The sequence below is a fragment of the Haliotis asinina genome, chromosome 16 (genome assembly GCF_037392515.1).
Source record: "Haliotis asinina isolate JCU_RB_2024 chromosome 16, JCU_Hal_asi_v2, whole genome shotgun sequence".
NCBI classification, from domain to species: domain Eukaryota; kingdom Metazoa; phylum Mollusca; class Gastropoda; order Lepetellida; family Haliotidae; genus Haliotis; species Haliotis asinina.
This window is the reverse complement of record NC_090295.1, coordinates 32,415,044-32,487,132: the sequence shown is the minus strand read 5'-3', so window position 1 is coordinate 32,487,132 and position 72,089 is coordinate 32,415,044. Positions and strand designations below refer to the sequence as shown.

At 39.3% G+C, this 72,089-nt stretch overlaps 2 protein-coding genes across 2 annotated transcripts; both read left to right on the top strand.

The window, feature by feature from the left end:
* Positions 1–25,411: 25,411 nt before the first annotated feature.
* Positions 25,412–46,384, top strand: LOC137267734 (C-type Lectin CRL-like). Its single transcript, XM_067802186.1, has 3 exons — positions 25,412–25,643; positions 44,876–45,052; positions 46,140–46,384. Exons 1-3 carry the CDS (start codon positions 25,412–25,414, stop codon positions 46,382–46,384), a joined length of 654 nt encoding a protein of 217 aa, XP_067658287.1.
* A 3,747-nt stretch (positions 46,385–50,131) lies between these two features.
* LOC137267860 (C-type lectin BPL-like) lies at positions 50,132–70,179 on the top strand. Its single transcript, XM_067802296.1, has 3 exons — positions 50,132–50,363; positions 68,781–68,957; positions 69,935–70,179. Exons 1-3 carry the CDS (start codon positions 50,132–50,134, stop codon positions 70,177–70,179), a joined length of 654 nt encoding a protein of 217 aa, XP_067658397.1.
* The last annotated feature ends 1,910 nt before the right edge of the window (positions 70,180–72,089 follow it).

Sequence of the window (72,089 nt, the reverse complement as noted above, 5' to 3'; positions counted from 1 at the left end):
ACAACAGAAGATTGTGACAGTAATGTCAAAAACTGTACTAACTGCGAAGGGGAACACCTATCATTCTCAAAAGACTGTCCTGCTTGGAAAGAGCAAATGGTCATCGATAGAATAAAAGTTACACAGAATGTTAATTTTGCAGACGCAAAGAATCTGGTACAAAGCTAAGAACAAACGCAAAGCTATACTTCCATTGCCAGAACGTCAGCAGCCACCTCTACAGTCACCAAGTTATCCAAAGTTGTCAGACCAACTTAACATCGATGACGACAGATACTCCTCAACCTATCTCACCTGCCATACCTGCTCAAATAGCAGAACCACTTCCTGGTACATCCTAAATCCAGTCACAGGCATCCTCTGATCATGAACCATCTTCTCAGCCAACAGTGAAGTATCATTAAATTGCGAAGCCAAAGGGAAAAAGCCAGATTCCTCGAAAAAGCTCAGTGGCAGAACCCCTAAAGGATCAGAAAACAAAATTCAGTTGTTCAACAAATATGGATCTCTTGAGGATATGGACGTGTCCGAAAACGTCCGCTTTAGAACACACAGCTTGTCATCCACCCAGAAGGTGCGGGGTAGATCCCCAATAAATCCCCCCAAACGACAGGTTATCAGAATAATATTATTCAGTGGAAATGCAGAGGATTAAACACTAATTTTAATTGCAGCTGAATTGCATAATGAGTTAAAACTTTTAATCCAGGATTGTACACCGTCAGCAATCTGTCTACAGGAAATATTGTTAAAACAGACAGATACTCTTGACCTCCGTCATTTCAATGCGTATCACTATTTTTCACCGGGTGATAGGGCAAGTGGAACATTATCAGTCTTGGTGCGGCAAAATGTTATACATAGTTCAACAGCCCCTAAAACAAATCTCTAAGCCGTAGCTGTGCGACTTACTTTACAAGCTGCATGTACACTTTGTTCATTGCATATTCCATCGCCATCCACTGTCCAGTTAATTGATCTGCAAGCTCTTTACAATCAATAACTTAAACCCTGTATAATCATGGCCAATCTATATGGCCACAACCTACTCTGGGGTGGTACTCCTACGAACACGAAAGGTAAAGTACTGGAGGATTTTCTTTCAAATAATGATCTATGTGTTTTCAATGACGGGTCACATACATATTTACATCATATCACAGGAACATATTCTGTTCTTCATGCATCAATTACTGACTCCAGTTTTTTAAATGAATTTGAATGGTTGGTCCACGATGCCCTGTGTGGGAGCGACCTTTTTCCTACAATACTAAAATCTATGAACCTCCATCATGGAAGTTTTTAAAGTTCAGCTGGACTTTATATGATCTCTCTTTACTGATAAACGTAATCCTGAAATTTTAATTACTGTTCCTGATGCTATTAAATGTTTTCAGATGTATTCAATGACATTGCTGACGAGTGTATCCCAAAGAAAACCATGGTTCACTGAAGAGTGCAAACGGGCTAGGAAGGCACCTAAGAAGGCTGGGCATGATTTCCGTCGACATCCTATGGTTCATAATTTAAATAAATTCAAAACTTGAAATGCAAAACCTTGGCGTACCTTTAAACAAAATAAACGCCAATCTTGGAAAAATATGTATCAGAGATACATTCTCGATCGCCCATGTCCAAGGTATGGAACACGGTCCAGAAAATTAAAGGTAAAGGTACTAAATCTAGCATCCATCACCTGAAACATGGAGAGCAATTACTTACCGATCAATCAGATATTGCAAATACACAGGATGAAACTCTTCCTCTTCGAATTACGTGCCTAAATTCCAACGATATCAAAAACAACAAGAAATGAAACCTATTAACGTCAATTCAGATAATGGGGAACACAATAATGAACTATTTTCTATTCATGAGCTTCATACTGCCCTTGATCAAGCTGCAGGGGCTGATAACATACATCACCAACTCCTGATGCACTTAACAGAAGAAACTCTCTTATAATGTTTTGGTAATATTTGGAAATCGGGTGATATTACCTAAACCTGGACGTGATTATACGGATCCTTCAAATTATCCACCTATTTCACTAACTAGCTGTGTTTGCAAGGCCATGGAACGCATGATAAATAATTGACTTGTTTGGTACTTGGAAACAACCTTATAACAGATATACAATGTGGTTTCCGTAAAAACAGAAGTATTGTCGATCAGTAGTGCGTTTGGAATCATTTGTTAAAAACGCTCTAATTAATAAGCAAAACGAAAAGCCTACTTGAAAAGCCTACTTGGAAATATGGCATTTTAAGAGATTTACACGACTTCGGTTTGCAAGGTCGTTTGCCCCAACTTACACCCAACTTTTTAAATGACAGACAATTTCCACAGACAAAGTCCGAGTGGGTTCTACCCTGTCTGACCATTGCACTCAGGATCAGGGTGTCCCACAAGGCAGTATCTTATCTGTGACTTTATTTAGTATCAAGATTAACAGCTTATCAAAGGTTTTAACCGATTAAATTGATGGATCATTATTCGTGGATGATTTTAATGTGTCTGTCGTGGGAACAATGTGGATACTATTGAACGGCAACTGCAGCTGTGTTTAAACAAAATAGATAAATGGTGTCTTGAAAATGGATTTAAATTTTCTGAATCAAAAAACAACACTTCTGTCGTAAATACAAGCCCCATAAAGACCCAGAACTATTTCTAAGTGGTACCCTAATCAAAGTGGTCAAGGAGGCCGAGTCCTTGGGACTTATTTTCGATTCACATTTGACCTTTTTGCCTCATATTAAATCCCTGTAAACCAAATGCCTGAAGGCACTTGATTTATTAAAGGTTGTTTCTAATTCAAAATGGGAAGGGGATCAAACTACCCTCCTTCACTTATATAGATCACTGGTGCGATCTAAACTTGATTACGGCTTCATCGTATATGGTGGAGCTTGTCAAAGCAACCTAAAACTACTTGATTCTGTGCACCACCAAGCCCTAAGACTTTGTCTTGGTTCTTTTAGAACCTCTCCTATCGACAGTCTAAGCTGATGAGCCTTCTCTCAACCAACGCCGTAGAAAACTATCTTTACATTACATTACAAAATTAGCATCTAATGAGTCTAATCCTGCGTTTAATTGTGTCTTTAATCCTCCGTATGAGGATTTGTATAACAAAAAGTATTCTCTTGTTCCTCCTCTAGGGCTCAGAATGAGGCCATTTATTGCTGCTGCCAGCATTCAGCTGGAACATATAGCCCCTTTTGTGGATGATTTTAATATTGCTTGTCATGGTGAAAATATGCATACTATTGAACGGCAACTCCAGTTGTGTTTAAACAAGATAAATAAATGGTGTTTAGAGGGCGGCTTTAAATTTTCCAAGTCCCAAACTAACTGTATATATTTCTGCCGTAAATTCAGACCACATAAGGACCCTGAACTATGTATAAACGGCACACCTATTAAAGTTGTAAAGGAGGCCAAGTTTCTGGGTCTTATATTTGACTCCCATTTGACGTTTATGCCGCATATTAAATCTCTTTAAAGATTAAATGTATAAAGGCACTCGACTTGTTAAAAGTTGTTTCAAACTCAAAATGGAGAGGCGATCAAACCACCCTACAGATCACTCATTCGCTCCAAATGTGACTACGGTTCCATTGTGTATAGCGGAGCCTGTAAAACTTAGATTCTATCCACCATCAAGGTCTAAGATTATGTCTTGGATCTTTTCGAACATCTCCTGTTGACAGTCTCTACGTCGAGGCAGATGAGCCATCTCTTACTCAGCGACGTATAAAATTATCTTTACAATATGCTACAAAACTAAACTCTAACAGATCTAACCCACCATTTAACTGTGTCTTTGATCCCCTTTATGAGGATTTATACAATAAGAGACCTTCTCTTATTCCGCCTCTTGGGATCAGAATTAAACCTTTCATTTCTGCTGTCGGCATTGAGATGGACATTACATCTTCTTGGAGTCTTCTTACTTCTCCTCCTTAGCTATTAGTTAGACTACAAGTCGACCTAACGTTAACCTCATTTAAAAAGTCAAAAACAAATGAATTTATAATTTACAATATAAACAGGAATATAATCAGGTAAAAAGTAAATATTGCAAATACAGATGGGTCCAAGGACGGTAGCGCAGTAGCTTGTGCCACTGTCATTGGATCTTCTAAATTACCGGATGGCAGCTCTATTTTCACAACGGAAGCGAACGCCATATTGACAGCCCTAAAATATATTCAGGGACACCCTAAACATAAACAATATATAATCTATTTCGACTCTCTTTCTTGCCTTCAAGCCAAAAAACACTTATCATGTAAACATCCAATTGTATAATGATCTTGCCACTGGCCAGTACGACATCGTCCTTTGGTGGTTACCCAGCCATGTAGACAATTCTGACAACACAATGGCCGATCTTGCTGCTAAGGCAGTACTCAACAAATCTATGACACCATTTCTTATTCTATACTCCGATTACAAAGCTAGCATTAGAACTTACATCCGTGATACATGACATAAAACTGTATATTGGTCACACCTACTTGGCCTGTCAGTCCAGATGTGAAGAGGTTATTTTACGACGATGGCGTATTGGCTACACACGATATACCCATGCATACCTGTTGAAAGGTGAAGATCCTCCGTTTTGTATCCCTTGTGATGAAAGAATCACAGTCAAGCATATCTGGCTGTGTTGAGTATTCCATTACAAAGGATCAGTATTTTAAATCACGACATAAGAAGGATCTTTTAGCAGTATTAGTCCTCGTTTAATTATTGCATGTTTAAAGGAATTAGATTTGTTAAATGAATAGATAAATATTTCATAATTGGAAGATTAAATTATTTTATTTAACGTCACATCGGCAATATTGCAGCCATATTGTGACGAGAACAATTAATTATAAAAATACAAATACTAAATTCATACAATTAATAACATGTACATTGTAAAAACTTGTCAATGATGGAGAGTAAAACTAACTAGAATATCACAGAGAAGAATGTAAAACTGGTGATTAGACCTAAAACAATGTATCTATAGAGGAAACACAATATAAAAATGGGCTATAGGTTGCCAACAACTGAAGGTAGATCACCATACTAAGGACCATGGGGACTTTCAGTACATTTGCTTCCTGCATGGACCCTAGCTGGATGTACATCATCCCTTCAGATGTTAGCAATTTAGACAAATCTAGCCATACAGTAAAAGAACACTTATTCTTCGATTAAAAACCTGTTTTGGGACCTACGTATCCTGTCAGGAGGACAATAATTTTACTGTACTTCAACCCCCTTTGAGGGTACAGCCACTAGCAATTTGACTTACTAATTTATATTTCCTGTTATAAAATATTTACATATTTACAAATTAGCCAACAGATCTAATTCTTTTAAAAACGCAATGATTAAATGAGAACTGGTACTGGTAAAATGGTCGTTCATATTTCGTGATTTAAAACAGTTGTCCCTTGTGTTAAAATACTCAACACAGTCAAGCAAGATATGCTTGACTGTGATTGTTTCATCACAAGGGATACACAATGGAGGATCCTCACCTCTAAATATATATACTACCCATCAAAAGTTTAGGTTCACTAGTGTAAATGTAGCCGCACACTTTAATCAACTGTTCAAAACCAGCTTTTGCAAAATATTCCATATTGTTTAAAGATTCTGTTTACACATGAACTGATGCATAATAAAACAAATTCGTAACGTTGACAAGATTATTGTTATGCGTTCAACGGTGAAAAATTGTAAATTCTTATAATAACTTCACACCAAAGCGCAACAGTTCACATGCACGATATTTACAGATGCTTTTCAGCAATTAATCTGCGTACAATTAATCTCGTACAATTAATCTGCATTATGTTTGCAGTTGTTTCCCCCAAGTTGGTGGAGAAATTCATCTTTGTTGTAACAATGTATACATACATAACATACAGTGGGTGTTTGGGTGGTTTAAGTGAGTCTAAACTTTTGATGGGTAATATATATATTATCGTGCGTATATCTTGTACCAATGCTACATCGAAGCATGATGACCTCTTCAAATCTGGACTGACAACCCAAATAGGTATAACCAAGAGAAGGTTTTATCGCATGTAATTTATTTATGCCTACTTGGGAGTCCCACTTCTTTTGCATCAGATCACTGATCACGGCTAAGTCAGCCAGTGTGTTACAAGAGATTCCTAGATGGCTGGGTAACCAAGAGAAGACGATGTCGCATTGGCCAGTAGCAGAACATTATAAAAGTAAATAATTTATACAGTTTGGCATGAAATGTATGTGGACCCGGTTTTTGTAAATAAGTCTTCATCCAATGATCCAATCCATCTCAAACTTTGCAAGTGAATGTTTAGTCAGACATCCTAATCACAGTGTAAATCACCGATTTTATGCATTTTTATGAGAGAATCTGTCTAGGGAACTGTCAACAAAATAAACAGCAGAACGCAGACTGCATGCATAGTGAGGGAGCCAGTGACCTGTGACAGCGGCTGTGTTGGGTCAGAAAGGTCAACGTTTGTCAATATAGGTCAGGTCTGCACGTGACAGGTATGCAGAGTTGAGATGACGTATGTTTTTAATAGCCTGAAGGCGAGAAAAAGAGTCTGAAATGATGATATGTTGTTTGTACTTGGGTGCCTATTGATATATTTAAGGCTGTTAATATGGCGTCCGCTGTAAAAATAGAGCTGTTACCAGGCATCCTTGGATCCATTTGTAAATAAGGATTTATATGTATTGGATTTAGTTCGTAACTGACTCAGTTCTTGTTTATATTGTAGTTCATTAGGTTCTGAATTTTGTGAATCTGAATGTGGTCAGTGTTAGGTCCACTTGGGGCCTAACCAGTTGCCAAGCAGAAAGAAAGAAGACGACAAGGAGCTGTATTTTCCAGTTCAATTCCGGCAGCAGAAATAAATGGCGTTATTCTTAGACCAAGAGGCGGAACAAGAGAGGATTTCTTATTGTTTAAATCCCCATAGAGAGGATTGAAGACACAGTTATACGCAGGGTTTGTCTCATTGGAATATAGTGTTGTTATATACAGTAAAGCTAATTTTATATGGCGCTGCTCAAGAGATGGTTCATCAGTCTCGACGTACAGGCTGTCAACAGGTGAAGTTCGAAAGGAGCCAAGACAAAGTCATAGCCCTTGATGAAAGACAGAATCTAATAGATTTAGGCACCCGTGAAGAGCCACCTCCATGTGGTGGGTGCTGGGTAACGCTAAGAGCTCTTCACACGCCCCGTGTAGATCCGGGTCAACTAGGCCCATTGCACTCCATTGATGGTCGCAAGGAGTGACCGAATTGGGCAACCTCTTTGCAGTGGTTTGCGTCCCCCTGTCGGTGGAGGAAGGGACCCTGGTGGTTGAGGGCAATAGGACCTTGAAACCATGTTCCTGTTGCTTAACACACCACTATGGCCCTGACTTAACCTAGACGGGTGGTAGAACTGGCCTGGTTCTATGAATCGGCTGGTCACGCCAAGCCCTGTGCATGGTGACTATTTTCGCACATTGTACTTGTTATTGTTTTTTTTTGGCAATTATGATATACACTGTGTACTTTATTGACTATTGCACATTGTACTTTTTATTCGGTATTGGCAATTTTGATATCGCCTTTTGGCGATCCACAGGCATAAGGCACCGTCCTTGATGACACTCCGTGGTGGATGGGGACTTACGGGAATGAATCAAAATCACTACAACCATGGAACCCCCAATAAGAGAACGTTCACACGAATGTAATGATTTGTATGATACTGATGAACAGCATACGCACCCACCCTGCATAACGCCCATTTAAAGGCATGACATTGTTTTTGCGCGTGTATTGTCACCGAAAGTAAAATGTGCATGAAATGCACGTGAAAAGTGGGATGCACATCGCGTCGCTGATGGTTATAAAAGGTCGACCCTTGTCTTTCCTTCATTCACCTTTTCCGCCACTTTCAATGTGAATGAGTGAGTGAGTTAATATTTAACGTCACATCGGCAGTATTGCAGCCATATCGTGACGAGACCATTCTCAAAAAAGGAATCTATGTGTATGATAAAACCTGTCGACGAAGGACAGTAAAACAACTAGAATATCACAATAAGAAATAAAACTAGCGTGAAAAGTTCAAACTAATATCCTTATTCAGACAAAACAATATAAAAACAGGCTATATAGATCACCAACAACTGAAGGTAGATCACCATACTAGGGGCCATGGGGACTTACAGTACTTCTGCTACCTGCATGGTCCCTAGCTGGATTTACACCATCCCCTCAGCTGCTGGTGATAGTATGCAAGATTAGCCACAAATTAAAATGACAGAAATACTACGGCTAAAAAAATATGGAAGACTAAATTTGACTTCAGATGTTTTGGGACTTAAATACCCTCTCAGGAGGACAATAATTGTGTTACCAGAAATGCCTACGTGACTAGGTAACCAACAAAGGACGATGTCGCACTGGCCAGTAGCAAGGTTATTGTACAATTCAATAATTTCAATTAAAAGTGGATGTTTACAAGAAATATTTTTAATAGCCTGAAGGCAGGAAAGAGAGTCGGAATAGATTATGTATTGTTTATGTTTAGGGTGTCTTTGTATGTATTTAAGAGCAGTTAATATGTCGTTAGCTTCTGCTGTAAAAATAGAACTACTATCTGGTAGTAGACGTGTAACTATGTAGCAGATGGGATGAGAGAGACTTGTAGCTATGTAGTAGATGGGATAGGAGAGATGTGTAACTATAGCTATGTAGTGGATAGGATGAGAGAGACGTGTAACTATGTAGCAGATGGGATGAGAGAGACTTGTAGCTATGTAGTAGATGGGATAGGAGAGATGTGTAACTATAGCTATGTAGTGGATAGGATGAGAGAGACGTGTAACTATGTAGCAGATGGGATGAGAGAGACTTGTAGCTATGTAGCAGATGGGATAGGAGAGATGTGTAACTATAGCTATGTAGTGGATAGGATGAGAGAGACGTGTAACTATGTAGCAGATGGGATGAGAGAGACTTGTAGCTATGTAGTAGATGGGATAGGAGAGATGTGTAACTATAGCTATGTAGTGGATAGGATGAGAGAGACGTGTAACTATGTAGCAGATGGGATGAGAGAGACTTGTAGCTATGTAGTAGATGGGATAGGAGAGATGTGTAACTATAGCTATGTAGTGGATAGGATGAGAGAGACGTGTAACTATGTAGCAGATGGGATGAGAGAGACTTGTAGCTATGTAGTAGATGGGATAGGAGAGATGTGTAACTATAGCTATGTAGTGGATAGGATGAGAGAGACGTGTAACTATGTAGCGGATGGGATGAGAGACACGTTTAACAATGTAGTTGATGAGATGAGGGAGACGTGTAATTATATTGTAGCTGGGATGGGAGAGACGTGTAACAATGTAGCAGATAGTATGAGAGAGTACCTATGATGTAAATGGGATGAGACAACAATGTAGCAGATAGTATGAGAGAGTACCTATGATGCAAATGGGATGAGACAACAATGTAGCAGATAGTATGAGAGAGTACCTATGATGTAAATGGGATGAGACAACAATGTAGCAGATAGTATGAGAGAGTACCTATGATGTAAATGGGATGAGACAACAATGTAGCAGATAGTATGAGAGAGTACCTATGATGCAAATGGGATGAGACAACAATGTAGCAAATAGTATGAGAGAGTACCTATGATGTAAATAGGATGAGACAGACGTGTAACAATGTAGCAGATAGTATGAGAGAGTACCTATGATGTAAATGGGATGAGACAACAATGTAGCAGATAGTATGAGAGAGTACCTATGATGTAAATGGGATGAGACAACAATGTAGTAGATAGTATGAGAGAGTACCTATGATGTAAATGGGATGAGACAACAATGTAGCAGATAGTATGTGTAACTATGTAGTGCATTGGATGAGAGACGTGTAAATTTTTGTGGATGGAATGAAAGACGTGTAACTATGTAGTGGATGGAATGAGAGACACACGTAAGTATGTAGTAGATGGGATGAGAGACGTGAAACTATGTAGTGGATAATATGAGAGAGGAGTAGTGAGTGAGTGAGTTTAGTTTTACGCCGCACTCAGCATTATCCCAGCTATACGGCGGCGGTCTGTAAACAATCGAGTCGGGACCAGACAATCCAGTGATCAAAAACATGAGCATCGATCTGCGTAATTGGGAACCGATGACATGTGTCAACCAAGTCAGCGAGCCGGACCACCCGATCCCGTTAGTCGCCTCTTAAAACAAGCTGAGTCGCCTTTTATGGCAAGCATGGGTTGCTGAAGGCCTATTCTACCCAGGGACCTTCACGGATCTGAGAGAGGAGTAAATATATTGTAGATGGGATGAGAAACGTGCAACTATGTAGTAGATGGGATGAAAGACATGCAACCATGTAGTTGGTGGGGTGAGAGAGACGTGTAACTATGCAGTAGATTTGATGAGAGAGATGTGTAACTAAGTAGTGGATGGGATTAAAGACGAGTAACCATGTAGTAGATGGGATCAGGGAGACGTGTAATTATCTTGTGTTGTGGATGAGAGAGACTTCTGGCTCTGCAGTAGATGGGATAGTGAGTGAGTGAGTTAATATTTAACGTCACATCGGCAATATTGCTGCCATATCGGGACGAGAACATTCAACAATGAAAACCATATGTACATTATAAAACCTGTCAACGAAGGACAGTAAAACAACTAGAATATCACAACTGGAATTGCAACTAGCATGGAAAGTTAAAACTAATATCACTATTTAGACAATACAATATAAAAACAGGCTATAGATCGCCAACAACAGAAGGTAGATCACCACACTAGGGACCATGGGTACTTACAGTACTTTTGCTACCTACATGGACCCTAGTTGGATTTACACTATCCCCTCAGCTGCTGGCGATTGTACGAAACGGTAGCCAAAATTAAAACAAGAAGAATTCTACGTTTAAAAGCCTGGTAAGTTCACATAGACCTGAAAGTTTTTGGACTTACGTACCCTCTCAGGAGGACAATAATTTTATAATACTTCCACCCCCTTTGAGGGTACAGCCACCAACAATTCACGTTACTAATCCAAACTACCAATCATTAAAATACATCTATTTACAGAATATATTATTCAAAGTTCAACCAAAAAATCTATTTCCTTTACAAAACAATAATTAAATGAGAACTAACGCTGGTAAAAAGATCCTTAATTGTTTTAACTGTAAAATACTTATCCCTTGTGATGGAGAATTTAACACAGTCAAGCTAAATATGTAGTGGATGTGATGAGAGACGTGTAACTATGTAGTGGATGGGATGAGAGAGACGTGTAACTATTATCTAGATGGGATGAGAGACGTTGAACTAGGCAGTAGATGGGATGAGAGAGATGTGCAACTATCTCTATGTAGTGGATGGGGTGAGAGAGATGTGTAACTATCTCTATGTAGTGGATGGGATGAGAGAGATGTGTAACTATCTCTATGTAGTTGATGGGATGAGAGAGATGTGGAACTATCTCTATGTAGTGGATGGGATGAGAGAGATGTGCAACTATCTCTATGTAGTGGATGGGATGAGAGAGATGTGCAACTATCTCTATGTAGTGGATGGGATGAGAGAGATGTGCAACTATCTCTATGTAGTGGATGGGATGAGAGAGATGTGCAACTATCTCTATGTAGTGGATGGGATGAGAGAGATGTGCAACTATCTCTATGTAGTGGATGGGATGAGAGAGATGTGCAACTATCTCTATGTAGTGGATGGGATGAGAGAGATGTGTAACTATCTCTATGTAGTGGATGGGATGAGAGAGATGTGCAGCTATCTCTATGTAGTGGATGGGATGAGAGAGATGTGCAACTATCTCTATGTAGTGGATGGGATGAGAGAGATGTGCAACTATCTCTATGTAGTGGATGGGATGAGAGAGATGTGTAACTATCTCTATGTAGTGGATGGGATGAGAGAGATGTGCAACTATCTCTATGTAGTGGATGGGATGAGAGAGATGTGCAACTATCTCTATGTAGTGGATGGGATGAGAGAGATGTGTAACTATCTCTATGTAGTGGATGGGATGAGAGACATGTGCAACTATCTCTATGTAGTGGATGGGATGAGAGAGATGTGTAACTATCTCTATGTAGTTGATGGAATGAGAGAGATGTGCAACTATCTCTATGTAGTGGATGCGATGAGAGAGATGTGCAACTATCCCTACGTAGTGGATAGGATGAGAGAAATGTGTAACTATGAAGTAGATGGGATGAGAGAGATGTGCAACTATCTCTATGTAGTGGATGGGATGAGAGAGATGTGTAACTATCTCTATGTAGTGGATGGGATGAGAAAGATGTGCAACTATCTCTGTGTAGTGGATAGGATGAGAGAGATGTGCAACTATGAAGTAGATGGGATGAGAGAGATGTGCAACTATCTCTATGTAGTGGATGGGATGAGAGAGATGTGCAACTATCTCTATGTAGTGGATGGGATGAGAGAGATGTGCAACTATCTCTATGTAGTGGATGGGATGAGAGAGATGTGCAACTATCCCTATGTAGTGGATAGGATGAGAGAGATGTGTAACTATGAAGTAGATGGGATGAGAGAGATGTGCAACTATCTCTATGTAGTGGATGGGATGAGAGAGATGTGCAACTATCTCTATGTAGTGGATGGGATGAGAGAGATGTGCAACTATCTCTATGTAGTGGATGGGATGAGAGAGATGTGTAACTATCTCTATGTAGTGGATGGGATGAGAGAGATGTGCAACTATCTCTATGTAGTGGATGGGATGAGAGAGATGTGCAACTATCTCTATGTAGTGGATGGGATGAGAGAGATGTGTAACTATCTCTATGTAGTGGATGGGATGAGAGAGATGTGCAACTATCTCTATGTAGTGGATGGGATGAGAGAGATGTGTAACTATCTCTATGTAGTGGATGGGATGAGAGAGATGTGTAACTATCTCTATGTAGTGGATGGGATGAGAGAGATGTGCAACTATCTCTATGTAGTGGATGGGATGAGAGAGATGTGCAACTATCTCTATGTAGTGGATGGGATGAGAGAGAGAGATGTGTAACTATCTCTATGTAGTGGATGGGATGAGAGAGATGTGCAACTATCTCTATGTAGTGGATGGGATGAGAGAGATGTGTAACTATCTCTATGTAGTGGATGGGATGAGAGAGATGTGCAACTATCTCTATGTAGTGGATGGGATGAGAGAGATGTGTAACTATGAAGTAGATGGGATGAGAGAGATGTGCAACTATCCCTATGTAGTGGATAGGATGAGAGAGATGTGCAACTATGAAGTAGATGGGATGAGAGAGATGTGCAACTATCTCTATGTAGTGGATGGGATGAGAGAGATGTGCAACTATCTCTATGTAGTGGATGGGATGAGAGAGATGTGCAACTATCTCTATGTAGTGGATGGGATGAGAGAGATGTGCAACTATCTCTATGTAGTGGATGGGATGAGAGAGATGTGCAACTATCTCTATGTAGTGGATGGAATGAGAGAGATGTGTAACTATCTCTATGTAGTGGATGGGATGAGAGAGATGTGCAACTATCTCTATGTAGTGGATGGGATGAGAGAGATGTGTAACTATCTCTATGTAGTGGATGGGATGAGAGAGATGTGTAACTATCTCTATGTAGTGGATGGGATGAGAAAGATGTGCAACTATCTCTATGTAGTGGATGGGATGAGAGAGATGTGCAACTATCTCTATGTAGTGGATGGGATGAGAGAGAGATGTGTGTAACTATCTCTATGTAGTGGATGGGATGAGAGAGATGTGCAACTATCTCTATGTAGTGGATGGGATGAGAGAGATGTGTAACTATCTCTATGTAGTGGATGGGATGAGAGAGATGTGCAACTATCTCTATGTAGTGGATGGGATGAGAGAGATGTGTAACTATGAAGTAGATGGGATGAGAGAGATGTGCAACTATCCCTATGTAGTGGATAGGATGAGAGAGATGTGCAACTATGAAGTAGATGGGATGAGAGAGATGTGCAACTATCTCTATGTAGTGGATGGGATGAGAGAGATGTGCAACTATCTCTATGTAGTGGATAGGGTGAGAGAGATGTGTAACTATCTCTATATAGTGGATGGGATGAGAGAGATGTGTAACTATCTCTATGTAGTGGATGGGATGAGAGAGATGTGCAACTATCTCTATGTAGTGGATAGGATGAGAGAGATGTGCAACTATCTCTATGTAGTGGATGGGATGAGAGAGATGTGCAACTCTCTCTATGTAGTGGATGGGATGAGAGAGATGTGCAACTATCTCTATGTAGTGGATGGGATGAGAGAGATGTGCAACTATCTCTATGTAGTGGATGGGATGAGAGAGATGTGCAACTATCTCTATGTAGTGGATGGGATGAGAGAGATGTGCAACTATCTCTATGTAGTGGATGGGATGAGAGAGATGTGCAACTATCTCTATGTAGTGGATGGGATGAGAGAGATGTGTAACTATCTCTATGTAGTGGATGGGATGAGAGAGAGAGATGTGTCACTATCTCTATGTAGTGGATGGGATGAGAGAGATGTGCAACTATCTCTATGTAGTGGATGGGATGAGAGAGATGTGCAACTATCTCTATGTAGTGGATGGGATGAGAGAGATGTGCAACTATCTCTATGTAGTGGATAGAATGAGAGAAATGTGTAACTATGAAGTAGATGGGATGAGAGAGATGTGCAACTATCTCTATGTAGTGGATGGGATGAGAGAGATGTGCAACTATCTCTATGTAGTGGATGGGATGAGAGAGATGTGCAACTATCCCTATGTAGTGGATAGGATGAGAGAGATGTGCAACTATGAAGTAGATGGGATGAGAGAGATGTGCAACTATCTCTATGTAGTGGATGGGATGAGAGAGATGTGCAACTATCTCTATGTAGTGGATGGGATGAGAGAGATGTGCAACTATCTCTATGTAGTGGATGGGATGAGAGAGATGTGTAACTATGAAGTAGATGGGATGAGAGAGATGTACAACTATCTCTATGTAGTGGATGGGATGAGAGAGATGTGCAACTATCTCTATGTAGTGGATGGGATGAGAGAGATGTGCAACTATCTCTATGTAGTGGATGGGATGAGAGAGATGTGCAACTATCTCTATGTAGTGGATAGGATGAGAGAGATGTGTAACTATAAAGTAGATGGGATGAGAGAGATCTGTAACTATCTCTATGTAGTGGATAGGATGAGAGAGATGTGTAACTATGAAGTAGATGGGATGAGAGAGATCTGTAACTATCTCTATGTAGTGGATAGGATGAGAGAGATGTGTAACTATGAAGTAGATGGGATGAGAGAGATGTGCAACTATCTCTATGTAGTGGATAGGATGAGAGAGATGTGTAACTATGAAGTAGGTGGGATGAGAGAGATGTGTAACTATCTCTATGTAGTGGATAGGATGAGAGAGATGTGTAACTATGAAGTAGATGGGATGAGAGAGATGTGCAACTATCTCTATGTAGTGGATGGGATGAGAGAGATGTGTAACTATGAAGTAGATGGGATGAGAGAGATGTGCAACTATCTCTATGTAGTGGATAGGATGAGAGAGATGTGCAACTATCTCTATGTAGTGGATGGGATGAGAGAGATGTGCAACTATCTCTATGTAGTGGATGGGATGAGAGAGATGTGCAACTATCTCTATGTAGTGGATAGGATGAGAGAGATGTGTAACTATGAAGTAGATGGGATGAGAGAGATGTGTAACTATGTGGTGGATGGAATGTGAGACGTGTAACTATGCAGTAGATTTGATAAGATTGCCGGCGATATCTCTCCAAGAGCTGTGAAATGGTGCTTTGGTGAACATTCATGCGTCTGCACGTTTAGACTGGCCAGCTTCAAGGAGACCAATGGTGATATGACGGTTGGCTTCATGTAGACGTGGCATGTTGCGTTCGTCAACAATGTTCCATCCGTCACGTAGACGTGGCATGTTGCGTTCGTCAACAATATTCTAAATACAGCGAATAATCGACAGACAGCGATCACCATTTTATACCCATCATTGCGACTATTTGATCCCCAACTTCCACGCGCATTACATGTGAATTGTGTATTGTGTGACACTATCGGAATTGAAAATCATACTGTTAAATACGAGTGTTTTACGGATGGTGAGTTTTGATGTGATGTTTCAAGACATAAACCCATAGGACTAACAAACAGAGCAAACCCTTTTGTAAAATGAATCGCGTTTAATTCATTGCTACATGACATTGCAATTTTCATTATGCGTTTCTTTTTGGGAGAGTATATATGTCATAACATGCACAGGCTGTAATGAACAGTATATTGCTCAATCAGAAAATTTGAGAGCCCAGGTGAGGTGTCCATAAACAACAAATAAAGTGACCTGATACCCGTACTTCATGCGTGATTCAATGTTATTCGAGGCAAAGAACTACTACCGCGAAGCACCAGAAGACTTCGGAATTCCCAGTGGTGTACATACAAAATAATACATCGCCTGTAAGCGGGGTACATTGAAAATAATAGAATACCGCTTAGCCAGTTAGAAAGTGACATTCATGTGTGAGGTAAGATACGTAATGATTACAGAACTGCTGCAATCTCCCTGAAGATACATGTTGGAGACAAAAGGCATTCTGCTTGTAATTATGACTGAACACCTGTAATATTTTCGATATTTTGTACGCATCTTCCTACTGCCTACTTAATTCCTACCATAAATATATTCCCTAAACTTCCGTACTTCTCATTTAAGTGCCAAAAAGAATAATCCGTCCAGCTATTGACAACTTTTTTGAAGCATAGCAAATTGGATGATCATTCTGCAGAAGTAACTCTGGTTAACCCGTTTTACTGGCGCCTGTCTGTACAACAAATGCAGAAGCATAAGGACTAAAATCTGGATGTGCTAACACTGCCGAAGTAGTGGGAACAGCCTTAACTCTCTCAAACACACTCTGTCCTGATTCAATTTCATGCCAAACATACGTGCGAGATTCGGCCACAATACACTACTGTGTGGTAACACCAGATCGGAAAGGTTAGGAATAAATCTAACAAAATGTACTTTTTAAAAAAAGTAGGGGAACTGTACTTTCAATGTACGATTGTCGAAATTGGGAGATATTTGGGACTGAATCGATGTTGATACAATAATAGTGGATGTTTTGAGAATGCATCACCGCATGGATTTCATTCAAAGCAAAGCTGTTCGTTCAGTTATCCCCCTTGTTAGATGACTGGATTGTTAATTCTCAGTCAGTAGTGTGTGTGTTATAACCCTAAAAACCCTGACCATGCATAGATGCAAGACAACTATCGGTAAAAATGATCTACAGTGATTTATGGACCTTCTGAAAAGCGTCAAGATTCACAATGACGCCCCCATCACGTGTAGGAGCCTCCCACATGTGCATGTGCTTCCCATGCATTGTGTTTGCGTGTGGTGATAACGTGAGAAGATGAATGTCATTGTAACGTTTCTCAAAGGGTTTTCTTTCTACCAGACTTCAAAGTTCAGGTTCCCCTACTTTTGTAGTATATGTAGCCAACCCAAGATAAGACCTCACCGGCTCCTGCGTGCAAGGAACTAGATAATTCCGAACTGCCTCAATACCTTTACTACAGGACCATCCCCATCAACAGAAATTGAAAAACCAAGATATACTATTGTATCCATACAGAAATGCCACTTGGAAGGTTTTAATGTCAAACTAACAGACACTCAAACGTCTCAAGCAACACTGATAAATGTTCATCGGCCATAGACCAATGGACACACATCGTCCAGAAAGACAAAAACATGATCTTTTGACAAACCACTTAAGACAAGATGCATTGTACATTGGAATTCTAAAGGAACCAAACCCAAAACACATGCACGAGACTTGACAGACACCAGACGAGATCTCAAATGCATCCAAGGGCCTATACGTTTCACCCAAAAAATGTTTGAATCTGGGAATAGGGTTATTGTGCACAGGATACGCCCTGCTATAGCTAAAATCGTTGCCAGATCAATTCATTCCTCGTAATAAACTTCACCATGTATGGATTAAACGGCTGAGCAGGCTATTGTACAACCAATTCCTCCCACAAGGTGAAAAAGCATTTTTTGTGACAGATGTCTGCACGGGTATAGTTGATCCGAACTACTAGAGGCGCACGAAAAAGATTGTCGAGGAGATTGGGAGATGCCAAATGTCCGTACCCTACGACATCTACGCTGACTAGCCCTCATAATAAGTATCGACGACAACACGCCTACACACAACTGAACAAAGTTCCACGTGCAAAACATGAAGGTTGCAGATTCGGGTACGTGGTCGTTCGATACGATGGACAAACTCTCTCGTGATCTATCGAGGTCTCGATGCGGCCAAAACATTTCTCATGTCCTTTCAAAATGAAGAGAAAATCATCAAACGTTTCACACAGCCATCTCCATGACCCTAGACAATTCGCTAGCTCTCAGTTACAGCACTCACTCCCACGTGTGTGACGAACCCCTGATGTTGTGAGAGATTATTGTCACGGGACTATACCAAGGCGCCTTTCACGCAATGTGCAAGTTGAAGCTCAGAATCGATCCACAAAAGATACACATCCCCGTCGCGTTTCACAAACGGTTACAATTTTCACCTAATCGTGCAGGCCATTGCAAACTTAACCTGACACTCATCCCCAAGAATATGGAAAAACACATCTCCTCGGTAGACGTCTGTAATTCATCGACAGCGTTCAGTTTCTCCAGTCGCCACTCGACAGTTTGCTGGCTAACAGCCCAGACGACATTGCAAAGCTGAATCCATACACTGACGTCGAGACTCGACCTCTGCTGCTGAGTAAGGGCGTGTGCCTCTACAAATACATGATTGATTGGAAAGGATTCATTGAAACAAACTTTACCTCCAATCTACTGCTACTTAGCCAACTCGAACATATCACAGGATAATGACAGGCATCATGTGGAATGAATTAGGCGATTTAGGTAATTAGGTAATTTAGGCGACTATTACGGCATGTACTTGAAAATTGACTTAATGCTGCTGGCCAGTGTGTTTAGGATTTTCAGAAGAACATGTCTGAAACAATACGGCCTAGACCCTTGCTGTTATTACACTTCACCTTGTCTCTCTTGGTATGCCTTGTTGAACAAAGACTGGTGTGAAATTGAAACTGCTTACCAGTTACGACTTGCACCTGTTTAAAGACAAAGAGATGCAAGGTGGAATTTCATTGGTCTCCAACCGCAATGCTAAAACTAATTCGTGGAAGGTCATGATCTGAGTATACCAGAAAATCATATCCTTCATCTCGACGCCAACATCTGGTAAGGCGGGACTATGTGTCAGCCTATACCCATCGGCGGGTTTGAGTGGGTTTAGTTTGTACCTGGTTCTAGCATTTGTCCCTGGATGGAACCATACATCAGCGTGAACACCGAGTTGTGAAAACAAGCAGCGAGCGATTTGAATTCTGTACAAGCTGATGAACAACTCCAAGTGTAACAACACCATGGAAAATTTGGGAAGCATCATTAAACTTGTTAGATTGAGCGAGGAAGAAAACTTAAAGAACTCATAGCGACCTCGGCATTCAACCAGAGCAAGGTATTTAATAAACGCTTGGTAACACTTCACATGGCTAAAAGCCATATCAAGCTCAGCCGGCCCATTTACGTCGGGATGAGCATTCTGGACTTGTCCAAACATTTAATGTATAGTTTCTATTAACAACAGTATGGTGACTAGACTGAACGCTTGTGCATCCACACCTTATACCTTACTGATGGAAATCTGTACCGAAGACGTGACGGAAGAAAATAGACATGTACGATACGAGCAGCTTCCCGAAAGATCACCCACTCCATGATCAAACAAACTAATACAAAATAATGACGAGTGTGGAATACTTTAGGTTAAGACCCAAACTGTATTCCATCAGGAAAACCAACAACGGCGAAATAAACATCAATGCCGAATCACGTCCATCAAGCCGACCTCCTGTTTCTACTGCTCGACAGGGTAAGGCATAAAACCTGCAAGTGTGCCCTTATGGCCAAACCGTTGACAACCAAAGTTTCGAACGAAATCGTCAAGGCATGACAGCGCATCTACAATCTCGGTCGGGACTGGAAGTAAGGTCGCTGGTGCTGGTCAAGCACAAAGTCCACGGTCGGAGCCCACAGAAGCCAAACCATCGTCAAGAGATTCGGTCGCACCTTAGACGAACGCCTGTTCTCTCACCAGTACGTTAAAGATTTAACTCCTCTCCAAAACAGAAATCAGAATGGGTCGTATGCTTGCCACGAGTGGTGGCTGCAATCAACAACAAAGTCACTCGTCTCAACAAGAGACCCATCGAAGCCATCCAAATGAAATCCGTCATCTGTTCATGTGTCACTCACTGCACCCGTTACATGTCCGCAGCCAGTTGCTCAATATAGGTTCGGTTGATTAATTGTTGGTTATTCCAGCTGTTAAACCGCGGTCTCTACATAATCTGTCTATGCAGACAGTCGATGGATCAAAATCGTAATCAAATTTTCTACGCAATTGGGACACGACATGTGTCAACCAAGTCGGCGAGCCTGACCAACCGATCGCGTTGGTCGCCTCTAATAACAAGTATGGGTTGCTGAAGACCAATTCTAACCCGGGGCACAGGTCTTATCGATTATGGGATTAGAACATTTTAATGGAACAATATTTCCAAATTCTCTCAACGGAACGTTAATTTGATACATGCGGAGTAAATGTTTTGTAGATTAGCAAACGAGATAAGCTGTACGTTTAGCAGTCGCTGATTAAATGCCAAGCACAAATTTTAACTAAAACATTTCTGGTGTCCTTCATCGTGATAATGCTGGAATATTGCTAAAAGTGGCGTAAACTAAACACACTCACCCACTTCTGAACAACAATTTCAAACATTGCTGATGCATATAAATACTTTATCCACAGTATAAAGGTGCGGGCGTCTACACTGAAACGCTGTATACATTGACCAATCTCACCTGTTGAAGTATAAATAGTTTGCATTATTTACTCGGCTATTGCTAAACTTACAGATTATCTTTTTTTTGAGAAACCACAAAGCATTTGACGCACGTGAGAATTCAGAAATACTGAATCCCGATCAGACCCGTGAGATCCGCATTAGAATTGAACAATCGACTTGACTTCTCACGGATGTGGAAAGAGTCTTGTCTTTTCTATGCAAAATGAACATTAGAATGCAAAAGAGTTTTCGATTTGGCTCCTTATCGCTATAAGATAACAGAGTTAAGATGAAATGTTGCAATCTAGTCGACTGTACAGTGTTGACTAAATCATGACTGCGTGCTTGTTCCATGTCGCATTACATCGCTGGCGATATTATTGGCTTCATTTTCCAGAAGCGGACGGAGATTTCTTTATGGGGCAGTTTCTAATTTCCCATAGTCAAAAGGGAAATTCAAGGCTATTTCATCAGATGCGTGTTTGGAAAAGCCGAAACCATTCCAGACTGTAGCAGTATTCTGGATTAAAAAATCACAAAAACAGTGCAAAAAACAAAACGGTAATCTTAGATAGTCAGATTCGCAATTGCGTTGTTTATTATTTGTACAGGTTTGGATTATTTGCATTGCACACAATAAACCCATTTGCTTAAAATATACTGAGTCAAAAAAGAAACTTCACATTCTTTCTTTAGGGCACTATGAAAGAACAAGTGATGGTAAGATAGTTAAATTGTTATTATTTCATTGCTGAGATCTGTGTGATGTACTCCATACACTGACAGTGCTACAATCAGCTCCATTAGGCTACACTTCCAAAACATGGGCATACAGAATGTCGGGTCACAAGAATGAAAATTCGAAATTTATCAGTTCAGTATTGTGTATGGCATTCAACACTGCCAAACACCGTCTCCTCATAGACTGCCTGATGCGTGTGAACACGTGGTTGGGATTCTGTCATTGCTCTTGCACGGCACCGCCAAGTTCCTGCAAATTCTGAGGTTGGTTCCTAAGACGACGAAGCCATCTCCCAAGTGCATCCCAAACGGGCTCTATTGGATTATGACCAGGTGACCTTGATGACTAGTCCATGACGTTATTTCCAGTTTTTTTAAGGAAATGCCATGTCAACGTCACTGCATATATGCGGCCAAGCATTATCATACTGGAACTATAGACCTGGGCCATGAGCGGCCATGAAGGGAAAGAGTCCAGGGGTGAGCACCTGGTCGCGGTAAGCAGCAGCTGTGAGGTTTCCACCGATGACCAGAAGTCGGGAACGGTTCCACATCATGCCACTTCCGTCCCCGAATCTGTCGACTTCCTGTACACAACATTGGGCATACCGTTCACGACGTCGTCTTCAGACTCTATGCCTGCCGTCCGCGAATCTGAGGGTAAACCTGGATTCATCGCTAAAGACGACTCGATTCCAGTCTCTTTGGGTCCATCGGAGGTGACGATGAGCTCACAGCAGACTTTGGCATTGATGAAACGGCGTCGATATTGACCCACGATATGGACGCCGAAAATTGAGACTGGCAACCCGCAACCGATTTCGAATGGTCTGTGAGAGCAGATCAATAGCTGATCTTCCTGCTTGCAACATGCCAACGGCACATTCATGTTGCACATTTGACAATCGTGGCATTTAAAGTACCTACGGAACTGTGGTTTAAAAGTGTTTTCGGTTTTTGTCAACTCTTGAGGCAGTGCAACACGTGCAAATGAAGAAAACTTCGATGCGAAGATCACGTGATCGACTGCACGTGCACAACCCGATTTGGCCCTAACGTAATTTTCACGGCGAATTGATGGGTTTGAGTGGGTTTTGCCAACGTTTTTTCTAGAATCGAAAGATAGGGATCCCATTTCGGATACATAGATGTATCATCAGAGAAAAATTATTCATTATTTTGAAAATTACATTTTGTGAAGTTTCTGTTTTGACTATTAGTGTATTAGTAGCACAGTGGTGGTCTTAGATCAGTTTCTGGATTAACATCAGCCTCTCTGTCTGGGATTCACTGTGGTTCAGTAATAGATGCTACCGATGAATGATCATAAAATCATCCTTAAAGACATCTGTATATAATGTTCCAAAGCAATCTGTCTTTTACGAGAAAATGATTCATTAAGAAAAGTCACAGAACAGAACTCAGTTGTAAATATGAGCACCCAATGGTTCATTTCATCAAGGAGATCAATGCGTAGAGTAAGACGGTCCTTGCTGTTTTGTCATGTTAAAATGTCACTGCTGTTTTGACTAAATACTGAGCATATATCACATACTTGTATGATAGGATTGCATATACACACACTGTTATGTGCATATTAACGTATTAATGGCCTTCCCATGACTAGACTCAAACAACTAGAGATGGCTTGAAACGGCAGTGACTAGCACCCGCGCTTACCTTAAGTATTACTGTAAAGGTGTCCCTTGAACTAACATTATTTGTAAAGGTGGAACGAATATCACATATCCTATTAAAGATCATAGTTGCTTTTTCGATCTCGTGAGACATCTTGTTTTCATGAACTTCTGTATATCTTAGAGCGATTGATATCGATGAAAGAGTGATGATACTTGGAAAGACTCGATTAACAAACGATTAACAAAGATTGGCCTTCTTCAAAACGATCACTGTACCTGAAGGAGTCTTGTGGAAAGTAAACGACTGGGAGTGATACTCAAGTTACAGAACATGAATAACTGCTCAGTCATTGTTATTTGCAGCAATAAACATTCCTTCCCGCATTCTTTGTGTAAACAGTCGTATATCTTATCGATTGATCGACAATAGACTCGCGGGTCACCATTTCGCTTCAGCGTATTCCATCCCACAACAGGCACATGTGAGTGAGTTATGATTTAGAGTCACATCGGCAATACTCCAGCCATATCGCTACTATAGTACTATATACTTTGATAAAAAATATAAAAAAGTTTATTTTGTAAAATCTGTCAATAAAGAACAGTAAAACAATTTGGTTATCACAGATAAAAAATTAAAACTAGCATGTAATTATTAAAACATTACAATACTGAACAATGGAATGGCATCATTCCTCTAGCCCCCGTCCCTCTAGCCCACGTCCCTCTAGCCCCCTGTTGTTACGAGCCACTAATTAGATATTCTAGGCCCTCGCCTGGCAGCTGTACTCACTCCTTATACCTGTATTACAGGTTCCCAATACTCCTTGAAGGTTCCGGGGTAGAATAGGCCTTCAGCAACCCATGCTTGCCATAAAAGGCGACTATGCTTGTCGTAAGAGGCGACTAACGGGATCGGGAGGTCAGACTTGCTGACTTGGTTGACAAATGTCATCGGTTCCCAATTGCGCAGATCGATGCTCATGTTGTTGATCACTGGATCGTCTGGTCCCGACTCGATTATTCACAGACCGCCGCCTTATAGCTGGAATATTGCTGTGTGTGGCGCAAAACTAAACTCACTCATTCACAGGTTCCCAAACGCAGGAAGCAAGATTAACAGAACAGCCAGGCGAGGGGCTGGAGTAACTATGGTTTTATTAGCTTGTAACAGCAGGGGCGATGGGGAGGGTGGAGGCTAGAAAAATGGAGTAAATGCAATAAAAACAACGGGCTGTAGGTCACCAACACCTGAAGGTAGGCCACCATACTAGGGACAATGTGGACTAACAGTATCTTTGCTACGTACCACAACAAGCATGTATTATTGATGTGAATAAATGATACAAATAGCCAAATAACTGTCAAATCCATAGAATACAATCCTTGTCATAATACAATCCTTACGTAATAAAAAACCCCACTTCAACATCGTAATTACTCATTAGTGAACAACCCTAGAATCCATAAAACAATACTGAAGAAACAACTCCCTTCAGTTAGTAGACACTGCAACATTACCTAACTAGCAAACGTGTTGTAAACGTATCAGACAACGTATGTTTATTTACAAATGTCCCATGGAACGAGGAATGAAGTTTGGTTCGTTACGTGCAGTCGTAATTCACACAATGTTCATTTTAGTGCGCAGTCGCCTGAGCGATGTGCCCTGTTCCTTCATCAACATGAAAGCCTTTTGTAGTCATTATCACTTCTCTTCATGCACCATTGATTATTCATTTATGACAGCTGGAGCTTGAGACAGTCACTAGGGCTGCGTCTTGAGTTGTAATAGGCAGGAGCATGTATCCTCTTGGTGGGAATTATAAATGTTCAGTGTTCCTTCAAAACAGATCCATGACGACAAGTGTCATGTGATTGTCACGTGCTAACATCCTGACATATTCTCATTTAAAAGACGACTGTGTTCAGTCATAACACTTTCATAATGGGTTTAACGATGATTCTTGTGCTTCGTGGGATGCAACTGGCCTCCCAACCGCCCGGTACCTCCGTTTCATCAAGAGGAGATTGTGTGTCTAGATGTTATCTTCAGAGGAACTGCTCATCTGTCTTCTATGATAGCAGCACCAGCAAGTGTCAGCTTTCCGCAGAGATGCCCCTGCAAAGTGACTTGACAAGCACACCAAACGACATGCAGTATTTGGAATGGAGAAGAGGTATTTTCAAGCTTCATAGTTCTCAAATATGACAAATATGTAACATCATATACAACATTTGTGAAGGTATTACATTACAGGTAAAGGTATAAGTACAGAGAAGTTACACATGTGCTTTTGTATTAATAACACTAATGATGTCTTTCCATGATATTTTTCTTTGCTCAAACAAGATGATTTCTGCGACAGATAAATCAGGTTTTTGCAGTCTGTCAGTCTTTCAATCCAGTGAAAATAGGCGCTGCATACTTAACAAAGTGATACATGAAAATGGTATGAGAGACTGAATCATCACCGTACTAATGGTCCAATGAATTGCTGTATCTTACATCCTGGAGACCCTTCAAGATAGGACTTCCGAAGAATTGGTCTTGTAAAGCCAATGCTTGTCATAGGACACGACTAATGGATCGTGTGGTCAAGCAACTGACTTGATTGACGCATGTCATCGTATCCCAGTTCCCTAGATGGGTGCTCATGTCATTGATCAATGGGTTGTCAGGTCCAGACTCGATTATTTACAGACCACCGCCATATAGCTGGTATATTGCTGAGTACGACGTAAAACTCAACTCACTCAGTCTTACATCCTGGAATAGACGTGGATATATTTTGGAAAATTGTACCTTGAATGTAGGGTGATGTTTCACAGTAAACAGGCAATACATCGTTGTGTGAAAATGAAAATACATGCCCCTAATCTACATGGACTAACACACCAATATTGTATATATATAGGTGGAAAAAGAAGGTCCGACACAGGTCTGCTGGATCTGCTGGACATCAAACCAGATCCTGAAAATAGCTAATGTGTGAAAACTCGTGTTAAAAAATTAACACAAACTTGTATTAAATTTCCCCAAAGGCGTGTTGCAAACATCAAGCGATTAATCATTTAGCATGAGGCCTCTCATCGAACATACATTTTACATGTGATGTCACGTTCACGTGAATATAAACAAAGTGACTGCTAAATAATAAGTTTACAAAGTGAACTCGATGGCAGTATCGCTTGATACTTGCATTTTGTTGATGCATGAGTTGGCATGTAGCAAGGATTAGGTTTATGGTGGTTCCAAGGCATGACTACGAAAGTGTGGGCAACTGCGAGGTACAGCAATAACCTAACATACTACTGGGCATAAACATCTCAAATTTCTAATTTACAGTTGACTATGCCGGGGGCAAACTTGCTGAAGGGTTACTCCTAAATGTTTGTGAAAGGATAAGAACGTTATAATTTATCAAATGTGGTTTTACGTTTATGCTCAAACCGGATTGAAATCCAGTGTAAACTGTCGTGTAGCGAATACAGAATACGTACTAGATTCCGATAGTCTGAACAGAATTCCGATGATCGTGTCTTGATAATGGGAGGAGGGCACTGGAACAAGGACTAGGTGATCCTGTTGCCCAACACACCACTTCGGTCCTAACTTCAACTAGACGGGTGGTTGAAAGGGCCCGATTCAATCAATCGGCTGGTCACGCCAGGCCCTGTGCTACATATTGTACTGTTGCACCAAATTTTGAAAATTATCATATGATATTTTTAAAGTCATGGCGAATTTTTTTGACTCCGAATTTCAATACATACGTTAATGTCTGTTTTTGCCTAGAGTTGTATGCCAGAAGGCGGTGGCTCATGGGCCAATCTGGTGGAATCATTAATCTTTTAATTTTTCTACTGGAATATATCATCCAGGTATCCTTAATTGGTGCTACAAGCTGGAGATACGCTTGTCTTTAGCATTGTCCTTGTGATACTCCGTGGTGGGCGGGGAGCTCGTATGATGAAACTTACTATTACTATGGAATACAAACACACACATGCACACACACACCACACCACCCCACCCACCCCTAAAACGAAACAAGCGTCAACTGGACAGTGATGATGATGTTCGGCGATCTTCAAACTCAAATGAATATTGGCCACGAATTCTAGTTATCGAGACACTTGACAAATCACCTCTAAAACTCAATACTTTTGCAGTATCAAAAGGTGTACGTGGTATTGCTGGTGAAGTGTCTAACATAAAACGGTTACGTACAGGCTCTATGCTCATAGAATGTAGTAGAAAACAGCAGGCAACAAAGTTGATGTCAACTGAGCTATTCGTTGGAATACCGGTATCAGTTACTCCGCATAAAACTTTGAACTCAAGTAAAGGCATCGTGCGAGACCGGGACCAACTGTTTGCCAACATGAATGAACTGGACATTGTCTCAGAAATGAAGGACCAAAGAGTAACTTTTGTGAAAAGATGTATGACCCTGAAAAATTCTGAAAGTAGACCGACAAATACCTACTTATTCCATTTTTCTTCTCCAACTGCTCCAACATCAATTAAAGCAGGATATTGCAATATCAACGTTGACATTTATATTCCAAACCCTCTGAGGTGTTTTAAATGTCAAAATTATGGACATGGTGTCAATAGCTACACAAATTCCGTAACATGCTCTCACTGCGGTGAAAAAACTCATGTGACTGAAGATTGTGATTGTAACTTTAAAAAATGCACAAACTGCTATGGCACTCATTCATCTTTTTCTAAAGACTGTCCATTATGGAAACAACAAATGGAGATAAATAAAATTATATTCAACAGAAATATTAGTTTTGCTGATGCAAAAAAAATAATTGCTGTTCAGACCCCAGAACCAAATCAGTCATATGCCTCAGTTACTCGAGCTGGAACGAGTCAAAAAGTAACTGCACCTATGTCCACTATCGTGCCAAACTGATTTGACATGGGTTGACACGGATTCACCTGAGGTATACTCACCTCAACAGTCAACGCAAACCGTTGAATCACAATCAAAAACACCAGTCACAGCTGAAGTTCAATCTCGGCCAATGTCACAGGAAAATTCATCATCACAGTCTACCTCAACACTCTCCACTGGAACTTATGCGAAGCAAGTTTCAAAAACCAAGTGAAACCAAACAATGATGCTTCTAGGAAAAATCAGAGTGGCAGGGCCTCTAAAGGGGCAGAAGACAAGATCCAGATATACAATTGGTTTGGATCTCTTGAAGCCATGGATGTGTCTGAAAATATCCAGCAGAGGGCACATAGTCTGTCACCCTCTCGAATGTCAAGGGGTAGATCAACCCCCCCCCAAAGAGATAGTTTCTTCGAACATTATACAGTGGAATTGCAGAGGCCTTAAAATAATTTGCATGAGCTGCATCTACTAGACCAAGACTTTCAACCGTCAGTAATCTGCTTACAAGAAACGCATCTGAAGCAGACAGATTCTTTAAACGTTCGTCAATTCAGGGCATATCATTATTATTCTCCTGCTGATAATAGGGCCTTTGGAGGGTCATCCATTCTTGTCAGAAATGGCGTGATCCACAGCCATGTGACACTCAAAACAAACCTTCAGGCAGTTGCAGTGCGACTTACGTTGAACGTTACACTTACTCAATCATCAACTCTTATTATGGCTGATCTTCAATCTCTCTATGAAGAACTTCCCAAACCATGTGTATTTATGGGCGATCTGAATGGCCACAACGCACTCTGTAGGAGTGCGACCACAAACACTAACGGTAAAATTATTGAAGATTTTATTTCAAATAATAATTTATGTATATACTGTTACGGTTAAGAATTTACCGTGACAACTATTTACGAAATCCCCTGTGACCCAGCAAAACAGAACAGCGACAAGTTGTTTACGTTCAAATTCTATATTGTTATACGACGAGAGCAAGATATACAAAGTCACAAGTAAAAATAACAATGCTGATTACAAATACATTTCAAGAGAGACAAAATCTAAGTCAATGGGTCACAAAATACAATACAGCAAACTAACCAAAGTCTTGGTGTGAGAGAGAATCAACTATGGCAGAATGTAAACACAGCGATTGGTGCGACAGCAGATAATGTAGAGTCAGGCGTTGACAGGATTTCAAGTGTGGCAGAGAATCCAGCAAATTTGAATGAATGTCAGTATGAGTGTCGCTCTCAACACGGCAACCAGCCCATATATATATATTTACAAAGTCATTCCCGAAAGTTCGAGGCACAAACGAACATCGTCAACTCCGTAGAATGGTCTCGAAACAGTATCCCAGAAGTGAACATCGAAAACTAGGAACAGGTAAATTCCAGATAAATGCCAAAATGCTAAAAGTGTTGACCAGATATTAAAACGAAATGTGACCCATAATATTAACTATTCAAAACACTAAACATTGTGACCCAATAATAATTAACACTGAATTAATAACAAAATATACAGGAAAATACATACTCGTGACAATACAAATATGGTGCAGGTACATATTTAGATCCTGGAACAGGAACATATTCAGCCCTAGACTTGTCAACAGCTGACTCCAGCTAACTAAATGAATTTGAATGGTCAGTCCACGATGACCTTAGTGGAAGTGACCATTTTCCTACTATACTTAAACGTGTGACCCCATGTGATCCCCTCCATTATCCAGATGGAATTTTAAAAAGGATAACTGGCCTTTATATGCCATACAATGTGCTGACAAACTTAAACCTGAACATTTTATTGGTGTTCCTAATGCTATCAAGTGCTTTTCTGATGAACTAAATAACATTGCTGATGGGTGTATTCCGAAGTCCTCTGCAATTCTACATATCCGAAAACCATGGTTCAATGATGACTGCAAACAAGTCAGGAAGGCAAGGCAAAAAGCAGAACATTATTTTCGGCGCCACCCTGTGGTACGTAATTTAAACAATTTAAGATTTTAAATGCTAAAGCTCAACAAACATTTAAACTGAATAAACGCCATTCTTGGCAGAAATATGTATCCAAAATAAATTATCGAACGCCAATATCTAAAGTGTGGAACATGGTACAGAAAATCAAAGGTAGAGGTACTAAATCTCGTGTCCATCATCTGAAACATGGAGAACAATTGCTCTCTGATAAATCGGATATTGCGAATAAACTGGGGGAAACTCTTGCCAAACGTTCTTCCTCTTCTAATTATGTCCCTAAATTCCAACAATACCGAAACAACAAGAAACGAAATCTATTAACTTCACTTCAGATAATGGAGAAGAGTATAATGAACTATTTTCTATTTATGAACTCAATACTGCTCTTCAACAAGCTCACGACACTGCTGCAGGGGCTGATAACATACGTTATCAACTCCTGAAGCACTTACCAGAATCCTGTCTACAAACTGTTGAATATTTTTGATGATATTTGGACATCAGATAAAATTCCTCCCTCATGGCGTGATGCTATAGTAGTACCAGTACCTAAACCTGGACGTGATCATACGGATCCGTCACATTATCGACCTATTTCTCTATTTCTGTGTTTGCAAAACCATGGAACGCATGATAAATAATCGACTTGTTTGGTACTTGGAAACAAATAACCTTACTACAGATATCCAAAGTGGCTTCCGTAAAAACAGAAGTACCGTCGATCACTTGTTAAAAACGCTCTAATCAATAAACAACACGCTGTGTCTATCTTTTTTATCTTGAAAAGGCATATGACTCTACGTGGAAATATGGCATTTTAAGAGATTTGCATGGCTTCGGACTGCGAGGCCGTTTGCCCCAATTTATAACTTTTAGATTCTGTCCACCATCAAGGTCTAAGACTTTGTCTTGGGTCCTTTAGAACCTCTCCTGTTGACAGTCTCTACGTCGAGGCAGATGAACCATCTCTTACACAACGCCATATAAAATTAGCTTTACAATATACCACGAATCTGAACCTGCACATAACTGTGTCTTCAGTCCTCTCTATGAGGATATGTATTACAAACAAATCTTCTCTTGTTCCGCCTCTTGGACTCAGAATTATGCCATTTCTTGCTGCTGCCGGCATTTGAGCTGGAAAATATAGCTCCTTCCCGTCTTCTTTCTTCTCCTCCTTGACAATTGGTTAAGACACAAGTTGGCCTAACTTTAACTACATTTAAAAAATCAGAAACTAATGACTTACAATATAAACAAGAATATCATCAATTAAAAAACAAATATTACAATTACAAATCCTTATTTACAGACGATTCCAAGGACGGTGATGCAATGGCTTGTGCCACTGTCATTCGATCCAAAACAATATCTTCTAGATTACCGGACAGCAGTTCTATTTTTACAGCTGATGCCAAAGCCATATTAACGGCTCTTAAATACATTCAAAGACACCCTAAACATAGACGATATATAATCTATTCAGACTCTCTTTCTTGTCTTCAGGCGGTTAACAATTTATCATGTAAACATCCACTTTTAATAGAAATCATTGAATTGTATAATGATCTTGCTACTGGCCAATACGACATCGTCTTTCGTTGGTTACCCGGCCACGTTGACATTTCTGGGAATACAATGGCCGATCTTGCTGCCAAGGCGGCACTCAACAAATCTGTGATACCACTTCTTATCCCTTATTCTCACTACAAAGCTAGCATTAGAACTTACACTCGCGATCTGATGCAGAAGAGGTGGGACACCCTAATAGGTATAAATAAACTACATGTACATGAAAACCCTACACTGGTTGTTTCAAAGGCATTTAGAAGTTGGAGGAATCAAACTAAAAGTGCTTTATGGTTCAACTTCTTTATTATACAAGGTCACAAGATCAAGGTCACAGATTCTAGTCTCTTCTTCAGGTGAAGTGAGGGTAAAACTAAAGGGTTGTAGTATATATACACATAACAGGAGACTGATAACAATGGGTAACAAGATATACAGGTTTCTATTAATTGATGTACAGGCTTCGACTGATAGATGTACAGGCTTCAACTTATGTGCAGGCTTCAACTGATTGGTGTGCAGGCTTGTGTTGATTAGGTTAACGAGTTACAGGTAAAGATGTTTGGATAAAGGTTAGTCACTGAGGATGAGGTGGTTCCATGCACTGGGTGAGTAAACACCTCCGTCTCTGTTGATTGAGGGATTGTTCCGCTTGATTGCAATGGCTTCTAGGAGCTTCCGTTTTTTAAAGTCATTGGCGTTCCTAACTAATGTCCTGGTGTTGTCCCAAACAATCTTGTGATTGGGGTTGTGCATGATGTCTTCACATACAGCAGACTTCTGATCCAAATTTTGAACTGATGTTTTGTGTTCTTTTAACCTGATAGCCAGTGGTCGACCAGTTTCACCAATATCTGTCTCGAAACGTTGTGACCTTGTATAATAAAGAAGTTGAACCATAAAGCACTTTTAGCCTACACTGGTTATACCTACTTGGGTTGTCAGTCCAGATTTGAAGAGGTCATTTTGCGACGATGTCGTATTGGTCATACAAGATACACTCATGCATACCTAAAAGGTGAGGATCCTCCGTTTTGTATCCCTTGTGATGAGAAAGTCACGGTCAAGCATCTCCTGCTTGACTGTGTTGAATTCTCCATCATAAGGGATAAGTGTTTTATTGTAATAACCGTTAAGGATCATTTTAACACAGTCAATGCTCATTTAGTTATTGGAGGTTTAAATTAAAACTGATTTCATGGTTGAATTGTGAGTAATATGTTCTGTAAATAGATGTATTTTAATCATCGGTAGTTTAGATTAGTAACTTGAATTGTTAGTGGCTGTACCCTCAAAGGGGGTTAAAATTTTGTAAAATTATTGTCCTCCTGAGAGGGTACGTCAGCAAAACATTCCAAAATACATTTAGACTTTCAACTGTTTTTAATCGTAGCATATGTGTATTTGTAATTTGTGGCTAGATGTGACTAAATCTGAAGGGATGATGTAAATCCAACTAGGGTCAATGCAGGAAGCAAAGGTACAAAGTCCCCATGGTCCCTAGTATGGTGATCCACCCTCAGCTGTTGGCAATCTACAGCCGATTTTTATATTGTATTGTCTGAATAGTGATGTTAGTTTTAACTTACCACGCTAGGTTTTTATTCTGATTGTGATATTATGGTTATTTCACTGTCCTTCGTCGACAGGTTGTACAATATACATATAGTCCTTTTCATTGTTAAATGTTCTCGTCACGATGTGGCTGAAATATTGCCGATGTGACGTTAAATATTAACTCACTCACTCACTTTTGATAATGGCCAACTGCAAGAGATGTTGGTTATCACAATCGACTGCCACATGGTTCTTCAGACAACACCAACAAACTAAAGATTTTCATTGTTCAGACTGACCACGGTTGACAACTCTTAAGGATGATGCAGCACCTGTTAGAATCATTGATGATGACCCTACATAGTCACATGTCACTCATCCCGACCATTCACAATCGCATGTCTCCTGCTCCACCTTAAATACTCATGTCTCCCACCTCCGCCAAGCAGTCATGCGTTTCCAAAATGAGTGGGTTTATTTTTACGCCGCACTCAGCAATATTCCAGCTACATGGCGCGGTCTGTAAATAATCGAGTCTGGACCAGACAATCTAGTGGCCAACAACATGAGCATAGATCTGTGCAATTGGGAACCGATGACATGTGTCAATCAAGTAAGCAAGTCTGACCACCCGATCCCGTTAGTCGCATTTTACGACAAGTATGGGTTGCTGAAGGCCTGTTCTACCCCGGGACCTTCACGGGTCGTTTCCAAAATGAGCGTACAGAGTTACATATCGGTTGCAGCCATAAAATAGTGCTGTTACCCTCTGTAATTAACCACAGCCTACGGGTTGTGCGTTCAGTATCTTTTTATTTCCGACGTAGTAGTAGAAGAAGTAGAAAAAGACTTTGTAAGAGCAATATTTACACAATGTATATATGTATACGTGAAAACATATTTGATGAACATGTGACTTCCTGCATATATATGTCTGATGAGCGCATGGTTTCATATATGTATAAACATATCTGGATAACATATGCTTTTATGAATGCTTAAGTAAACAATGTACATGACTGATATAATCTTACGCAGGTAATGAGCAAAATGGCATATAAATTGTTATCATTAATACAAATGACATTTCACGTGTCTATCATGAAACAGACTATAGAAAAAGAGAAACCTACCCTGTGGATAACAAGGGAGCGTGTTCTAGCACCCAGTAGCTGATCAGTCAACACGTGCACAAAACCCTACACAACATAGGAAACGCTGATCAGAGGTATTGTCCATGAGACAATGCATAAAATAATATCATTGTACCAACACCTATACATACTTGAAACTTCCACCGTGGAGTTACAAGCAGCATGCAGAACAGATGCAATAGATCAATATTACATTACACGTAATCAAGAACTATGAACCAGCATACTGACTAAACATATAGGAGCCACCCGTGGTGAGCCATCTCCTCGTGGTGAGTGCTGGGTAATGCCAAAAGCTCACCAACCCCCGTGTGGACCCAAGGTCTATCGGGCCTATAACCATGTTCTGTTTGCCTAACACACCACGTCGGCCCTTACTTCACCTAGACGGTTGGACATTTATTTTCGGTCTTGGCTTAATTCTTCATCGATATTTTCTGATTTTGGAATGCATTTTTGACGTTCTGAACATTGCCTAGAGTCTTATGCCCAGAAGGCTGTGGCTCATGGGCCAGTCTGGTAGAATAATTATTTATTATTCTTCTTCTGGAGTATATCATCCAGGTATCCTTCGTGCTGCTAGTTAGAACCCACTTGTTTTTAGCATTGTCCTTGTGATACTCCGTGGTGGGTGGGGAGCTCGGATGATGAACCGTATTACACTAACCATGGCTTATGAAATCCCACCAAAGAAAACAAAACGTACACTTGATATTGACCCTGTTGATACTGACCACAGACCGTCTGAATCGATTGAGTATTGGTCACATTTCCTTGTAATTGAAACTCCTGATAAGAAACCATTACAGTTGAACCCTTTTGCAGTATCTAAGGGTATTTAAGATTTTTCTGGGGATGTTAAAAACATTAGACGCTTACGTTCGGGTGCACTGCTAGTTGAGTGTGGGAAAAAGCAGCAAGCAACCAATCTGATGAGTACTCCAAATGCTCCTAAGTCAGTGAAGGCAGGCTACTGTAACATCCAAGTTGAAACCTGCATCCCCAACCCGCTCAGGTGTTTTAAATGCCAAAAATTTAGACGCGGTGTATCTACCTGTACGTTGTCTGTTGTGTGTGCTCACTGTGGTGAGAAGACACACACAGAAGATTGTGACAGTGATTTTAAAACATGCACCAACTGCTCAGGCGACCATTTATCTTCTTCGAAACAGTGTCCAATTTGGAAAGAGCAAATGGTGATTAACAGAATAAAGTTTACCCAAAATATATCTTTTTTCTGAAGCAAAGAAACGGGTCAAGAGGTCTTACAGAAAGTTATGCTACAGTAGCAAACTCATCATCTGTGTACAGCTCTAAAATAACAAAATCATCCACAAGCTGGACTTGGGTCAATTGCGACTCTCCACAGATGCCATACCCTGCTATATCATCCCAGACTGAGGAATCACTTCCTAGTACATCCAAGTCTTCTTCTGATCACAAATCATCATCATCTCAATCATACTCAAAGTCTCAATCGACAGCTGATAGTCAACAAAAGCAAACATAAGCCTAAGCCTGATGCTTCAAAACAACAAAGTGGTAGAGCTCCTAGAGGGTCACAAAATAAAATTCAATTGTTCAATAAATATGGGCCTCTTGAAGACATGGACGTTTCTGAAAACGTCCATTCTAGGGCACATAGCTTGTCGCCCTCCAAAAAAGTGCGGGGTAGATCCCCAATAAATCCCCCCCAAAAGATAGTTTATTCCAAAAAATATTGTACAGTGGAACTGCAGAGGATTGAGAACTAATTTACATGAGTTACAGCTATTAGTCCAAGATTTTACACCTTCAGCGATCTGTCTCCAAGAGACATATTTAAAACAGACAGATACATTTGATCTTCGTCAATTTAATGCATATCATTGTTTTTCACCTCCAGGTGATAGGGCCACTGGCGGATCATCCATTCTGGTCAGACAAAACATTATACATACCCCTGTCTCACTTATTACTAACATGCAGGCTGTTGCAGTGAGAATTACTTTACATGTAGCATTTACACTGTGCTCTCTCTATATTTCGCCGTCTTCGACGTTTCACAAAACTGATCTTCAAGGTCTCTACGATCAACTCCCGAAGCCCTGTATTATAATGGGAGATTTAAATGGGCACAATCCACTCTGGGGTAGTGTAACTACAAATGCTAAATGTAAACTGTTGGAGGACTTTTGATCTGACAATGATTTGTGTATTTATAATGATGGTTCCATCACATATTTTCACCCTGGTACAGGGACCTATTCTGCTCTCGACTTGTTACTCACAACTTCAGAACTACTAAATGAATTTGAATGGTCAATCCACCTCTGTGGAAGTGACCATTTTCCTACTTTACTAAAATATGTAACTTCCTCCATCATCAAGACGGAATTTTAAAAAGGCTAACTGGGCTTTATATGAAACACTGTATGCCGAGAAACTTAAACCTGGACGTTTTATTGACGTTCTTGATGCTATTAAATGCTTTTCTGATGAATTGATTTCCATAGCTGATGAATGTATACCAAATTCCTCTGCACTTCCACATATTCCAAAAACCATGGTTCCACGATGACTGCACACAAGCTAGGAAGGCAAGGAAAAAAGCAGAACATTATTTCCGTCGCCATACTATGGTGGATAATTTAAATAAATTCAAAATTTTAAATGCTAAAGCGTGGCGTATCTTTGAACAAAATAAACGTCAGTCTTGGCAAAATTATGTATCCAAAATAAATTCTCGGACACCCATGTCCAAGGTATGGAACATGGTCCAGAAAATTAAAGGTAAAGGTACTAAATCTAGTGTCCATCATCTTAAACATGCAGATCAACTGCTTACTGATAAATCAATATTGCGAATAAACTGGGTGAAACTCTCGCTAAACCCTCTTCCTCTTCGAATTATGTACCTAAATTCCAGCAATATCAAAGACAACAAGAAAAAAGAACTATTACTTTCATCTCAAATAATGGGGAAGATTATAATGAAACATTTTCTATTCATGAACTCCATAATGCTCTTGATCAAGCTCATGACACTGCTACAGGAGCTGATAACATACATTATCAACTCCTGAAGCACCTACCAGAGTCCTGTTTAGAGACATTACTATATATTTTGGATGATATTTGGACATCAGGTAAATCCCCTTCTTCATAGTACCAATACCCAAACCTGGACGTGATCATACGGATCCATCCAAGTATCGTCCGATTTCATTAACTAGCTGTCTTTGCAAAACCATGGAACGCATGATAAATACTCGGCTTGTTTGGTACTTGGAAACATATAACCTCATAACAGATATACTGTGTGCTTTCCGTAAAAACTGTCGATCACCTAGTGCGACTGGAATCATTTGTGAAGAACGGACTAATTAATATACAACATGCTGTGTCTGTCTTTTTGTATCTGACACAACCTGGAAATATGGCATTTTAAGAGATTTACATGACTGCGGCTTGCGAGGTCGTTTACCTCAATTCATAGCCAATTTTTTTTAAATAACAGAAACTTTCAAGTCCGAGTGGGTTCTACCCTGTCTGATCATTACAATCAGGATCAGGATGTTCCACAAGGCAGTATTTTGTCTGTCACACTTTTTAGTATAAAGATAAATATTTTATCAAAAGTTTTAAACGATTCAATAGATGGGTCGTTATTTGTGGATGATTTTAATATTTCTTGTCGTGGTGAAAATATGCATACCACTGAACTGCAATTGCAGTTGTTTAAACAAGATTAACAAATGGCGTCTTGAAAACGGTTTTAAATTCTCTAAATCAAAAAAATCTGCATACATTTTTGTCGTAAATACAAACCACATAAAGACCCTGAACTATCTCCAGATGGCACGCCAATTTAAAGTTGTGAAAGAAACTAAGTTCTTGGGTCTAATCTTTGATTCACACTTAACGTTTTTACCGCATATTAAATCCCTTAAAACTAAATGCCTGAGAGCACTTGACTTGCTGAAAGTGGTTTCAAATACTAAATGGGGAGGGGATCAAGTTACCTTTCTCCATCTATATCGCTCGCTCGTGTGTTCTAAACTTGAGTATAGCTCCATCGTCTCTGGTGGAGCCTGCAAGAGCAACTTAAAATTATTAGATTCTGTCCATCATCAAGATCTAAGACTTGTCTTGGCCCCTTTCGAACTTCACCTGTTGATAGCCTGTAAATCTCTGACACCACATCTTATTCCATACATATATATAGACTTCTGCTGCTCCGATCAATACTGATAACTGGCCTCGGTTTCTTGTCATGACTTCACCCGAAGGTGGTCCTATAAAGCTGAATCCGTTCGCGATAGCTAAGGGAATTGAAGGTTTAGCTGGTGAAGTAAAAGAAGTTAAAAAGCTACGACCTGGTTCTCTGTTGATTCATTGCAGGAAACAGATCAAATCTCAGGTTCTCCTTTCCACAAAATTGTTGGCCAATGTTCCTGTTGAGGTGTCCCCCCACAGGACATTGAATTGCAGTAAAGGCATCATACGTGATATCGGATGTTGCCTTTCAGATATGACCGAAGCTGACATTCTTAGGGAATTGCGCACCCAAGTAGTTACCGATGTCAAACGTTTTACCTTTAGAAAGAAAACTAACACCTCTCTCGTCACATTCTGTCTTCCGACACATCCACAGTCACTGAAAGCAGGGTATTGTAACTTAAGGGTGGATGCATTTATCCCTAATCCCTTAAGATGTTACACCTGTCAAAAGTACGGTCATGGATCTAGATCGTGCCAAAAGTAAAGCTACTTGTTGTCATTGTGCTGGAACATGTGATGATGTAATCTTTGTGACTAACCTCCTAACTGTGTACATTGTTCTGGTTGTCATCTTTCTTCCTGAAAGGATTGTCCTACTTGGAAATTACAATCCAAAATATCTAAATTAAAGCATGAACGGAATATTTCCTTCCCTGGAGCGAAGAAGATCATTCTTGCACAAGAACAGTCGGGTCCATTGTACTCTACCACTGTTTCTACATCTATCCAGGCTCCAAAACCAAAACTTGTCTCCGTAAGTTGCCAGACAGAGTACACATGGGCAAGGACTTCCGCTCCCACGTTGCTGTCAACCGAAGTAAAGGCGACGACCCAACAAATGAGCTCCAGTTCACAACTTTAACGGTATCACAAAGCGTTAGTGAATCTAAGACATCTGAGATCGATCCAGCATCACAGAAACATTCTTCAAACTCAGAGGCAATTTTAAAGCCAACATCTAAAAACAAACCTAACAGTGAAACACACAAAAAGAATCATAGTGGCAGAGCCCCATAAGGGACTAACAACCCGATCCAAATCCAAGTTTGGATCCCTTGACGACATGGATGTGTACGAGCAAAGCCATAGTAGGACACATAGCCTGTCGCCTTCAAGGAAGGTGAGGGGTAGATGACCAGTCTATCCTCCAGAGACATAATGTCCTCAAACATAATACAGTGGAACTGTAGAGGACTGAGGTCTAATTTAGCTGATTTACAGGTACTTGTCCAAGATTTTAAGCCGTCAACTTTCTGCATACAAGAAACTCATCTGAAAGAGACAGATCATTTTGATCTCCTTCAATTCAATGCATATCACTGTTTTTCTCCTCCAACTGATAGGGCGTCTGGTGGATCATCAATCCTGGTGAGGAACAATGTTATTCATACCTCAGTTTCACTTAACACAAATCTCCAAGCCATTGCAGTTCGACTTACCTTACAAGTTGCTTTTACTTTATGCTCTTTGTACATTCCGCCATCATCAACCGTTCACCTACCCGATCTGCAAGCTCTTTATGATCAACTACCTAAACCCTGTTTAATCATGGGGTATTTAAATGGCCACAACCCACTCTGGGGTGGTACTAATACAAATACCACAGGTAAATTTCTGGAGGATTTTATTTCAAATAATAATTTGTGCATTCATAATGACGGATCACAGACATACCTACATCCTGGAACAGGAACATATTCAGCCCTTGACTTGTCTATTACTGACTCTAACCTATTGTATGAATTCGAGTGGTCTGTCCATGAAGATCTCTGTGGAAGTGACCATTTCCCCACAATACTGAAAGCCGTGAATCCATCTGATGTTCCTCCATCATCAAGAAAGGCTAACTGGCCTTTATATGCAGTTCTCTGCGCTGACAAGCTCACACCGGAACTTTTTCATGATATTCCTGATGCCATAAAACGTTTTTAAGATGAGCTAAATAGTCATAGTTGACGAGTGTATCCCTAAGTCCTCAGCAGTTCCTCACGTTCGAAAACCATGGTTTAACGATGACTGCAAACAAGCTAGGAAGGCACGGAAGAAAGCTGAGCATTATTTCCGTCGCCATCCTATGGTCCACAGTTTAGACAAATTAAAAATTCTGAATGCTAAGGCAAGGCATACTTTCAAACAAAGTAAACGCCACTCTTGGCGACAATATGTATCAAAAATTATTTCACGCACTCCGATATCCAAGGTGTGGAATATGATACAAAAGATCAAGGGTAAGGGCTGTAAATCTAGCATCCACCATCTAATAGATGGGAACAAATTATTAACTGATAAATCAGATATTGCAAATAAACTTGGTGAGACGTTGGCCAAACATTCTTCCTCATCCAATTACGTTCCTGAAATCCAAAAATATCAAAAACAGCAAGAACAGAAATCTATTCATTTCAATTCAGGAAATGGGGAAGACTACAATGAAACAATTTCGATACATGAACTTCACAATGCTCTTGACCAAGCTCATGATACTGCTTCTGGAGCTGATGGTATACATTATCAACTCCTGAAACACTTGCCAGGCTCGTGTTTAGAGACACTCTTATATATTTTTGACACCATCTGGACAAGTGGCAATTTCCCTTCATCATGGCGTGATGCAATAATTGTTGCCATCCCTAAACCTGGACGTGATCACACTGATCCTTCCAATTGTAGGCCCATTTCACTAACTACCTGTGTTTGCAAGACCATGGAACGCATGATAAATAATCGACGTGTTTGGTACTTGGAAACTAATAACCTACTAACAGATATACAATGTGGTTTCCTTAAAAACAGAAGTACTATCGGTCATTTAGTGCGTTTAGAATCATTTGTTAAAATGCAGTAATTAATAAACAACATGCTATGTCAATCGTTTTTCGATTTAGAGAAAGCGTATGACACAACATGGAAACATGGAATTTTAAAAGATTTACATGACTTTGGATTACGAGGTCGTTTACCTCAATTTATATCCAACTTCTTAAATGACAGACAATTAGTAAGATTAGAATCCTTTGTCAAAATGCTATTGTAAATAAGCAACATGCTGTATCAATCTTCTTTGATCTTGAGAAAGCTTATGATACGACCTGGAAGCATGGTATTCTAAAGGATTTACATGATTTTGGTTTAAGGGGTCGGTTACCTCTTTTTATATCAGAGCTTTTAAAGGACATGCAATTTCAAGTCCGAGTGGGTTCAACCCTGTCTGATCATTACAATCAGGATCAGGGTGTTCCACAAGGCTGTATTTTGTCTGCCACACTTTTTAGCATTAAGATTAACAGTTTATCCAAGGTTTTAAATGATTCAATCGATGGATCGCTTTTCGTGGATGATTTTAATATTTCTTGTCGTGGTAAAAATATGCATACTATTGAACGACAACTACAGTTGTATTTAAACAAAATAAATAAATGGTGTCTCGAAAATGGATTTAAATTTTTCTAATAAGTCTAAACCTGCTTTTAACTGTGTCTTTCATCCCCTCTATGAGGATTTATATACTAAGAAATCTTCTCTTGTTCCACCTCTTGGGCATAGAGTTAAACCATTCCTTTCTGGTTCTGGCATTGAGCTGGAGACTATATCTTCTTCGCGTTTGCTTTCTTCTCCTCCTTGGCAACTAGTGCGGCCACAAGTTGATTTAACTCTTACACATTTTAAGAAGTCAGAAACTAATCATTTACAATATAAACAAGAATATAATCAATTAAAACATAAATATAGCAATTACAAACCCATATTTACAGATGGTCCAAGGAGGGTGGCGCAGTAGTTTGAACAATATCTTCTAGATTACCAGATTGCAGCTCTATTTTCATGTTTAAAGACACCCCAAACATAAACAGTATATAATTTATTCTGACTCTCTTTCTTGCCTTCAGACTATTGAAAATATTTCTTGCAAACATCCACTTTTAATTGAAATTAATGAATTGCATAATGATCTTGCTACTGGCCAATACCCAGCCACGTAGGCATTTCTGCTAACACAATGGCTGATCTTGCTCCCAAGGCGGCACTCAACAAATCTGTGATACCACTTCTTATTCCATACACTGATTACAAAGCTACTATTAAATCTTATATCCGTGATCTGATGCAGAAGAAGTCGGACACCCAAGTGGGTATTAATAAATTACATGCAATAAAACCTTAGATTGTTTATACCTACTTTGGTTGTCAGTCCAGATTTGAAGAGGTCATTTTGCGGCGATATATTGGCCATACGAGATATACTCATAAATACTTATTGAAAGGTGAGGATCCTCCATTCTGCACCCCTTGTGATGAAAGAATGACGGTCAAGCATGTCTTGCTTGACTGTGTCGAATATTCCATCACAAGGGATAAATATTTCAAATCACCAACTATGAAGGATCTTTTTAGTAACATAAGTTCTCGTTTAATTCTTGGATTTTTATAAGAATTAGATTTGATATCAGACTTGTAAATAGATAAATATTGTATGATTGGAGGTTTAAATTGATAACTAAGATTGTTAGTGGCTGTATCCTCGAGGGGGGGTTAAAGTACTGTAAAATTATTGTCCTCCTGAGAGGGTACGTAAGTCCACAAACATTCAAAGTAAATTTAAACTCTCTGCTATTTTAATCGTAGTATATTTGTTATTTTAAATGTATGGCTAGATCTGTCTAAATTGCTAACGACTGAGAGAATGGTGTAAATCCAGCTAGGGTCCATGCAGGTAGCAAAAGTAATGTAAGTACCCATGGTCCTTAGCATGGTGATCTACCTTCAGTTGTTGGCAATCTATAGCCCATTTTTATATTTATTGTCATCTATAGTTAAACCGTTTTAGATTTAATTACTAATCCTAAATGGATGTGTGTGATATTTACTAGTGGTTTTACTTCGTCAACAGGGTTTTAGTTTTTTACATTCATTCATTTTACAATGTCATTATTACTCGTCACGATATGGCTGCAATATTGCCGATGTGACGATAAATATGAACTCACTCACCCACTCTTCCCATATCTACTTCTTCCAATTTTCCTCAACAACTTCTGCAAGCTCAATAGCTGATTTAAAATTTTTGACCATCTGACAATTTACGAGGGCCATTGGTGAGGTGTCTCTCTGTTTTGCTGATGACCTATTGTTACGACAGGTGCTGTTGATTGCCTGTAAAGCAGATTCTGAATTGATGTGAGCGCATGGGCGCTCTGGGAGTCGTGCTTGGTACAATCTAAACTGGGTGTCATATCTTTTACGGCCTATTTGACGGTGAGCCGCCATGTGAATCGAATGCATGTATTCAAGCAGCTCCCGGTGGCGTCTCGAAACCTCAGTCAAGTAGACGCTAGCAAAGGTTGTAAATGCTGTGGGCCAGTTGTTAATATGCTTGATTTTTTTCTTCTTTGAAATTTCAATTTGGCTTAGGCTTTAATCGCAAATACCTGTGATTGAGTTGAAAAGGCGTCCTGCTGTGCACCTCTAAGTAGCAAATTGAAATCAACATATTCTCTCCTGGTGATATTTTCCTCAAACTCTGGGGTACGTACTCTCCTACCGTATCCGTTGACATCCAGACGGGAATGACGTCATCGTGTATATGTGATGTGATACTAACAGAGGGGGACCCCACGTTGTCAATGTCAACTGCATGTAGGTCTGCGGCATGTGAACCTTTTCCTTACCAATATCCCCGTGAGGAAAGCAAATCATAAAAGGGGTTGAAGAAATGTTTCCATTAACATCATTTGTTGGGAAATATAGGGTGACCTATATTTACCTGGCGACGTAGCGCTGTTCCTACTTTTGACCTTGTGAGTTGTTACTTGTGGATGGTGACGGTAGCTTGCAACCGACTATTCTCGCCAACCTGTTTCTTCTGATGAGTGATAGTTGTAATTTTTGCCCGATAGAAACGTTGGGTGCACGTCCTTTCCGTGCGATTACTCAGCATGCACAGTGATGACGGCATACTGTTCTTCCACAGATGACTGCAGCAAGGGCTACACGTGGTACCGAAGCCTCGGCCTCTGCTATAAGATCTATAACTCAGCAGAAACCTGGTTCCAAGCCAACCTTACATGCCATCAAGACGGCGGACATCTCATCAAAGTGGACAGTTCTGGCATCAATGCATTCATGAACAAGATATCAGATTCTCACTGTAGGTTGCTAATGGGCAATACAACCACCTTCCTAATGGTATAATTTCAACTAAATATCTGAAGTTTTTAAAGTATTAACAGTCAAACACCAACACATTCATGACCCACGTGTATACACATTGATTTCGAACACAAAATATATATCCGAAACAGAATGCAATCACTTCATCATGCTCAACTAAATAAAAGTTCAGCAAGCTGATGATAAGAAATGACAGAAATCATCATAAATTGTACATCCAAATCATGTTGGTTTTACATGTCATTTTTCTATCGTAAAATCACTCAAACCTCCACAACGCCATTATGATCCCCAAATCAAGAGTGTAGTATTGCTCCATATAGTGTGTGGCCTCCATTGGCCTGAATTACTGATGTGCATCGCCGTCTCATTCCGTTTCGAACTACTCTCAACTCACCAATGTTAGTGCTACCCCATTCACAAATGAAGGCATTTTCAAGTTCACAGCGGTTATCAACATTGCGTTGACGTTCTCTGACCCTCCTGCCATGACTGTCCCACGCGTGCCCTATGGCAGAGAGGTATGGAGATTTTTCTGTCCAAAGACAAAAAAAATGTTTTCCACGTGAATGTAAGAAAAACACAAATGCACGTGACTTTCAATTCTCAGGTTTACATTTGTAAGTTTCAGACTAACGAGAACAGTGATTACATTCGTAAGGACGAATTACTACAGCGTGCTAAACATTTTAACTGTGTATATAAACAACAAATTACGACCATGCGACGCGAGCAAACACGAGCGAGCAAAGTGTAGATTATTCATCTGAAACATTAAAACACTTACCCATGATATTTATACATATATCCATTCTAGTTATCACTAACACAACGTGTATAGTTGTGCTAAATGTATTGCTGGGTTCTTGCCACAATCAAGAGTTTGTCAAACATTTTACTTTCCCCCCATATATCTCCACATCTGACAAGCAGCCAGTACAGTTTACGGAAGTTTGGCCGGAGGTGATCACAAAAACCATAGCCACGAGAAAACTTTGTCCCTCCATTTTCATTCAGCCACATTCGCCACCAGTGTTTGTATATATCTATGTTTGTGTTGACAGCCTCCGATATCTGGCTGGGTGGTTTTCATGATGACCTCATTGGAAACTGGACATGGACAGATGGAACTGTCATCAATCCAGTCTACTGGGGCGATGGTGAACCAAACTCAGAAGAAGAAAAGTGCATCGAAATGTTAGCAGTTTCTACAAACCCGATAAGGCGGTGGAATGATATCGTCTGTGATGTTTCCGACAACTCCCTGTTTGTGTGTCAGATGCCACTGAAGGAACAGCCTTCTTGTTGACAATGGGCAACAATACAATTGCTATCAGCAGCATATACTCGAATTTGAAGCTCCAATTATAGTTTGAGTTTTATTTCTGATCATATATCACTTCACACTACACATCCGCAACCAGTTGATCGGTTGTGGGATAAAGACATGTTAATACAGCAGTATATTTCAGTTCTCTTAATAAAGAATAGATTAGATGTGTATGGATTAAATGATTTTTGGAATCTAATCTCCAGAGCATTAGCTTGAAGTTTTGCAAATATATATAATGTCAAACTATTTCAGCTTGAATAAGTGAGGTAGTTCCATGGATGTATAACTTCTCTACTTTACAAATCAAAGTTTCTTTGTAGATGCTTGTAATGTGCAATGCTGTGAATAACGCATATACATACATGAGCAAAGTTTCAAATCTTTGTTCATGAACTAACCTAAGGCTACTGTATTTGTATTGGCATGTAACACGTGGCTTCTTGCACAGTGACGTTTCACCCAGTCGACTGATTCGACTTCGTTTGCCTTGTTCGGAGACGGTATGTGTCCAAGTCTTCTTTCCGGATGATAACACCTTTCCTCACTCTGCTCGAATAGTCATTTCTCCCCTCCACTGGTATGAGTGAGTGAGTTAATATTTAACGTCACATCGGCAATATTTCAGCCATATCGTGACGAGGAAGAAGGAATATATCTACATTATAAAACACCTGCCAACGATGGACAGTAAAAATACCAGAATATCACAGATATAAACAGGGACCAAGGAACTTACAGTGCCTTTGCTACCTGCATGGACCCTAGTTGGATTTACACCATCCCTTCAGCTGCTGGCAATTGTGGGAAATGTCAGCCAATATTAAAACATGACTACTACTTTTAAATCCTGGTAAGTATAAATTTACTTTGAATGTTTCATGACTTACGTACCCTCTCAGGTGGACAATAATTTTACAAAACTTCAACCTCCTTAGGTCCCTAGATCCTTCATAGTTTGGGATTTGAAATATGTATCCCTTGTAATGGAATATTCAACACAGTCAAGCAAGACATGCTTGACCGTGATTCTTTCATCACAAGGGATACAAAACAGAGGATCCTCACCTTTAAGCAAATATTCATGTGTATATCCTGTGTGGCCAATGCGACATCGTCGCATCATGACCTCCTCAAATCTGGACTGACAGCCCAAGTAGGTGCAACCAATATAGGGTTTTATAGCACGTAAATTATTGATACCTATTTGAGTGTCACGCGGATGTGCGTTCCAATGCTAGCTTTGCAATCTGAGTATGGAATGAGAAGTTGTGTCACAGAGGAGAACAAAGAAGTCCGGAAGGAGCTATATTATCCAGGAAGCAGCAATAAATGGCTTTATTCTGAGCCCAAGAGGCGGAACAAGAGACGACCTTTTGTTATGCAAATCCTCATAGATAGGATTAAAGACACAGTTAGATTATAGTTAGAGTATAGAGTTAGAGTTATAGTTAGAGTATTTTGTGATATATTGTGAAGCTATTTTTATACGGCGTTGTGTAGGAGATAGAGACTGTCAACAGGAGAGGTTCTAAGGATTCAAGACAAAGTCTTAGACCGTGAACTGAATCTTAACCTTGGTGGTGAACAGAATCAAGAAGTTTAAGATTGCTGTTGCAGGCTCCACCATAGACGATGAAGCCATAATCAAGCTTGTAAAGGACCAGTGATCGATATAGATGGAGGAGGGTAGCTTGATCACCTCCCCATTTAGAATTTGAAACAACCTTTAACAACCGAGTGCCTTCAGGCATTTAGATTCTGTCATAAAGTGCGAGTGTAAAAACAACATCCTCCCTTCAAAGAATTAACCACCCTTGCGTTGATTGATTGATTGCTCATTATTGGTTAACTAAATTACTTAAAATTGCGGACATCATACATTTAGTTTTCAAGTGTGCTATCTTGGGTGACCAATGAGAGGTTCATCAGGTTTTCATCAATGTGAAAGGCCTGAAACGTTTTCGGAAATTAGACTGTTGTAAGACACACGTTATAGAGCAGGATTATTTACCAGCTGCAGATAAGATGGAATATCGTTCTTTTATGTGGAAGGATACGTTCCTGTTGCTATAGCATAAGTCTGTTTTAAATTCAATTTTTGCATTTTGTTTTAATTTATTTATTTTAGCATTCATAAGAATCTATATGATAGAAAACACACACTCGCGCATAGGGCGTGTGTGAAAGAGGATCCACGTTGGCAGTCTATACAATGTTTAAATGTTACGGTCATGTTAGAAATTTGCTATAAGTACAATCAGATCGTGGGTTCTGTTTTCAAAATCATACAAATATGACAATAAACTAATTAGGGTTATGAGACAAAATACAAAGACGTACATTGGCTATATTTATCAGTCCTAATAGTTTGGGTTTTTTTTTACAATTTCTACCACTGGCTGATGATTAACCTTCAAAGTGTTTCATTTGTTTTCATAATATATTTATAAGGAAGTAAAAATGACTTCACCTCCGTTGATCTGTCTATAATTAAACTGTCAATTGCGCATACGGACTGAGGTCAGGAACCAGTCACGAATTCTGGGATATAATCCAGGTACTCACGGGAGAAAAACAATATCAAAAGGAACAACCAGTCCACGGAAATCAGTGCCCCTTTAAGTGTATGAATTGATAACAATTTTCAGCTATGCGGTTTTGGTTTTTGAGTAGTATACAGTGAGAAATAATCAATTAATGAGAAGCAAGAGGCCTTCTTCCAAACGATTACAATGTCTGTACCTTTAGTCAACTGTGTCAATGAGTGATAATGACATGATAATGCATTGAATAGGGGATATCAGCATACTGATCCTGTGCAGACAATAAGCATTAGTTCTGCGGTCTTTGTGTAAACAATCGTAAATCTTTTCTATTGATCGACTGTTCATAGACCAGTATCTCATTATTTATTGAATATAACAATCTAATTCCCCATTCGTAAACTGATTCTCGAATCCATTATACAATAATACAATAATACAAAAAAATTCAGTGAGCAGACACATAGACATGTCCTAATTAACAAACGTAATGTGAAACAAACATTGTTCGGTTTAAACATTTGTTCTTGATTACCGATGCCATGTACAATGTTAACGCAGATCAATGCTCATGCTGCTGATCACGGGATTATCTGGTACAGACTCGATTATTTACAGACCGGTGAACATTGCCGAGTCAATATTACGAGTGCAGTGTAAAACTCATACACTCACACACTCATACACTCACACACTCATACACGCACACACTCATACACTCACACACTCACACACTCACACACTCACTCGTCAATAGAAAGAACTTTCCTAATCATTACATCGTATTACATCATGCACCTGTGCCAATGATTTTCTCCTTTGACACCAGTGAGATTTGGGGTTTCAAATATTCGTTGATGATTCCATCCCAGGGCTGCCCGTGCATCCAAAGTATCACTCAGCATGTCTTGCCTGATGTATTCAATGCTATTCCCACTGGGTAGTGAAAATGTGAATCAAATAAGGCTTAGCAATAGAATTAGTCTATGTTATGTTTGTATAACGTCTCATTGGCATATTCAAAGTCATCAAGTCATCCATTCTCTTCCGTGTTCATAACGGTTCCATGACATCAAGCGTCATGTGATTGTCGTATGTTTACATTCCTCATGTTGCACATATAAAGGCCTACTGAATTAAATCAATCTGCCCCGTCAGTCGTGAAGATACCACTTAGATAATGGGTTTAACGATGCTTGTCATGCTCCATGGGGTGTATCTGGCCTCCTTACCACCCGGTGTCCCCGTCTCATCAAGAGGAGATTGTGTGTCTAGATGTTTTCTTCAGGGGAACTGTTCCTCTGTCTTCTATGACGATAGCGCCAAGAAGTGCCAGCTGTCTGCCGATGTGTTCCGGGAACGCGATTTGACGAGCTCATCAAACAGCATGCAGTATTTGGAATTCCAAATAGGTATGTTCTGGGGTTACTTAGGTCATTTATAACAAACCTGATTCTGTGAAGGGCATCTTCCATAGGTAAAGCTACAGGTTGAGAAACGGGTGGGTTTGGATGGTGCGATGTATTTGCAACAATGAATTCTTTCTATATCTTTTTATTGCTCAATCCAGACTAAAATCTGGGAGTTTTGCACACATAAACACCATACATGCTCAGCCTATTCTAATCATGGTATGAAATGAATATTTATCATGCTTTACAATATTTCTATGTATAGCTTTCGATTGATACAATGTATGTTTATCACAAAAATATTACAACGTCATTGAATAATGTACATAAAGCACTACAGAAATTCCAATTACTCATTTATATATATTAATTATCCAAACAATTAAGATATCTTTGGAAGATATTTTCTTTGTATTCTAACGAGACGATATTTGCTTGTGAATATACTTTTTCTTGGTCCGACATATACTCTTCATTGAACATAATTTGTGAAGTATACGTGCTCGTTCTTTCGTACAGTTATCCCAAATCAGACACGACTATGTAACGGCCAGTAGAATGCATGATTTGTACATTGTCCCTAGTATTTTCCTGTTGGGGTGGTACTTCTAACTTTTTAGACAATTTATCATCGTTGTTGTGCAACACACAAAATAACTAAACGGGTCACAATTTAATTATGGACTCACAAAAGTCCAGAAACTCTCTGCACTGTGGCCACTCCCTCACAAGGGATTTGGCAAAAATAAACATGCAGCTGTTGTGAATATGTGCTAAGGATGAAAAAATGAAAAAAATGTTTTTCGACAACTCAAAATTTAAACTCGCTCGCCCATGGGCGAACAATGGCCCATGGGCGAGAGTGTTTAATTTCGTCCAGAATAAATGTTTTGGGGGTTGTAAATGAATGGAAAAAAAGTTAATAAGTAACATGACGCAAATTTCAGCTCGTTGTGACTTGATTCCGCTAACTGACAGCGATTTTAAGAAATCTCGCCCATGGGTGAAAAACATAGTGGTCCAGGGACGAGAATGGATGAATGCAAGTATATTCAAAATACATCTTTTCTTGTGTTTTGGAGGTTGTAAATGAATGAGAATATACTTATAAGTATCATGGCACAAAACGTTGACTTAATTCTTCTAATTACAAGAATCTTCCACACTTCCACTCAAGAAAACATAGTTTTTTCTATTGTTTTGAAGGTTGTAAATGAATAAAAGTGTGTTTATAAGTATCATGACTTAAAAAAATGAAATCATTCCGATCTTAATTCGACTAATCTCGCTCGTGGACTAAAATATTTTCAACTGCCTGTTTTCTTTATTTTGCAAACATGTGGTTAAAAAATAGATGAAACTATAATGACAGATAATTTCAGTTTTATTTAGTGTGTTTAGTTTTATGTCGCACTCAGCAATATTTCAGCAATGTTGGTTTGTAGATAATCGAGTTTGGACCAGTTTGGATACCTGGATGATTTTGGACCAGACAATCCAGTGATCAACAGCATACGCATCGAACTGCACAATTGGGCACCGATGACATGTGTCAACCAAGTCAGCGATCTAACCACCCGATCCCGTTAGTCGCCTCTTACGACAAGCATAGTCGCCTTTTATGGCAAGCATGAGTTGCTGAAGCCCTGTTCTACTCAAGATCTTCACGGGTCCTGAACGCAGAGCTTTACTTCCAGCAATATGTACACTTACAATACTAAGCCTTGAGATTCTTTTGAATTTAGGTATTCTATAAATATAACAAACTTCATGCTATATCTATGAAGTTGAAGTTATTTGTGAAAGCCCTCATCAAGAGTGACCGAACTCCACTGACATAAAGACTATGCTGGGACACATTAATAAACAGTGTTGTGAGATCTTTAAACTGTATTGAAATATGTCTTGTCAATCCCACTGACATTCACCAATAACCACTTAAATATCGAATACATCGTCTGTGCTCCTTCAGAACAAATCACCACGCGTCAACAGTCGTGAGGTAATGGCCTTATAAAACCCCTCACAAAGGATACACAAAGCACCAAAACTGTGTTTCTTTCTAAGTGGCACACAGTATGTGGTCAAAGTTTCCGTTGTCGAATACATTCTATCGTGGGTAAAACCTTACGCTTGGAAAGTGTACCTACCCAGTAGTTTAAGTGTACCTACCCAGTTTAGCATGTTTCGTTTTAATATCGTGGGATCCATTTTTAGTAATTCTCGTTTGCCCGTCCCAACTTTTCTTCGACCGAGGTGTTATGGGGTATTTTCCCATTTGTCAGATGAGGAATATTCTACAACAGGGATAGGTCACTCGCTTGTTTTCTTTACCATATGTACTAATTAACATGCGCCTCGTCATGCTCCAACGCACACAGTGACTTGGTTCGCTTCAGCCAGTTTACTGTATCAGTCGAAATGTTACTATAAATGAATGAATTATAATAAGAATTAAGAGCAAGATGCATATGTGAATGAATGAAAGAAATAGTAAAAGAAGTACATATGTGAATGAATGAAAGAATAAATGATACACCACGGCCATCCCTTTCAAAACATGCTAAAGAATGCAAAACTATCGTTAGATCACATGTGTTAACATCAGCTTGTTAGAGTCTCCCTGGTCAGACATAACAATTGTCACACAGGTTAAAATAGCAAAACTATCTGCTTGACTGCACAGTTGCCTGTTGACGTAGTATATCCACATCACCTAATTTTCCGGCGTAACCTTCATCTACATCACCATCCTTTTCCATTAAGCATTAAAACATCTAACAAGCTCAACGCATGCAAATTTCAACTGAAATGTGATGTTATACATATAATAAAAGTAATTTATAGGTATTTTTCAGTTGATAAATTATCATTTTATGATACATATATGTATGACATGCTGGACAGGTTTTGGACATTTTGTGTTAATTTACCATTACCATTTTCATAATGCATAAAAAGGACACTCATTAATCTATCACTGGGTTTGTCATTCTTTCACTCTAACGTGCACGTGGTTGCTAAATCCCCTCTGATCATAGTATATATACTCTCCCATACCCAATTCACCTATTCCTCAGAAATCAACCAGGCAGGACATATCCACATCACCTAATTTTTTTCGAGTAAAAAAAAAATAACAAAATGGGAGGACACCCTGTTAATTAATGGGAGTTTGCCTTGTATGGAGTACCCTCACTCTCACAAACCCTCAGATTGAGGAGAAGCTACCGTGTTTGTCGGGGATTCTTCTGGCTTTGCTAAATAAATCGTACATAAACATGTAAAATATTTTGCTTTGATTTTGTAACTACCCACATTATGATATTGAGACCATTCTGATTTATCGAGTAAAATACGATTGTATAGTTTAGAGTTTGAATCTTGGCATATTTTACTGATTTTGTTTGGTGTTTATTAGTATTTCATCTATTTGTTTAGATTTATTGATTTGATTTGGTTTTGTTTTTTGTTTTTTTTGGTTTTTGATTTTGTTTTTGTTTTGTTTGTTTTTTTTGTTGATGTTTTTTTTTGGGTGGTGGTAAAGTATCCATACTATTAATCTGTAATCTTTATATTAAGCTGTCAGGAATATGTAATATATTCAAGATTGATTTTCCGTTTATCTTTTAATAAATTTTAGCTATTTTTGCTACAGTCTAAAAGATATAGTTGTGGTCTCTAAGTATTTTAGAAATTATGTTGTTGAGACAGTTGGAACTGTTGATCTGCAGTCTTTCAAACTTCATTTTCACGAGAAACATTCTCCCTTTTCACCTTTCCTCACAATGAACATATAACCGTCACACAATGGTGTCTTCCCGTAAAATAAGTAGGAGGAAACGTGAAGTATAGAAGCGCATTTGTCATAACATTCTCATTGCAAGCAATTTTATTAAGAAACTGATAAGCTCATTACTAATGGAAGGAGTGAACTGAAAGCTCATTTAATGAACTAAAGTCACTGAGTGAAGACGCTAACATCGATTCACTTACATTCTGGTACACGTGTCTCATTTTACTTTTTTTTAGAATACCAGTGTCTAATCCCTTAAGACAACACCGTTGTCACTACACCTGACGATTTTGGCCTTGACCATAAGCAAAGGTTTAACTACAGGACTACCCCGTAGACATCACTTGCTTGAAAACGAGTTTAACTCATTAAGGCCGAGAAACGCGTATGTGCGGCAAATAAATTAACTTCTCAGAGCGACAGTCGCGTATGGATGGTAATAAAAAGCACCTCTTATTCAGCGAGAGCCGCAAATGTTCGTCAGCAGAAAGTACCTCTCATTCAGCGAGAGACTCACATGTGCGTTTTACGTTTTAAATTCGTATTGTACCAATTATATTTCAATCAATTTAGTAGTAGTGATCAAAGATGAGGTTTTCTTACGAGAGAGTTTACCTTTTGCGTTAATCAGAAGAAGTATTAAAGTGTTTTCATAACAATTGCTAGAAATGTGATAGGCTTATACAGGTACATGAACATGTGTCTGCGAGAAAGGGAGTATGACATGTTTTTGCAGGAGGTAAGTGTTTGTTACTCGCCATTGGAAGTGAATACTAAAATACTGTTTTTGCACACTGTTTGAATTAACGGTGACAAGGTTACAAAACCTTCTTCTAATTGCAAATACTTCCTAATAAATATAAAACAAGATGCGAAATGACAAGAAGATACAAAGCATTCACTATTGATTTTTCATAATTCTTTATAAGTTTACTTACATAACTGAATATGAAGCGATAACTCTTGCATCGATTCATAATATATAAATTACACATAAACCATACAAATTTTGTTCAAGCTGTTGAACGTTTGTGTTGTTGAATGTTGATTTGAAATGTGATCTTTCAATGCAATTTACATAAGCACTGTGTTTGTATTTGATTCTGTAATTATCTGATCCAGTGTAATTACCACGTGTATCAAGTCTTAACTGATCCATCGTCAATAAAAGCAGGATCATACATCAGTTACGGAAGTGATACTCATGTGTATAATCATTCAATCAGACAACAGTAATGAGATATTTGAACAGCCTCTGGCAGAATGCATGTCCAGTTACGCCCTTGTTGAAAGTGTTGTCCCCTGACAAGTGTAACACAAACTAATGGGCTGTTATATCATTGGACAACCTGTTTTATGGAATCACGACCATTATCAATCTTCCGAACCTCGTTTGCATTCAAAATAAATATAGGCTTGCCCATCTTCATAAATATTTGGGGGGATTCAACTGCAAGTGTATAAATTATAATGAATCAGTATCGTGTCACTTTTTGAATTCTATGATACATGTACTTCAATGAGGATATTCATTCGTAACAATGTGCAAATTATATTTAAATGTTGAGCAAGTCATTATGTTTGATGTACTTCTAGTGTGCGCTAAATGGTTGGATTGGGTTATCCGGGGCAATAATATCAGGAGAAATAAACTCGCCAAAGTGCTTGTTGGTCCTGTGTGTACAATTCGTGCATCCTCACGATTATGGATGTTCTCGATACACAAGCCTTTTCATGACAGCTAGAGGTGATAAAGCCGAAATCCAGCATATCAATTGGTCAACGATCTGGCGAATAATCAATCTGTATCCAAGCTGTCTGCTTCTGCTTCAGAAATTTAGCCCACGCCCCATCACCTTATATTTCCCCTGTGACAGGTATCTCATGATACGATTGATCATAGATAACAAATCAGCCACTATATTGTACAGGTGAGATAAAAAAAACGTTCTATTCGGGAGCTTTGATGACGTCCCATCCCATGACCCTTTGTCACTGTCACAGACTAGCGTGTCAGTACTTTCCTTAAAGGGGCACTGATGCGGAGCAATTTCCGTGGACTGGTGTAAACTTTTGTTATTGTTTTTCTCCCGTGAGTACCCGGATGATATCCCAGCATTCGTGACTGGTTCGTGACCTCTGCTGCGCATTCCGTAAGCGCAACTGATCGTTTAATTATAGACAGATCAACTTAGGTGAAGTCATTTTTAGTTCATAACAAATGTATTAGGAAAACAAATGAAACACTTTGAAGGGTAATCATCTGCCCGTGGTAGAAATGGTAAAAAACTATTAGGACGGAAAAATAACGAAGCCAATGTACGTCTCTATATTTTGTCTCATAACCCTAATTAGTTTATTGTCATATTTGTATGATTCTGAAAATTAATAAAAGAACACACGATCTGCTTATACTCATAGTAAATTTCTAACATAACAGCAACATTTATACATTGTATAGATTGCCAAAGTGGATCCTATTTCACACATATACGCGATCTAGTGTGTGTTTTCTGTCATATAGATTCTGCTGAATGCTACAACAAATAAATTAAAGGGGCACTGATGCGGAGCAATTTCCGTGGGCTGGTGTAAACTTTTGTTATTGTTTTTCTCCCGTGAGTACCCGGATGATATCCCAGCATTCGTGACTGGTTCGTGACCTCTGCTGCGCATTCCGTAAGCGCAACTGATCGTTTAATTATAGACAGATCAACTTAGGTGAAGTCATTTTTAGTTCATAACAAATGTATTAGGAAAACAAATGAAACACTTTGAAGGGTAATCATCTGCCCGTGGTAGAAATGGTAAAAAACTATTAGGACGGAAAAATAACGAAGCCAATGTACGTCTCTATATTTTGTCTCATAACCCTAATTAGTTTATTGTCATATTTGTATGATTCTGAAAATTAATAAAAGAACACACGATCTGCTTATACTCATAGTAAATTTCTAACATAACAGCAACATTTATACATTGTATAGATTGCCAAAGTGGATCCTATTTCACACATATACGCGATCTAGTGTGTGTTTTCTGTCATATAGATTCTGCTGAATGCTACAACAAATAAATTAAAACAAAATGCAAATAATGAATGTCAAACAGACTAATTTTATAGCAACAATGTCAGGCTACTACCTTGTTCAGGAATGTATCCATCAATATCCACGTAAAAGAAATCGTATTCCATTCATCTGCAGCTGGTAAATAATCCTGCTCTATGTCGCGTGTCTTACAACTGTCTGGTTTGCGAAAAAGTAACACATCGTTTCACGTCTTTCGTTGGTGAAAACCAGATAAATCTCTCATTGGTCTCCCAAGATAGCACACCTGGCAAACTAATTGCATGATGTCCACTATTCTAAGTAATTTAGTTAACCAATAATGAGCAATCAATCAACCAACGCAAGGGTGGTTAATTCTTTGAAGGGATGATGTTGTTTTTGCACTCACTCTTTACGACAGGGTGTAGTCATCTACACACACTGCCTTTTGACAAATCCGTCAGAAGATAAAAGTAATTAATCAATCAGTTTGTTATCGGTTAATCCTTTGATCGATGTTTGTTTTTGTAACTCAGCTGATAAACCCTCTTGCATCACTTACATGCACATATTACATAACATACAATACATTTGCCATTACAGACCTTAGTTTATAATGTTGAGTATTTACTCCAGACAGGAGAAATGCCAAATGGGAACCTTTGTTGAGTAACCGAAGTGGTGTTACTACTACTTACACCTGTTATAAATTCATTAATTGACCATCCAGAGAAATAATGACAAATAACACGTGCAGGTGTACACCATCAAACGCGAGTTACAGCAAGGAAGATGTAATCTCTGTGTCGCATGCAGCCTGACAACACTTATGGGCCGAAACTGTTTTGAGGATACCAACGGAATTTCGTTACATAAGGAATACACACAGGCATTTGCTGTGTACTTGGGTAAATAGGTGAAATAAGGGTTTTTTTACGTAAGAAAATTTTCAGATTTCTCTACCAAAGGCAAAGTCATCGTTTTTTGTTTACGAATTCAAATAAATCAACTGTGTGTTTTTATTATCATAAATAATAAACCATTGTAGCTACCATAGCTACCAAAATTTCCGTATGATATTTGCTATCACAGCTGAACCAACACTCAAAACTACCTATATATATAAAGCTTTACAACCTTCCGTACTGAAACAAATGGCTTGCTACCTGCCTGTAGACATCATATTTTCATGTAACATGATTAAATATCGAGGTTAAAAACACAGAAATAGGATCAAATTGGATCAGTAACTATTCCATCCAAGCATCCGAAAAGAACTACACTGCTGGGATATTTGGATACGATCAGACAAGGAATACCATGGATATTTTTAAACAAATGGCATATGATGGGCATCCGACCTCCTGACTGTTTAGGTGAAGAAATTCTGCTAATATGGACAGGAGCCCAGTTCCTTTGTCCGTCACGGTCGAAGGAGCGGGTGCTGACCAATTTGCGGTTTGGTTTCGTAATTCGACCGTTGGCGAGAAACATTATTCGCTCCGCATCAGTGCCCCTTTAAAATATTCAGTTTACACTAGCAATGTATCAGCGAAAATGCTTCTTTCATGCTTTGTGCAATTAAACTCACACAATTTAGAGGGACAATTTGTTTAAGTATGTCTCATGTCTTACATACAAAGAATACATACATACACGCCACCAAAGATCTACAAGAGAAAGTGCAATAAAATTACTTGAAACGTTATTCACACCAGCTTTCTGTCAACATATATCTTTACAACACATTTAAACAATTAAAGATCACATATACTCCGAGGTGTGCAAATGTATAAATCACTTATTGACATCGTTATAAATGAAACCCCGTCATTAAAACTGCTCAAATCGATCTTTAATTACCTTAAATTGACCTTTTTGACAACAGTGCACAATTATTAGCCGCAAACGAAATTTCAACCAATCAGAGCGGCGCGTCTCCCTGACGTAATAGTAGGTATAGATATGAGGGTCTATGCAGAATTCATCTACATTTCACAGGTTAAATTATTTCATTCACAGGTTTGTACAAACCTGAAATCGCGAAACTTAGTTTTGTCTCCTGCTTTGCCTTGTTTTCGAGTTACAACCCTTGTTTTCATAGACGATTCTGTCAATATCACTTGATGTCGCTAGGTTGTAATCCATGTTAGGTGGTATAAACCTACACGTTATCATCATTCACTTGATGCTCAGTTAATGAATTTATAACAGACATAATTAGTGGTAACGCCACTTAGATTATCCGACAAAGACCCCCATTTGGCATTTCTTCTGTCTGGGTCGATCAAAGGATTAACCGATAACAGGCTGATTAATTAGTTTTATGGGGATTTAAATGGGGGATTTGTCAAAAGGTAGTGTTTGTGTATGTATATTTACTAATCTGTGCTGAATACACTCAGTCCTGTCTGTGTCTATGTAAAAACAACACCATTCTTTCAAAGCATTAACCGCCAATACATTGATTGACTGCTCATTATTGGCTAACTAAATTACTTTTTTAAAAGAATGACGCACATTATGCAATTAGTTGTGTGACCAATGAGACTATACAGCAATGTGAAAAACCTGAAATGATACATTTCGTATATTAGATTGCTGAAAGGCACATATGCAGATGAATTATATATCACTCGTTTTTGTGGATACTGATGGATACATTCCTCGAACAAGGTAAGAACCTGACATTGCTCCAATAACTTTAATTTGTTTTAATTTTAATATTTGCATTTTGTTCTTATTAAGTTGTCGTAGTTTTCAACACAATCATTGTGTTCGTCGTGAAGTTGTAATGATACAGACGGCACTAGGGCATGCGTGCGAATTAAGATTGCTATGGGCAAACTGTAAAATGTCTAGAAATTACGTTCCTGTTATACATTCGCAGATCGCTTCTTTTTGTTAAGTTTCAAAATGCATACAAGTATGATTATAAACTTATTAACATTATGAGACCAAATATAAAGACGTATATTGACAAGTGTCTACATATTGGTGAGTGAACGTTTACAAATCAAGTAAATTCAGCAAGTGTAGAAATTTATCGCGCGGTATTTTCACTTCGACCCCGACCTCGCTTATGTTACGTTACAAGTTGTGTCATGCAAAATCCTTTTGGTCATGATTCACATAAATATTTAACTACTAGTAGAAAGTAGTTTTGATTTTCTAACTTGATGAAAACAAACCATAATCTCATTAGTTCAAATGGACTTTAGTCCGAGACTTCACAATTTTGAAAGAGGGCGGCCCCCTGTCTGAGAATGAATGCTATATAATGTTTGTTTTCACCGACTTGCAAAATCAAAATTACTTTCTACTGGTAGTAAAATATGTATTTTCTTGGTGGACATTAGGAGTTTGCATGACACTGCTTATAACATAACAATTTCACTCTTGGAAGGGAGGTGGGGGGCAATATAATATTACTTGCAATATTAATGTCACTTCGACTCCCACCTTGCTTCCGTGGTAGAAGTCGTTATGTTACAAGTTGTGTCATGCAAAATCCTTGTGGCCATGATTCAAATACACATTTAACTACTAGTAAAAAGTAGTTTTGATTTTCTAACTTGAAGAAAACAAACCATAATCTCAATAATTCCAACGGAGAAATCAGCAAAATGAGGAGCTTCCTATACATTTGCTATACAACTAACTGAAAATCGTTCCTTCTATGACGTCACTGCAGGGCTCTGGCGACAGAGTTACGTAAACCGTCTGTGGTTTCGTTTGCGGGCGTGAGAGAAGCAGACGTTTTAGCAACTTTTAAGCGCTTGGTATTAATTAACCACAAGTTTTTTTTAAAAAAAAAAGAATGGTGTTCCGTTTATGACTAACCAGAAATCTTTCATATGCTATGGTAAAAAGAGAACCAAAAACTGAGTTTAGTTCTTTAAACAATGAGGACTTGCTCGTATGACGAGACAGTTTCAAGTTATCTGCGAAACCTGCCAGGGATATCAGGCGTGAATATTCCTAATTAGTCTCGTCACAGCAAGCCAGGCAATCAGCACGGGGTTCCAGGTGTTGAGCAGTGAAGTGGCTCTCGGGCTTATTGAGTTAACAGTTACGCCGAAATGCTGCTTACATTTCTCTGTTTTTCAAATTATCATGACCTGAACAGATATTACTTTGCCAACGACTTCATGAGAGATTTTCAATCCACACACTGATTTCCACTTTTTCATCATTCTGACTTTTATCTCAGTTTGTTGAGAATTTCAGCATAACTCGCAAAGACAAGACCACTGAGCGGAACGATGACGTTTTCTGTTTCTCCGCGTTCAGTTACGTAATTTCCACAAAGCGCCCACTACAATTTACGCCGAAAAAGTCGTGTCTCATCCGCTGGTCTTGTGTATAGGAGTACAACAGGTACCGCTTTCAAGTGTATTTTACTTGTCACGTACACAATTCATCCATGGATAACTCAAGGTCATTAGGTGACACCAGCTTTGAAATGAACAGGTTTTCGTGAGTGTATACATATGGATGAAAAAAGACTGACTCCGCATGACGCGCAGCCAAATATCTCACATTCAAAGGGAATCTCGAATTGATTGTCTTATAAGGCGTCGAGCTGATCAATTGGTTTTGGTTTTGAGTATAAACCTCCTTTGTCATGTGAGTCTAAATATATTGTTGTTTATATTGGGGATGCATGCAGACCTTATATACAATTATATGCACGTGCATAATCTCGAATTTCGACCTTTTGCAAAATTCTATGTGCATTAAATTTGTTGTCATTTTACTGTAAATATATTGAAAATTGAAATCCAATTCTTCTTGCGACATTTGTTTGGCTGTGTCAGGCTCATGGTGAACATAAACGTTGTTGTGAATTTCAGTTTGGCTGTTCCCTCGCTGTGACCTCTTTAGCATGTGTCCGTCAAGTTTAAAACGTGCCACTTGCACTCCTAATTTGGAATGATTTTTTTATCAATATTAAAATGTCTCATCATAATATCATCAAGTGTTAATTAAGATATCTAACCTCAAATCAGTCACACTATCTTTTGCCATTGAAAATAGTACTGTGGGTGCTCTTGTACAGCGGTAGCATTCATGACTTCATGTGTTGAAGTACTGGCAAACAAAAATCAGTTGAGCACCGACCTGACAGTTGACCCGTATTAGCATGTAGGAGTGCCGCCCACTGGCACTGGCCAGTGTGGGCAAAGGCCCAGGTTATCCTTGATAATCTATAGTGCGAAGGGTAGAGCGTTGCATGTCTCAGCAAGTCTCTTTAGTTCCAGTGTGTCAGATGCATTTGTTTGCATTTTACGTCAAGAACTTAATGGGACTTGATAGTCTCTACTTACCATTAATGACTGACTCATAAGCTACTTTGTTTTATAACTTGTACAGTGACTGTTTTTAATATGAGATGTGACCTGAAAAACATGACTGGCCATCTGTCTGTGTGCAGAAGATACACATGTGTACTTACTGAAAATTAAATATATTTATGTCCCAAAGTGAATGAATCACATGATAATGAAGCAAAGTAGAACAGTCTTCAGCCGGGGATAAACATTACCCTGCCATGTACTGAAAGTAATAGCAACGTGTTAGGTAACAATCCCTTAAAATTTTGATAATGTTTGTGTTTGTGTGTCTGTCCACCGTCTACTTAATACTGACAGCGGGATATAACAACAGTAATCGTTACGGTCCGATTTGCTATCGGATTCACTCGTAAGACTATGTTCGACAATGATGTTTTCCATTTCTGCTTCATCCGCGATTTCTCGTTGCCAGTACCCATCTTTATCTCCACCCTCCAGTTGCCAACATATTAGGATAGTGTGGTGCATATGTAACGACGTCTCATCAATGAATACGATTGGACGGTTTTCAGCTCGGTATATTTTCATTGTCCGTAACTATTGCATTCGTTTTGCCAGTACATATTTCCCTTTTATCAATAGCTTGCGATTTAACTGCGTTTGCGTCGTGTAACTCCCGTTTGCTCCAGAGCTAAAGGTAACCATTCTCCAGAACCCACACAATCGAGATCTATTTTGACCATCTCATGGATCCTTGTCAAGGACTGGCAGTTGTTTTTGCTATACCAGGGAGATAATGTGCTGTAGGTTATCCCAGGCACTACAGATGAGTTTTGCACAAAAGTTTGAAATCATCACGTTAGGATTTAATGAGAGGGCGATTTCGCGACTTGCATGGGCTATCGAAACTACCCTCCCCATTATCACGATCGACATCTTCTCGGATACGCCTCAGTGAAGAGAGAGATAAAACGATGGCATTGCTAGTTTTTACAGTGCATGTTTCGATTACACGATGCCATTTAGAAAGTGGTCAAATGCCACATATGTCATATTTGGGATTTCACTTTCTCAGTAAAGTACCTTTTTTGGTTGAGTCCCATCCGGGATTCGAACCCGCTCCCTCAGGGTCAGGCACCTAATCGCCAGTACACAAAGTCAGCCGCCTAACCCGCTCAGCTACCGTGTGGAAGTCGCGGTGGCTGAGCGGGTTAGGCGGCTGACTTTGTGTCAAACTTTACTATGGCTGCTTTATCTATGGTTCAGCTCGCAAATCGTATCTCAGAGAGCTCGATGTCATTCATAATCAAGGTATCAGACTGTGTTTGGGAGCCTTCAGAACTTCCCCAATCAAATAAGCTTCATTCCATCAAAACCAATATTGGACGAAATCCATGTACTGGACCTAGACGTCAGGATGAGGTTGTGCTACGACGATGTCGTATCGGCCATAGTTACTATACACATTCCTTTCTCTTGAAACGTGAACATCCACAGGTTTGCATTCCATGCCATAGACCGATTACTATCAAGCACATTTTGCTTGAATGTATTGACTTTTCTCATATGAGAGAGCGTTTTTATGACGATGTTCCTACTTTAAGTGCAATTTTTAACAAAGTTTCTAGCCACTTAATTTTAGCATATTTAAACGTGAGTGAGTGAGTGAGTTTAGTTGGACGCCGCACTCAGCAATATTCCAGCTATATGGCGGCGGTCTGTAAATGATCGAGTCTGGACCAGACAATCCAGTGATCAACAATATGAGCACCGATCTGCGCAATTGGGAACCGATGACATGTGTCAACCAAATCAGCGAACCTGACCACCCGATCCCGTTAGTCGCCTGTCGCCTCTTACGACAAGCATAGTCGCCTTTTATGCATATTTAAAAGAAATCAAACTATATGAAAAATATAGCTTTTATTTCAGAGATCAGTTCTTACCCTTGAATGTGATACGTAACTGATATTTTAGTGATTTTCAACATGACTTTTTATTATTTTCCATGTGTTGTACAACGAGAGACTTTTTCTCGCCGCGAATAGCTGCAATATTGCTGATGCGGCGTTAAACAACATTCATTCATTCAGTCCTTGACTGATTCATATACTCGTATATACTCAGAGTAAACTTCAGGTAAACTGTTGTTTTATGTATATTTTATTAGTCGCACATATCCACACACACGTTTCTCTTTAGTGGAGACATCCTGGTGGCCCGATACAATGTGGCCGATACAACCTCGCCAGCCTTCAACACGTTTGCGGGCACACGCATACACATTGATCAGTGTTGATGTGAAACGTCAGCACATGGCAAAAACAAGCTTGGATTCACGTATTGTAAAAATATTCAACAAGACAGGGGTTATCTGGTTGAGTCTGTTATTGATTTATGTGACTCAGCAACACTCTCTTGCCTCTTGAAACAATGATGAAGATATATCTTAGTATTTTGCACTTCATTACCCGCCAACGGTGAGTGCTATTTTCATATAATGCTTCTGGCATGTACACCACTGAAAATTCCCCTTCCATGGTAAAGACGCCACAATTCACCATAGTCCTAGCAATGTCAACTGCGATTATATCTATCAAGTAGTGCGTTATCTATTTTTCTGTCATAGTCACATATCTCTCATTCAACTGCTTACACATAACCAAATGTCTCAATTCCCAATAATACACATAGTCACACGTCATACATCGCTTTCTTACATGTACATATAGTCATAATTTTTCAATGCCAATCCAAAAGTATGGTCATATTTGTTCTGACCCCGGTCGTAAATATAGTCATAATTTTTCGGCATCCGTGAAGAGCTACCTACGTGGTAACGCTAAGCGCCGTTCTATCATGTGGACCTGGGACAGAATGTGACCACGGCACCCCATTGCTGGTCGTAAGAGGATACCAAATTGGACAACTTTTTGGCCGTGGGTTGCGCTCCTGTGGCGGGGGAAGACGGGATGCTACTAGTAGAGGGTAATTAGGACCTTAACCGTGTTCCGTTTGCCCAACACACTACTTCAGCCTTTACTTCACCTAGACGGCTGGTTGAATGGGCCCGATTCAATCAATCGGCCTCCCACGGCAAACCCTGTGTATGGACTGTATTTATTAGTCATTACACAAATGATCTGAAAATGTTTTCCTTTAGGTCTTGGCACAACTGTTCATATGAAATGTTTATGATTTTGAAATGGGATGTTATGAACTTTGCATAGAGTCTTTTGCCCAGAAGGCGATGGACCATGGACCAATCTGGTGGATGTGTTATTTACAACTCTTCTGCTGGAGTATATCATCCATTGTCTTTATGACACTCCGTGGTGGGTGGGGAGCTCGGGTGATGAATAATTATCCACTTAACGCGGCTTATGAAACTCCTTCCAAAAACGCGAAAGGTGCTCTTGAGAACAACGATGAACAACGACCCTCAAAAGATTGATTACGTTTCATTGTGATTGAAACTCTTGATAAAACTCCGCTGAAAGTAAATCCCTTTGCAATATCTAAGGCCATTCAAGGCATCGCAGGAGATGTGAACATTATATATCGCTCAGGTACACTGCTAGTTGAATGTACCAAGAGACAACAAGCACCCAATCTACTGTCAACCGATTCATTTGTTAGTATTCCCGTTACATACTCTGCACACCGAACACTAAATACCAGCAAAGGTATTGTGACAGATCGGGATTAATTCTTTACTGACATGGCAGAAATTGTTATTGATTCTGAAATTAAAGACCAAGGTGTCATCTTTGTCAAAAGATTTACCACTCGTAGAAACTCAGACAAACACATATCTCTTTTCTTTTTCATCTCCTGTTGCTCGTTAATCTATAAAGGCTGGCTACTGCGATTTTAGGGTTGACACATATGTTCCAAACCCTCTCATATGTTCCAAGTGTAAGAAATTTGACCACAGTATGAATACCTGTACATTATCTGTTGCATGTGCTTACTGCAGCGAGAGGACGCATGTGACAGAATATTGTGACGGTATCTTCAAAAAGTATGTAAACTGATCTAGAGCACATTCATCTTCCTCTAAGGACTGCCCAAGATGAAAACAACAGATGGAGATAAACAAGATAAAATTCAGTAGAAACATCAGTTTTGCAGAAGCAAAAGAATTTGTCTAAAGTCCAGAATTGACAGAAACATATGCGTCCATTACCGGTACACTTTCTGAACCACATTCCAAATTGTCAAAAGTCTAAACGGCATCACTAGCGTGCCAGACAGAATTGACATGAGTGAAAACTGATACTCCTGAAAGATTTCAACCAGAACAATCCACACAAACAGCTGAAATTATTCCAGTCACATCTCAAATCCAGTCTGTGTAAGTAGATAGTCAGGACTCGTCGGGTGCACACGAGAAATCATCGTCATTAGACGCCACTAGATTTCTGTTAAAACTAGTATGCAGCTTTAAGGATATAGTACCATTAACAACAGAGGCTATAGATCGCTAACAACTGAAGGTAGATCACCTGCAACACGGCCCTTGGATCCGTCAGTAAATACAGATTTTCAGAATGATAAGTGTTTCTTTGTTAACTATAATAATGTTGATAGAGTAACTGGCTCTTATTTAGTTAATGCACTAAATCTATTTTTGTAAAATACTTGTACATTTTCCGCCGTAGACAATGGAGTCACTGCCAAATGTTGTGATAGAGTCGAATGAGCTCTGCTGTTTAGAGGCAAATATAAGATATATTGTATTAAACGGACTATTGGGGGTGACCATAGTTTTTGCTGGTTATTGGTAATGCATTTCCATTGCCTTTGTATCGAGTTCTATGCCAAGAAATGTTGGGAAAGTGCATCACAGTAAAACTTTGTGAGCTCTATTGGTACATATATGACAAGCATCCAGAAATCCTCCTATTCAATCCTCCTTATCACTAGACTGTTTTGGCTGCTCCTCCTTTGAACGGCTCATTGAAAAAAAAATAAATAAACATTTCAAATAGTCAGCAACTGTTTTATAACAATATCTATATTGAAACTTAATATCAAGCAAATTTAAATCCTCTTTCCTTATTGGCACATTTTAAATGTGACTTTGCCAATAATATTTTGGAGCCTGAACCTTGAAGTAATGTAGCATCATCAAAACGAGTGTATATGCCACTGCTATAGTGTCATCAATATTGTTGATTATTGAACGTTTCTTGATATGGATTTTAGTGTCATGGGGTGTTTGGGGGAACCAGACCGATAGGTGATATTCTATTTTTTTGCAGACGTGCTTCATGTATTTCCAGACGTGCTTCGTGTATTTGCTTATCTAACTGTTGTTAAAATATTTGTGGGAACTGGTAAGCAGATTTCAGAAAGTGTGCAGAACCGGCTGTGTAAATTCAAGAATAACCTAAGATGAAACCTTTACTTGAAACAGGTAGACTGCCTCCTCATACTTCGTATAATATGCCAGAAGACACCATGTCTTGGATAAAGAATCACGGTCAAGCATGTCCTGCTTGACTGTGTTTAATGTTTAATCACAAGGGATGCCTATTTTAAATCGCGAACTATGAAGGATCGTATTACTAATATATGTTCTTATTTAATTATTATATTTTAAAAAGAATTACATTTATTAACTGATTTGAACATAGATAAATATTCTATGATTGGAAGTTTAAATTAATAATTAAGACTGTAGCCTGAAATATATATTCTATCGTCATGTATAGTTAGATTCGCTTAGATATACATAACTAGTTTTGTCTTAATGTCTGTGATTATCTAGTTGTTTTTCTGTCCTTCGTTGACAGATATTTCTAATTTAGAAGGTTTTCACTTAAATATCGCTCATCAATAATTTGATTTAGTCGATATGACTGAAATACTGACAATGTGACTATAAATTTTAACTCACTGGAACAAAAGTGCAGTTGACACTCGTTGTCCTCACTGCTCCCCATCACCTTGCTTCAGATTTTGCTCTGAAACCGACTGTGAATGTTATCCACGCGTTTCTCAATTTAAACTTCAGACAGGTAAGGACAACTCACAGGGTTACCATGAGTATCTCTCCAAACAATTTAGCGCTACCTCCCCTGCGTTTTGAATTAATCATCAGTAATAATGAATGTATTGTATTTCAAATTATTGAATAAACTTTCTTGTTCTTTTATCTCACTTTTTGCTTGCTTTGAAGAGGACACTAGGACAACGCGACTATGTCCCCCTAGACTTCTGTGAGTGTAAGTTCAGTTTTTCACCTTCAGCGCATTTAATCCTTCAGATGACTGCGACAAGGGCTACACGTGGTACCGAAGCCTCGGCCTCTGCTACAAGATCTATAACTCAACAGAAACCTGGTTCCAAGCCAACCTTACATGCCATCAAGACGGCGGACATCTCATCAAAGTGGACAGTTCTGGCATCAATGCGTTGATGAACAAGATATCAGATTCTCATTGTAGGTTACTATTGGAAATTAAATCACCCCCATAAAGTATAATTCTAGTTTGACATAGACGGACATTCACGTGCACGTCTTACACCCACACATTCTGATATGGAACTCCAAACATATATCTTACACACCAAAAGGGATCACTTTCACTCATTTTCATGTACAAGTAGGAGGTGCTTTTCATTTCTTGACGTTTATACACCTTCTTGTGCTGTCGGGCCATATTTGAAGTTTGAATTCATTTGCGACGATGTCGAATTGGGCATACAAAATGTACTCAAGAATAACTATTAAAAGGTGAGGATCCTCCGTTTTGCATCCCTTGTGATGAAGTGGCTTGAATGCTTGACTGCATGGATTTTTCCATCACAAGGGGTAAACACTTCAAGGTCAAAACAGTAAGGGATCATTTAAGCGGTGTTTATCATTTAGTTTCATTTTTAAAAGAAATAGAATTGTTGCATACATTTTGATGAATGGTTTGTAAATGGATAAATATTTATAATTGGTGCTTCAGCAGCTGAAATTGCGAGTGGCTGTATCTTCACAGGGGTTGAAGTATTGGAAAATTATTGTCCTCCTGTGAAGGTCCCGGGGTAGAATAGGCCTTCAGCAACCCATGCTTGCCATAAAAGGCCACTATGCTTGTCGTAAGAGGCGACTAACGGGATCGGGTGGTCAGACTCGCTGACTTGGTTGACACATGTCATCGGTTCCCAGTTGCACAGATCGATGCTCATGTTGTTGGTCACTGGATTGTCTGGTCCAGGCTCGATTAATTTACAGACCGTCGCCATATAGCTGGAATATTGCTGAGTGCGGCGTAAAACTAAACTCACTCACTATCTAGTGGTCAGTACAGCTTACGACATTTCAGGTTAAGATGATACTAGCAGCCCTAGTGTCATAGCTGACAATTTCATTTTACCAAGTCCCATTCATTCGCCAGGGTATGCTGATAGCTTTGTTTATGTTCACAGCTGCCGATATCTGGCTGGGTGGTTTTCAAGAACATCTCGGGGGAACGTGGACATGGACAGATGGAAGTGTCATCGGTCCAGCCTACTGGGACGACAGTCAACCAGACTCAGTCGCAGAGAAATGTCTGGTAGTAGACAAACAATATACAGACGTGATACATAGATGGCATGATTACTCGTGCACGTATAATGGCATTCCCATGTTCGTGTGTCACCTGCAGCTGAAGGAAGAGACCTACTGTTGATAATGTGCAATAATACAATTGCTTTCATTGAAATGTACTGAAATGTAATGCTGCAAGTACAAATTGTGTTTAATGATATATGTCAGGCAATATATTTCAGAATATGTAATAAATAGAAAATCTCACACAAGTATCTACTGATATCAATTATTTTAACACGAGCCTTACCGTTGACAGTGGGTAAAAATACAATTACTATCAACGAACTATGCTCAAATATGATGCTGCAAACATCAAACCAAGCAAATCAACCTCAGCCACAGAGACGTTTGTAGGAGTATGTATACCCATTTCCTGATAACATGATGCGGAAATGTCATGAATGCCTTTGTGCAGATACTGTTGTTCCCAGCTGCCTCTGAAGAAGACCCTTACTGTTGACAATGGGTAATAATACAATTACTATCAGCGAATTGTGCTCAAATATGATGCAGTCTAAAGTTTTGTGCATGCACCAGTCTAGGGTCATGCTGATATGTCATAGGTGGTCTCTTGCACAATACGAATAATGTACCAGGCCTAATTTCAGATATGATTCAGTCTGATTATGTTAGTGAGAAGAAGGAAATCCACAAGGAAGCGACTTTTCATCTCCCCCTACATTCACGACTGGGCTGATCCAATGTCAAGAACGTTTGTCACTTTCTTATAGCGGGGATCGACGTTATGTCTTCCGGGACGACTAAACCTTTCCTCACACTCCTCGATCTCCTGGGACGAACTTATCACAGGTGGAATGAAGTATCTTGAAACTCCCTTAGGCTATTCACACGCAATATACCGCGCCCTGTGAAATTTACCATTGCAGTATTTTGCATTACTGCTAAACAAACGTCAACTTTATGAGATTGTTGATGAATAAATAGTCTGTGAGTTCTACATGGTACCATAACTTTTGAATGGGACACTAACATTAGTTCCGTAAAGCCTTTCATATAGTCTGACTTCCCTTTGCTGTTGCTGTTGATCTGAACAGTTTTCACTTACACAGCAAACTGTTCTTGAATATAGGTTTATCATCCAAAACTGTGTTCCACTGGAGATATCGCTTGTGTGAGATCAGACAATATATCCTAGGAGAGATCGTTTTAACAGCAGATTTTGCACAATGCCCTGACAATGCAATGACGTCATGAAATGATGACGTCACAATGCTATCGTTGCACTACAAATCTAATGCCAGCGCTGTGTTCAGAGATGTACATTTTTCATTGAAAACTAATGAAGAATGGTTTTGGATGATAAACAGAATCTCACCAAAGTGATTTCAAATATATTAACACGAGTTGATAAAGTAACAGATATCCGAGGTTTGAAGAGGATATTTTTACCTGTATCCACGAGTGTTGATTTAATTAATATCAACAGACACGAGGCAGTTGACTTTGTATGCTGGTGATCATGTGCCTGACTTTTAAACTGAACCCAACTAAAATACTAGAATCTGTACTTTACTATGAAAGTGTAATAGCAAAAATAACATATGCTGCGTTTGACCAGTTTCAAAGAGGCTTTTTGTTACAATAAGGAAGTTGTCAGTCGATAAAACATTAATAAATAATACCATATTATGGACAACATGCTGGTTTTCTTCCAAGCAATTATACTACCTGTTGTTGGGTGTTCCTATGCAGAGGCTAGTGTTTCACCCAGTATTATGAAAGGGCAAAGTAGACTCATAGACAAAAAGGCACTTTAAGATTCAAAGGGCATTCAGCAATCACAAAAGGCACAACAAATAATCGTATTCAGTTTGGCATACTTTGATACAAGTTCATAACATTCATTTATATTCTCATCTTGTTTGCCAAGAACTTGGCCTTACATTTCCTCAAGCCAATGTCATAATCTTTTCCTATTGTCTTTCATGCCTTCAGGCCATTAAAATTCACACTCTTAACAGAAAGTAT

Excerpts from the sequence above, each read along its gene's own strand:
- LOC137267734 (XM_067802186.1), top strand. The coding sequence starts at position 25,412 with ATGGGTTTAACGATGATTCTTGTGCTTCGTGGGATGCAACTGGCCTCC. Across the intron at positions 25,644-44,875 it reads GTATTTGGAATGGAGAAGAG|ATGACTGCAGCAAGGGCTAC; the intron begins GTATTTTCAAGC and ends GTTCTTCCACAG. Across the intron at positions 45,053-46,139 it reads CAAGATATCAGATTCTCACT|CCTCCGATATCTGGCTGGGT; the intron begins GTAGGTTGCTAA and ends TTGTGTTGACAG.
- LOC137267860 (XM_067802296.1), top strand. The coding sequence starts at position 50,132 with ATGGGTTTAACGATGCTTGTCATGCTCCATGGGGTGTATCTGGCCTCC. Across the intron at positions 50,364-68,780 it reads GTATTTGGAATTCCAAATAG|ATGACTGCGACAAGGGCTAC; the intron begins GTATGTTCTGGG and ends TTAATCCTTCAG. Across the intron at positions 68,958-69,934 it reads CAAGATATCAGATTCTCATT|CTGCCGATATCTGGCTGGGT; the intron begins GTAGGTTACTAT and ends TTATGTTCACAG.